At 37.9% G+C, this 72,089-nt stretch overlaps 1 protein-coding gene across 1 annotated transcript; it reads left to right on the top strand.

Moving 5' to 3' along the window:
- Positions 1-13,475: 13,475 nt before the first annotated feature.
- Cd28 (CD28 molecule) lies at positions 13,476-43,070 on the top strand. The gene is made up of 4 exons (XM_076866439.1): positions 13,476-13,552; positions 34,456-34,812; positions 36,798-36,922; positions 42,915-43,070. Exons 1-4 carry the CDS (start codon positions 13,495-13,497, stop codon positions 43,041-43,043), a joined length of 669 nt encoding a protein of 222 aa, XP_076722554.1. The 5' UTR covers positions 13,476-13,494; the 3' UTR covers positions 43,044-43,070.
- Positions 43,071-72,089: the final 29,019 nt, after the last annotated feature.

The following is a 72,089-nucleotide window of genomic DNA, read 5'->3' as shown; positions in this document are numbered from 1 at the left end:
GTTTGTGTGTAGGGCAAGGTGCTGGGTTTAGTTCAGCAGCAGAATCTCTATCCTGTGACTTTCAGTGTCATAGTTGGTTCCCAGAACCTCACAGAAAAGTGGGAAGCAACAGCAACAAAGAGCAAATAAAATATAGCCTTAAAATAAATATCCAGTGTTTACCATGACATATATAACACTAATTACCACAAAAACAGGAGCAGGGGGGTCAGTAATTGTCAACAGCAAAGCAGTAAATAGCTTTATGGCTGTGAACTGTATCTGGCATTAAAGTAAACAGCAGGTGACAACTACACCACCCACAGTACTAATAACTACAATATGAATGGTGGGGAAAACAGTTGTATAATCCAAATAGTTCTAAAAGATAGTAAAAATGCAGTTCATTAAATAAAATGATAGGAAGGAAATAGGAGGTTTAGAATGTTCAAAATGTGAGAAGATAGAAATCAGAGGTGAATGCGCAAGTGATAGTTATAAAGAAGGAGGAGAAAAAAAGGAACAAACTACGTAAAGAGAACAAGAGAATTTGGCTCTTAGAGGGAAAAGAAAGGAGAGAAAGAGAAACAGAAATAAAACAAAACTGAATTAAGTAAACAAACCCCAACCCTCAAAAGACAAGGCAAATAACAAATCATTAAAAAAATGAGAAAAAATAAAAATATATGTATATATATCCATGAACCAATTAGCATTGCAAGGGAAAAAAAGAGGAAAAAAGATTACTAAAGAAAAATTGTAAGGGTTGTCTCCATTGGGGTCGAAAATGTTGATGTGGGTGGATGATCACCATCTATATCTGATTGTTCTTTCATTTTCTTCTTGAATTGTGTACTCTTTAGAGAGAACAGGGGCTAGGGCTTGTTTAACTCCTTCCCCTTCTTCTTTTTGTGTTGCTTACTGATCTGCTAACTGGAGTAACCTAAAATTGAAGGAGGTCTAAATAGTTTCCATCTTCTCTTTTCACCAATATAAGGTAGGATGGAATGGGAAGTACTGTCAATTGGAGTATTGTATGGAAAGATCAATACACTCCTAAGATGGGGCTGCTACAGAGTTCCAAGTGGGGAGTTCCAGTGGCTGGATCTTGGGTCTAATCAGAACTTTGGGATTGATTAATACACCCTAGGGTCAGGCAGGTCTCTCATGAGAGTCTGGATCTAAGGAGCCTCCTGAGAATTCTCCTGCAACTGCACATGAATATGGCCTTCCAAGACATAGCCCCTGTTGTGTAATTGTCAATAGCAATTGACAATTACTATGCTCAAGCTCAGTTTCCTGACCCTCTTCAGCCGCCAGACTGAAAGGGAAAGTGAGATGCACTCCCCTTTGTATCTCTAACTCAGACCTCCTTGGATACAATATTCTTTGTGCCTGTTGCATCGTGTTCTTCTAGATACACCCTTGGACACATGGTAGATACTTGCCAGGGTAGTATAGCCATATTTGCCATGATCTCCTAGGTTCCTGCAGCAGCAAGCTGAAGCATGGCCTCCTTAAGATGGCTCAGCTCTCTACTTGCTAGTTGAGAAACTGAGTATTTTTGAAACACCAAAACACCAATTTATGGTACAGCCTCTGGATCAGCTAAGTTCAGGCTTCCTTTCTGTTCTATAGATTTTTTCATGCCAAATTTGTCTATTGTGTTTCTTTCTCTCTCTGTGTTACCATCCCTCTCCCTTGTGCTGAACTGGCATCATGACCATTGCCACAATCTGCTTGGCTCCAATATATTCTTCCTTGTTGTTCATTCAATGCACCCAAATTTCAGAGTCTGTAAGACACTCTGATTGTCTGATACTGAATTTCAGTGAATTCCATCTTTCACCCACCTTGCTGAGAAGCAGTACCCCTGCCCCTTGAATTCTGAGGGTGACTGGAAATGTAGCCTTCCTCTAATCTTCTATATTGAAAACTGGATCTGGGCATTCCTCAGCTAGAAAGCAGAAACAGTATCTTGATAAATTGCCTAGGCTGTCCTTGAACTTGCAACTCTCTTGCCTTGACCTCTCACGTAGCTGGGATTATAGGCATACATTACCACACCTGACTCATATGAGACATTTTTTGTGCATTCTGATTGAATAGAGAAAGGGAAGAGGCAAGAAGTACTTATTGATTCCCTGTTTGCATAGAAACAACATGCATATATTTGTCTAGCTTGTCCATTTTGGACATTGAGATGCTAAGAAATAAAAAGAGTGTTATAGATGTAGAGAGACTAGATGAATCTGAGAGAACATGCCCGTAATGTTGGGTATAATTTATTCATTTTCATAAGTGTTCCCTAAGTAGAGATCTGAGAAGAAAAAAACTAATATAATTTTCTGGAAACACTGACCTCTAGGACTGGAGAAACTCCATTCAGCCAGCCCAAGCCCTCCCTATTCCCCTGGGCTGAAGCCTTAGATTCCTCAGAGACAACATCTGCAAGCATAGTGCAAATCATTAGCCAGTCTGCCACTTCCCACTGTTCAGCCACCTTATGAATGCTATTTTTAGGATGTCTGAATTTCTCAGCAGAGACACAGCACTATTAACAAGTCCTGAGAAGTCAGCCTTGTTTCCCAAATGTCTGAGGCAGCACTCAGAGATAAGCACTCCACCTTCATTCTGCTCTGCTGAAATTAAAATGCTTCTCTTTCTGCATCTTGATGGGAGGATGAGGAAGAAATGTTGTTCACTTCTTCAGAGACTTTAGAAATGGAACTAAAAGATGGAGATGTTATTCACTCACCCCCACCCTCCATCACAAGAACGGAACCATGATTTCCGGGCAATGCTTCTCCCACCAATTCACATCATCTAGTGGAAACTCATCTGAAGCCATGGTTTAATGATAAGGAGCAAAAAAGTCAGTCAAACGATTCATCACCTTTACAAAGATCATGATCTCAGAGCTGGAGGAAGTGACTTTGAGTCCTTTTTTTCCTACTCACTATGTCTTTGTGTTCATAAAATGGATAATAATAATGGCTTCTATGCTGGGTTTTCACAAGAGATGTGTGAATTGAAAAGTGGCTGCTCAATGCTAGTAAATCTATAACTGCTATAACTTCTGTTTTCTGAGGCAAGTTCCTCCTGTTTAATGAATGCTTATGTTCTAGGGCCACTTCCTCTCATCTCCTTAGATAATCTCTTTGTCTAAAGTCTTTCTCTCGGTTTGTTCCATTACTGAGTACAAGTATTTGGTTACATCTCTCTTGCCTCAGTCCCCTCTCTTGATGTCACATCTCTCCGTGGCTCTGCTGTCTCCCAACCCCACCTTTGGGATCCACCTTTCTGCAGAGCACTAGTGTGTCAACATTGTACTCTGGGTCACATGGAGCTTGGTGGTAAAGACTGTCTCTGGTGGCAGGGCCTGTAGTTTCCTGGGCATTACCAGTGCCTAGGGTTGGTAGGTAAGTCTGCTGAATTTTGGGACACTTGTGGCCATGAGTCTTAGCTACTTTCTCTAGTAGTTTTCTCTTAGGGATATTTTCATGTCCATCAGCCTGACTCCTTTGTCTTTCTTAGTCTCTTTGATTTGATTTAGAACTGAACTAGCAAGGAGAAGGCAGTAATTTATTAGCCTCCAACAATGGAAAAATGCCAAGATTTAAAGGACAGGTGGGAAAGAGCAGTCTGCAATCTGACCTGAGTTCATGGATTTATTGTAATCCTGACCAGGAGACCTGTGAGTGCCTCTGCCTACGCTCCCCCTCCCCTTTCCCCTTTCTATACTCCCACTGAACTGCTATGAAGTCTCAGAAATCCCACTGGACATGGTGACTCAGGCCCCTGATAGCAATCATTTGGAGTTGATATATAATATAAACCTATTTGAAATACTGGATCTAGTATTCTGATGCCTCCTAAATCTGTAACAGCAGCACACATCTGTGTACTCACCCCTACTGTGAGACTTCTTACTGAGGTCAGTAGATAGAGAGCATTGTGTAGAAAACCCTTCATGGTTGGCCCCTGACTACCTGTCATCTCTGTGCCTTTCCTCAGTGTCCTTTCTGTTCCAGCCACACTGAGCTCTTTGTGGGTCCCTAAGCAAGCCATGCACTGTTAGGCTTTTGTTAGTGGTACCCACTTTGCCTGGAAGGAAAGTTCCTTTCTTGCCCTGGCTGGACTGGCTAGTTCTGTTTATCCTTCAAATCACAGCAACCCTGCCCTGACATGCTCCTCCTGGTTCATTAGAGCCTTGTTTATCAGTGTTTCTTCTAGACCTGAGTTCCTTGGGGACAAGGAGAATGCCTTGATCTCCCTTGGAAACCCTCTGTGCCAAAGTAACCAAACACAGGTAAGTTGGCCTTCCTTATTCAGTTCATTTTCAGGTACAATGGTAGGCATTCCTATTCTTGTTTTCTCTGCTTAAAACTCATCTAAAAAATTCTAATTTTTCTAGAAGAGCCTTATAAAAATTTGACCTAACAAAAATCTTGCACAATGAACAACAGCATGAGAAATCGGGCTAGATTAGGTTCTGGTATGAGATTTCCCTGTGTTTCCAATGTCAATTCTGGGTCCTCAGTGAGGGGAATGATGGGCTAGTTTCCAGTCACTTCAACTCTCAGCAGCCTGTAATGTTATGGGAGCTACATTTTATGTAAACAAATTAGTCTGGAACTTTTTTTCAAGACAACATATAAAACACCTTATATGCACAGTGGTGCTAGGGTATGTTTCTGGGTGTAGATACTAGATTTGTCTGGACTTTGCTTGAGACCTTAACCTCCTTATTCTTGTTCTTTACTATCAGGATTGGATATCTTGTAACATGTCAGCTTCAGCTTTATCTCTCCATCCCAAGTTTTTTTTTCAATTAATTAATTTATTTTAATTAAGTATATATGACAGCAGAATGCATTTTGATTCAGTGTACACCTCCCCAATTTCTTTTTTTTCCTCCAATGTTGTTTGAAAACATACAATCTTACATTTTCTCACTTGTACATGTGAGAAATTGTGTGTGTGTGTGTGTGTGTGTGTGTGTGTGTGTATTAAGGTGCTGAAGGACAGTAACAGGGAGAAAGAAAAATACTGCTTTTTCTAAAACTTAAGTGGAAAATAAAGCACTAAAAATTTAGGATGCTTTTAGCTTTGCACTATATCTGGCACAGCAAATTCTTAATAAAATTTAGCCATAATTGTTATTATAATTATTAATATTCTTATTAGCAGAGATAGGATCCAATTCTTAAAAGCACGTTGTATTTATACCACTGCCAAAGAAAGTGAGGGAAGTATAATCTCCTGGCTCTACATTCCTCATAGGATGTAAAGATTGTATATATCCGTTGGAGTTCACCCAAGCTACTTTTGGGACAAACAGGATAATGTGTTTGGAACAGAGATCAACAGCTGTTACTCCTCTGTGACATTCCGGAGATGTGGACAGATGTATTCAGATTGACCTTCCTTAGTGAGTGAGTGTGGGAACTGGTGGAAAGGGGTAGGGGGAGGAGACACAGCAACAGGGAGGATGAGAAGGTTCCCATGGGGGTCAGTAACATGAGAGACCATTGAAAGCAACATTGAACTATTTCTATTTCCTGGAGGTGCTGTGCTAAACAACATGTTAGGGGATGAAGGCCCTTAACATTATTCCAAAAGGAGGAAAACCAAACATGGTCATTTTCCCAAGGCTAGGACAGATCTGCAATCCCTGAAGGGGTCAGAGGTTGCCTCCTACCATTTCAGTGATTGCACAGTCGGAAACAGAAGAGGGTCAAATCAGGTTCAATATAAGATGTAGAGTGAAATACATTCCTTACCTTGCCCTCCCAACCCCAGTCATATTTAATTACCATTCCTGTTTCTAGAAAATATCCAAGCACCCTAGTGGTTTCAGAAAATTAAAAAACCAGCCAGACACAGAGCCCTTGGTAACTCTGTGTCATACTAGCAACAAGGCAGGTGGCTGGTCTTCATTGAGACTAAAAGAATAGAGTTCAGTGAAACCATTAGGTTTTCATAAAAATAGGATTTTGAGAACAGTAGGTTTTCCTAACAGCAATCTCTGTAGGTCCTAAGACTTACAGCTTAGCTGGGGTCTGATTTGTAGTACTCCTTCTCCATCTGTAACGATGGCCATCTCCTTCTGCTTTCTTTCAGGTTATCAAGTGAATGAATTCTTCTTCATGGAACCATCCTAGAGCTCAGACCAACATTTCTTGGGTTCACAGAGTGTCCCTCTTGCTGACAGGACACTAATTCCTAGTCTGGCCAGGATTAATTATTTCAAGATAATATAAAAATTATGCAAGTTTTGCTTCTTCTCTACGGGGTCCATAGGGTGGTAATGAGAACCACATTTTTCCCGTGTAAAGGAAGATTTCACAAACACATATTGAATTCTAGCGGTATCTTTATGAAGTTGGTGGCTGAAGGTCAGATGTGCCCAGAAAAAAGATTTGTTCTCTTTGGAAACCTTGCTCTTAACTACTGCACTATGATTGCATATTAAGCTTTTGTTTGATAAGGACTGTGTGTACCCCTCCCATGACTCTTGAAATTAGATTTCAATTTTTCAAGTCAGTTGGGCTTAGATCTGTATTTTGCTACTACCATGAACCTCCAGTGCAACAGTATTGGGATATGGGGCTTAATGGGAGGTTCCATTTGCTTGAATGGTTTATAAAAGGGCTGATTATAAAAGGCCCATGATTTCAGTCTTGCTGTCTTTTGTCCTCTCTTTGTCCTGTCTTTGATACAGCAAGAAGGTCCTTGCTAGGTGTTAACCCCTTCATATTGAACTTCCCAGGCTCCAGAACCATAAAGTGATAAATGTTTACATTACCCAGTCTGTGGTATTCTATTGTAACCTCACAATACAGACTAAGAGAACTGCTTAGTGTGTGCCACTGTGGGCAAGTTGCTTAACCTGGTTTAGCTTTTGTTTCCTTATCTTATAAAATGGAGATAATTACAGTCTGAAGCTTGTAGGGGTGTAGTGAGGATTAAATGAGATAAAATCTGCATGATGTTTAGCACACTATCTGGCAGCTCTGAGCTTCTAATAAACTTTAGCTACTGCTTTATAACTTGGAGTGGTAGAGCTCCTTCTCTAAGTGGTCCTAAGGTCTGTAGGTGATTATTTTAAGCTACTTTTCACAATATTTTTCATGTAATCCTTGATGAAATATTATAGGTTGTTCCTGCAAATACATCTGTTTTGTAATGCTTATTTACTCAGTGGAATTAGTTCATTAGTATCAAAGTTTTTTTTTCCCCATTTCTTTTAAAGTTCAGCATAATTTTCTTTTAAAGGCTTTGGTTCTGCTAGTTTGAGACAATATGAATAACTTTCTTAACTTCATCTTTGTCTATTTTTTGAATAAGTTTTAAAAAAGTACTAACAGCTGGAATAATACTACAAAACCCAAAGAGAGACTCTCAGGCTTTATTACTTTCCCATAATTGCTATGTGAGCACTAGAATCTCTGTAAGGCAGAGCTGTGGGGAAAATTAGAAATGAAAATGAAAAGCAAGCTTCTAGCTGGGATTTAGATCAAAGCAGATATTATCCTAGCCAGCTTGCTCTATGTGAATAGCTAGGGCTTCTTGCTCACAACTTAAAGCTTGACAACTGTAATTTTTGAAGGCTCTTGGGTGATAGTTTTACTGGTAGTGTATTACTGAAGAACTATGCATCCAAAGGAACACTATGGTAATTTCTAAGCCAGGGTTTTCGTGATTCTCATACTGTAAAGTAAAATAAACCCCATAAATATGTAGTACATATATTCAATGATCTTTTCTGATTGATCCAACAAACATTTATTCAGCTCCTACAAGAAGTATGAAATGGAGATTCATTAAATCTCAAGCGTGGGGGAGATTGTCACTATGTGAAGTGTGAACAACATATTGAGTGAGATGTTTTCACCTGTATTTGACATAAGAGGAACTGAAGCTATGGATTTCTGAGAGCATATAGCTTAAAAAGTGGTCTTACTAGGATTTAGACCCTAAGGTTGTGAGACTTCAACTCCTGTGCTTTTTAGCCCCTGGAAGTCAAAGTCAGTTATCTCTCTCCTTCTGCAGTCAGAGTGATAAGTTGAATCTGGGTATGTATTCTGTGTAGGAAGCATCCCTATCTCTCAAGGACCATTTGGGACTCACAGGGGGCCTAGGAGAGAGGAGAGACAAATGCAGAGTGGCTAGGAGTGACTCTGGACTTGACTGTAAGAGAAATGAGTTGTGAAGGAAGTGGGTCTTTGAGTCTCCTACAAGGTTGAGCACAACTCAACTAGGGAGCAGACAGGAATACAGGCTGAAGTCCTAGCTGGTGACAAGGTGAATTTTATGCTGGGTTATTCCTAGTGTCTTACCCTGAGAAAGCTAACCAGGGCAAGATTATCCTGTTAAGAGTAACACAGAGAGAAATCCACAAATGCAGCCATGGGTAAAGAGAGCCATGGTGGAGTGTTTCATTCCTTCAGAAAATGTCTTACACCTGGACACAGGAATACAGCTGTGAATGGAAGAGCCATGAATTTCATACTTAGGGTGACACAGACATCTAATAAATAACAGGATGATATGACATTCTTCCACTTTATGAAATAAGTGTGATAAAAATTAGAGCAGGAGAACATGGTTTAGAGTGGTTGGAAGTAGGGACAATGTGTGTGTGTGTGTGGTGGGGGGGGGTCATGGTGGCTGTAGAATGCATTTCTGAGGAGGTCCTATTTACTCTGACCCAGGAAGGATGAGTGTGATTTAGTCAGACAGATTGGTGAGAAGCATCCTAGCCAGAGAGAAAGTGGTAAAAGCTCTGAAATTCATTTTTACCTCTCAGTGTCCACACCCAGACTTAGTTCCCATTAGGTACATAAGAGCATATGGAATTAAGTCTCCTGTATTGTATTTTCTCCAACAAGCCATGTGGTTGGGACTTCAGTACACTTGTTGTTTATGGATTAAGGTGGCTTGTTTCATCATGACACATATGTCCTTGAGTTTCAAGAATAAGTGTGGACAGTGAATCTGGAATTAGTCCAGAAAGATACAGGTTCAGAGTTTAACCATGCCTTCCCTGGGTCATTCTCTCTTTACCTAACTGTCTCAGAAGACACTGTGTTAGATGTTTTATAAACTAATGCTGCCTGTGGTTTGCCTTACCTTTTTGTCCAGAAGAAATCTTTAATACTAGAGAGGGTTGACTGTCAAGAGGCTTTATCGTGCTTCACTTATAGCATAGCAATTCCAGTTAGAAATTTCTACATTCTAATATTGGCTCCACTGCTTCCTGAGATACTTTAACCCTCATTATGGATCAGTCTTCCCTTCCTTGATGTGGGGATAATAATAGTTTCTTTCTCACAGGTTGTGTGAGTATTAAATGATATCAGGAATGTGAAGTGGTACATCAATGTTATTATTTTGGTGCATAAGTTGGTACATAAAGTATTATAACTGTTATAACTGTAGTAGGGTTTCCCTATGTATTGATGGGTTTAAGGTTCCTATTTCATCTCTGTCATTTCTACCTTGTAGGATATATGAATGTCACTGCATTTTAAGTGTAAACGTGAAACTACTAATGAAATAATTTGTTTCTTTACTGTGATACATGTTTTTTTAAAAAGGGAAAGCAAATGTCAGTTTGAGTTTCTTTTTATTCTAAAGAATGAAAATCATATAGAGTTGGTCAACTGATGACATCAAATACACTTGATTGTTTTATGAGCTTGCATAAGTTGACTTACTTCAAAGGGCTTTGACTATCTCGTCTTCACAGTAAAGGAGTTAGACCAGATAATTGTACTTTTTTTCCCATCTAAATTTGATTCACTTAAGTATTACCATGTAGATAATATTAATTAGATACTATTTGGTCATCTTTAATATGCTAGATGACCACTGTTAACTTACTCTTTAGCTTTTCATTATGAATCATGGGAAATCGCAGGACATCCTTATTCCTACTATACATATTCTTAGGCGGCACAGTGAGTCTCTGAGGTTCTCATCCTAGATCTGGATAGTCTGGTGGCTCTAGAACACCGGTGACCTTTAAAAAAAGTCCTTCTTTAAGTTGTCCCTGGAAAGACATGAGGCCTTGAGTAAGACCTTCTATCTTCTAACCTGATGGAAGGTCAGAGCCAGGAGCACTGAGCTACTTTGCTACTTTCCTATACTTGAGAAGTGTGGCTGAATCAATTCTAAGGACAAATTGCTCCATAGGACTGAAAGATGTGTCATTGTAGGTCACAAGGACTGTGTTTGTGAGAAAATTGAAATGTAGACAAAGGGGGTCTACTAGGAAAGGAAACACTTTTGATTTCTCATTTATTGAATCAGGAGAGAGAGACATTAAAACTATCTCCATTTATAGTTATGTCACTGAAGATGTTCACTGTAACATTTTAAAATAGCAAAAAAATTTAAAAAAGCAACAACACTGGAGAATAATATAGACTAGTATACATCAATTAAAATGATCTTTATAAAGTGCTTAAGTTTCAGGACTTTGAAATGAGCCAGAAAATTTGCAGAAGGCCCCAATAGCACAGGAAACAAAAGCAAAACCAGTCAAATGCCATTAGCAAAGGAAATAATCAACAGAGTGAAGAGAGAATCTATGGAGTGGGAGAAAATAGTTGCAAGCTATACACTTGACAAGGGGTGAGATCTAGAATATATAAAGAATTAAAAAACTCTGTAGGGGGAAAACCCCCAAATAATCCATTAAAAGTGGGTGATACGAAGTTGGGATTGTAACCCAGTGGTAGAGCGCTTGCCTAGCAGGTGTGAGGCATGGGGTTTGATCCTTAGCACCACATAAAAAAAAATAAATAAAATAAAGGCATGTGTCCATCTATAATTTTAAAAAAATGGGTGAATGAGTGATAGACCTTAACACACATTTCTTTTAAAGAAGACATAGAAATGGACAACATGTACATGAAAAAACTGCTCAACATCACTAATCATCAGGGAAATTCAAACCAAAATTACAGTGAGATATCAACTTACTCCAGTAAGATTGATTATTATCAAATGGTAACAAGCCCTGGAAATAACATGGAGAAAAAGGGACTTTGTACACTGTTGATGGGAATGTAAATTAGTATAGCCATTATGGCAAAAATCATGGTGCTCTTGCAAAAAATTAAAAATAGAACCACCATATGATCCAGCAATCTCTCTCCTGTGTGTATATCCAAAGGAAATGAAATCAGCATGTAGAAGAGATATCTGCAGTCGTATGTTCATTGTTGCACTATTTACAATAGCCAAGAAGTAGAAATAACCTAAGTGCCCATGAACTGACGAAAAGAAAATGTGGTACATATACTCATGGAATACCACCTAACAATAGAAAGAATGCAGTCCTGTCATTTGCAATGATATGGTTGAAAATGAAGAACATTATGTTAAGTGACATAAGCCGAGAACAGAAAGACAAGTATCCTGTGATCTCACTCATATATAGAATCCAAAAAAATTGATTGTACAGATGTTGAGACTAGAATGGTGGTTACTAGAGGTTGGGGAGAATGAGGGATGGATAAGAAAAGGTTGACCAATGGGTACTAAGCTATAGTTAATTAAGAGTAAGAAGAAGTTTTGAAGTGCTAATGCGTAGTAAGGTGCCTTAGATAGCAATAATGTACTGTGCATTTCAAAAAGTTGGAAAAGATTTCAAATGTTTTCATCATAAAGAAATGATAAATGTTTGGGGAGACATATACTTAACCTGATTTAAACATTATACAATATATACTTGTGTTAAAATATCATGTAATACCCTATTTGCCCGTAAATGGATGGAGTTGGAGAATATCATGCTAAGCAAAATAAGCCAATCCCCCCAAACCAAAGGCTGAATGTTTTCTCTAATATTCAGATGCTAATTCACAATAGGGCATAGGGCACTAGAGAAGAATAGCATTACCTTAGATTAGGTAGAGGGAAGTGATGGGAGGGGAGGGGAGGGCATGTGGGGATAGGAAAGATAGTAGAATGAAACAGAGATTATAACTTTATGTATATATGTGACTGCATGACCAATATGATTCTACAACATGTACACTCAGAAAAATGAGAAATTATATCCCATCTATGTATAATATATCAAAGTGCATAACCTAAATGCATTCTACTGTCATAACTAATTAAAACAAATAAAAAATTAATAGAAAAATCATGTAATACCCCATTAATATGTAAAATATGTTTTATGTACTAGTTAAAAATAAATTTAATTAATACATGTACTTAAATCACATGGGAAAATGTTTAAGATATAACAGATAATAATATATATCTGTTGAAAAACTGTAAATAAAACATGATAGCAAATGTGTAAAAATCTTAAAAGCCGGATGGAAAGCAGTGGATAGAATAGCAACTGTTTATATATCAGGTGAGGAGATTATAGGTGAAACTTGATTTAATGTGTATTTCATCTTTAATATGTATTTCGCCTTTTACTTTTATAGTAAGAATAAAAAGCAATACAAATTGTTTTTTAAGAATCATACACAAAATCGCAAAGTACAGTAATTATATAAAGACCAGATTATCGGAAAAGAGAAAAAAATTACCAGAAAAGTTCTGAGAAAGCCATTGATTTCCAGACCCTAAAGGAGGCGCCAGGGGAAGAGGGTGGAGTGGGCGGTGCTGGTGGAGAGGTTCTATCTGCAGAGGACCTGGAAGTGGGAGGGGCAGGGGGTTCCTCAAGGAGCTGCTTCTTATGGTCTGCTACTCAACATCAAGTGGTTTCCTGAGGGACATAGTGAGCCTGAGATATCAAGGGGCTTTTGGTTACCCACTGTCCCTCTAAGAACATAAGATGTCTTTTGACCTCTTTGCTTAAGGAACCTCCAGATCGTCAGCTGGCTGAGTGCATGTAAGCAAAATCCATTTAGCCAAGTACCTAGAAGTGAGCTGGGAAAAGCTTGGCATCAACCTGGCGCTGAGTGCTGAATGTTCCATAGGGCTACCCGATAACCAGAACAAACGTTCTAATTCCTAACATTTAGAACTCCTTTAAACACTTAATGCAGACATTTCTCCACTCTTCAGGACAATTCTCGGTGTAATTTGGACCTGGTTTATTCCTACCTTATGAGAACTTCTCCTCTACAAGGTTTTTTTTTTTTTTTTTCTTCCTTATAACACCTTGTTTGTCAATGCTGAAGTCCCTGCTGGATTTCAGGCACCCATTTTTCACAGCTCTGATAGCTATCAATAGGAAATAATTCTCAGGAGCCCATCACGTAGTGACCAGTGCACTTTTTCAGTGATAAGAAAAGTCTCGCCTTTCAAAGAAGAGACAAAAATCTAAAGTCATCAAAACAATGTAACATCTGGTATGAAAGTCACAGTGCCCTGTGGTTTGGGTCCCTTGATCATGTGCTCTAAGGAAGTGAGTTGGGGGTTTCCGTAGATGACGGAGACTCTCAGGCCCAGGCAGGTGTGTCTTGAGTTCACTTCACACTTTGGGTTCCTCAGGGAGGAGGGGCTGGAGCCCTGGCCCTTGTTAGGACAATGATGCTCAGGCTGCTGCTCTTGGCTCTCAACTTCTTCCCCTCGATTCAAGTAACAGGTAAACGATTTTGATTTCTTCCTTCTCTAAGTTTTCTTCTGTGTCCTTGCAATCAGCGTGGTTTATGTTAAATTTGAAATAACCTGTGAAATTAGTAGTTTGGCTTTCATATGGTTACCTTTAATTTAGAAACGCCTTGATTCTCAGAATACAGAATAGTTCTTTAACAAAAGTTCTTTGGAAGTAAAGAAGCTTTTACTTAGTTGCTAGTTGATAATGTCCCAAGAACTTTTAGCGTATGTACCTTTTCTCCCCCTTTAGTTTAAGAAAACTGTTTCAAGTAGGTTTGTTCTGAAAGCTTTGAATTTAGATTTCGTAGGCTCACATCACAGATCCAATTCTTATTAACTGAGCTGTTCCTGGTATTTAAGAAATATTCAAACCTCAGTTTCCTTAACTATGAAATGGAAATGATAATAAACCTCATCTTAAGGCCATTGTGAAGATAAAATGAAATAATCCAAATGCAAAATGCTTGGCTAGCAAGATTAGTGTGGTTTTATTACTATTACTTACCTGAATTACTATTACTATTTCTATCTGAATTGAATGAGTTCCAAAGCGAATCCTAGAGTCACCAGAGAAGCTGGTACAGTGCAAATACTAATAAGTTAGTATTCTTTTACTATTGGCTGAAGTCTGTTTAGATTAAAAGTCCTTAACACCCAGTAACTACGATGAGGAGTATGATACTTCTGATACTTGCAAGCACCTACTTGGAGCATTGTCAATTGTCACAGCCAGGAGCTGGTTATCACAACCAACCTTTGCAATATTTCAGATCAAGAGACTGAGGGGTGGGAAGGTCAAATTCCCCAAGGATTTACAGGTTCCAGTTGTTGGTGGCAGAGTCCAAACCACAATAGCTTGACTCCAGAGCCTGTGGTCTTGAACCTTAGGTTATTTCATCCAGCATGACCTGATTTGTAATTGCATAGACCAGGATAAATCCATGCAGAATCATCTTCAGAAAACCACAATTTCTAACAGAAAAAGCTTGTTTGGGAGGGTGGAGTAATACATTCATTCAACTTGTTTTTGGAGTTAGAAAAGGGTCCTTACCTTTGCTCAAAAATTGGACTGATAGGAGTCAACAGGTGTGTTTAAGTAAGGATTGTTATTTATTTATTTATTTTTCCCCTGGAAGATCTTTTGCAGAGCCAGCATCTTCAATTTTCTTTCTCATTTATTTTGGTGGCCCAGAGACTAAAAGATCTGTTGGCAGTGTTCTTAAACATCAACTGTGTGCACTGCAAAGAGTATAATTTCCCAGCCTGCAGAAATACAATAGTTACATTATCTGTTTTTGTTGTCTGATACGCTAGTGAGCACAAACTGTGCATATTGATAACAGGTGTTGATATAACAAAAGACATGGGCTGGTGACTGGTTATCCCTGGTGTCTAGTACTAAGCATTTAGAGCTACTAAATACATTCTAAAAGAATTTTTAAAAATTTATTTTGTGAAGTTTTTTTTTTCACTTTATGTTTAAGGGATCTTTAAAATTTATTTTAAAAGAATATTTACAATGTCTTAATTTATTAGACAACAAGGGACTGACCAAAAACTATTTACCAGTAGTAATTTACACAAAATGCTTTTCTGATGTGCTTTGTGAACAATCATCTATCATTAATTTTTCCACTCGCTTTTGAAGATTTTTTTTTTTGGTAAGACTCAAAGCTTTGCATTTTCCTCTTTAGACCATTTATTAAAAGGGTGTAACTAAAAAGTGGTTAGAGATTTCACACATGTGGAAATTTGTTTTCTACATTAAGATACATTTGCTTTTGAAATGTCAACTCACTTTCCTAATAACTTAGGATTTGATGCTGTGTGGCCATTAATAAAGTTGGATGGGGTGAGCGTAGAGGCCATACTCTTTTAGTAAAAAACACTTGTGAGAAAAAAGATAATTTTAACATATGAAAATGTTTGATCCGTTCTAATCAAATGCTGCAAAATCTTTCTTGTGTTTTTCATTTCTTTTTGTTCACCCCCCATAAAGTTATAGGTAAGGAAATTCTTACAATTGTCATCCCTCGAATTGTAAGAAGCGACTATTATCTGCATTGAGGTGTGTGTGTGTGTGTATGTGTGTATGTGTACATATGAACAGTTCATTATTAACACTGATTTAATAATTCTAACTCACTGGTTCACTGTATGGCTTGAAATACCTATTTTTTGATGATTAAGCCTCATTTTACTCTTCATGATTTCAGTGGTCCTGTAGGAAGATCTTTATGGCTAAATTAAAGAAATAATTGAGGCAGAGTGAGGCAACCTTAACTCGGACAATTTCTTTGCTAAGGCTGCATGCTTTCTATGAGATGTGGATAATTGTGCAACTGAGATTCACAAGACAGGATTTTGTTGGACATTGGACTATGAGTCCAGCCTGGAACAGCAGGCCTCTGGAAGAAAAGGATTCATAATTAATGGTAGAAGGGGTTTATATGTAGGTAATACCTGGCATTGTTGATACATTTTCCAGCCAACACTGGTTATTTTTCAGCAAACTGATCATTCTCTATGAAGATAAAAATCAGGTATCACTCCTTATTTTTCCACAAGAGTGTTTCTTTAAATTTCTTCCCAGACCTTAGCAAAAAACTGTTAAATGACCAGTTTGGACAAGATTAATCTCTCTAATGCTGCTGCATTTCCCCAGCACTTCTTTTTCTTAGAGAGGCACAGAAGGCAGGAAAATGATTGAAATTTAATAAAAAAAAAAAGTCATACCGGCAAAACAGAGCAATTAAAAACTTTATCCTTAGTTCAGTCTTCAGCAAATGACTCCTCTGCAGTAATTTGTACAAAGAAAGAAGTAATATACTGCTCACAGTTTAGTGTTGCTCTGGGGCTGGGCTTGGGAAAGTAAGGTGAAAAGATGAACACTGAAAAATACAATGTAATCAACAGTTTGCAGTGTTTACCTAACTTCCAACACACTGCAGCCAGTTTTTCTGACTGTTAAGAAAGAATTGGGTCTCTTGTCAGTTGAAATAAATTTGATGGATGTTTTAAAAATGTGGGCATTGCTTAAACATTTATTTTACTCTACCACCATGCTCTAAGATAATAAATTACCTTATGATTTTTTATTTTTTAAAGCAACCACCCAGCAAGGGCTTTTACATCAAGGACCATAAAATTAATATCAATATATCAATTCCAGGAAATTGAATGAGTCATTGCCACAGATAGATTAGAAATAGAAATGAATCTGTGATCAGAACCCTGAAGTGCTCACATGCTATGGGTGGGAGGAGAATCTCACTGCCTCCCTTTCATTACACGTAGACCCTCTTTTTCTTGTCTTTCTTCTTTTCTTGAGAAATACCCTATGATTACCATGTGGCATGTCCCTTGCATGGACATCTTCCTTCAAGTGTTTCCTGCAGGCAGTGCGCTGACCTTTACAAAACAAAAAATTTGATGTCACAAAAAATCCCAGCAGAAAATGCCATTTGTGGCTTATCTAAAACAATAGCTCTTTATATTAACTAATATGGGCATTGATGAAGATCACGATTCATTTCAGCCTTCCTAAAACTCAAAGGGCAGGTACTCTTGCAAAGCACAATTATTTTATAGCAGTCGTTGCAAGGGATAAAATCTTTTCATCTTTGTTAAGTTATTGTTTACTTTTTCTTCATAGAGGTTGGACTGTTTCTGTAGAGAGTTTAGCCAATCATCAGAAAAAAAAAATAACATCTGAGTGGTTTTTGACTGACTGGAGGAGTCTCTGATTTTCTATGCTGTGTGCAAGTATCTGTGAGTCTCTTTTGTGGTGATTTCATGAACCCTTTTCGGTTAGTGTTATGGTATTAGTACCATCACCACCAAACCAACCAACCAACCAACCCATAAAAAGCTAAGAAAAGAACAAAAATCCCAACGTACCCAGATCTTTTAGTCTGAGGATTGTTACATGAGAATCAGTCCCTGACGCCATAGGGAAGACATCCCAGGTCCAGGCTTGTTTGCAAGCTGGGTGTCCGGAGGTGCATACCTGTAGTCCCAGCTACTCCAGAGACTGAGGCAGGAGGATAGCAAGTTTGAGACCAGCCTTGTGAACTTAGTGAGACTCTGTCTTAAAAATAAAAAAGGGCAGGGGATATGTAGCTCAGCAGTAATTCACCCTCAAGTTCAATCCCCAGTGGGGGCAGGGCAGAGGTGTTTGCAAAGTGGGTGTTTAACATTTTGCCTGTTACTCTCATTTTGATGACTCGGAACTCTAGAAGAGAGGTGTGCTGGTTGGGATCAAGAGCTCCCCACTTGCTTTCTCTCTGAAAAAGGAAGTTTTAAACTCTTTGGCCTTAGTAATTCAACTAATTTCATACTTGGTCTGTTTGTCCATCCAAGTTATGTGTATTTATGTTCTCTTTGCTAGCGGAGAAGCTTCCAGATGGTGGAGAATTTCTTATTTAATTCTTTTCCGATCCTTTATCTCTAAATCACCATTACCATCATCTTTTTCTTTGTCATCATCTTCATTATCTTGGGGACTCTGGCTGACGAGGTAACTAGGTTAATGGTTCCTGATGGTATCATTCACAATTACTCACAATTTACTTTTAGTCTCTAATCTAATTGTGAGTCCCTCTCCACAGCATCTGAATCACCTCATTAGCTTACAATCCACCATACAATGTACAGATTACACCAGCAACCCATCCCACATTCTAAAGATGACGTATGTTCCCTTACTGAGAACATGGATGGGTGTTTGAATTTTTAAAACTTTGCTGAAAAAGTAGAAGGTTGTATACTTGACACACACAATACAGTGTTAGAAAATCACTTAGCTGCAGTTGCAGCCTGTTGGACCCAATGACTTACTTTTATATCCAACACTGCTGCTAGTAAGGGTTTGTAATTTAAGATCAGGAAGCTTCCATTTCTGATCCACAGACTCTCTCTCATAGAGAATGGATGATATATGAGGAGAGTTTCCTTTTACCCTGAAATCCCTGGGGAACTAAAACAGGGTGTTCACAAGTTCCTACTCTGTCTTATGCTTTGGCAAGACAGGTGCCCATTTATATGCTTATTCAATAGATACTTATTGAATGTCTTCTATGTGGAAGACACTAGTCTGTGACAGATAGAAGAATCCACTTTGAGAGTCACAGAAGTAAAAATGAGAATTGTGAAATCTTTCTAAAATTTTTTTTTCTTTTCACTTAGGACCATTGTGAATAATACTCTATCCACACTAATTTATTATATGGAAACAAGTATAAACAGAAACATCCAGAGAAACATGGAATTCAACCACAGATCTTTAGAGATGAGAGGGAACATTAGAGATTGCCCAACTTACAGAAAATAAAGTTGTATTTTGATGGTTTCTAGAAGATGCTGATAGGAAGATGACATTGCAAAAATTTTTGGCATTTTTGGATCTTTTTAGGCTGGTCCCATTTTACATATTCTGACTATCTTCACTGGTGCCCTAACATAAGATCCTCAACTCCCATAATGCACCTTTCTTCATTGACTCACACACCTGCACTCCCCCTTTGTGACCTGACTGAGGCTCTTTCTCTCTTAGAATGTGCTCTCTATCCCTTTCTGCCCATCTAGATGCTCCTGTCTTTCACTTTACATCTTTGGTTCAAGATCCACCTCCCCGAGGAAGCTTTTCCAGGATACTTCTGCCTTTATTATGGACTCAGAAGAGAAGTTTCTATGGGAGTGTAGTTCACTTTAACAAATATTTATTAAACCTCTCTTGCATTTTGGAGCCTAAGGAAATAGAACAGGAAAAGAAACATAAAGACTTTGCACACAAGAATTGTTTATGCAATTAACTGAGTTCTCTCTGCTTTCATGGGTTTTACAATTTAGTTAAGAAAACTACATATAACAACATCAGGAAGTGGATAAGTGATAATATTTGGCATTCTCCTACCACCCATGGCTAATTGATGCCTTCATAACTTTGCATAAATTATTCTTGCAATCTGGAATGTTCCTGTACCTGTCATCTGAAGGTCCTTTTTGAGACCCTAAATGACAAATTAAGGGACTTCCTTACCATTCAAAACTCCCCAAATTGTTACTGTGTGAGTTGACCCATCCATTTTTTTTTCTCTAGAAGACTGTGAGCTCCTCGAAGGCAGGATCATGTCTTATTTATTCTTCCAACTTCAGTATTAGTCAAAATGCTGCAAGCATGTATGTATTCAACAGATATTTGTTAAAGAAGGAAATGAACAAACTAACACCCAAATTAGAATACATGAAAGAAATATCTTGATAAGATTAATGTAGGATGGTAAGTCTTTATGGATAGTTCAGAATTGAGCAGGGCTTTAATAGTATATAAGATTTGAATGGATAATGTATTAATGAAAATTGCTAACTAAAATTTCTTTTGCACTTATATTGTTATTCTTGTTCTATCTGAATTTCCTTTATTGATCATTTCATCTTTTCCCAGTTCCCATGAAGCAGTTACTATGATTGTACTATTGCAAGATAAGAAAATTGAAATACTGAGCAGGTAGAGTAACTAGCTTGCAATCACAGCTGGTAGATATAGAAATTCAGATAGTCTTGCTCCAGGTCCATGTTCTTATCAATGCTATGTTGTCTGAGGAAGAAGTAATATTAATAAGGAAACTAAATCAGGAAAGTTGTTTAATGTTCTTGGAACAGTTGATAAGTCAAAGGTGTGGAGGCTAGAGAGGAAGAATCAGACTAAGCAGGGGGTTGAATATTGATAAAAGAAGTTTAAACTTTATTTTCAAGGCATTTTGAAGCAGCTGAACTGGATAAGAAGAGAATACTTTGGAATCCTCATCTTTGGGGCATGGAGTTGAATGGAGGGGGTATAACTAGGAAAGCAGAGAGTTCAACTGAATCTGAAAACCACTTCTGGTTAGGAGTCAGCTGAAGACCAGCAGAGGACACAGAGAATGTGGTGAGACAGGGAGGAGGGGGCATGCCAATGAAGTCAAGGGAGGAAAGTGTCAGGAAGAGACAGTGGGTGACAGCATTGAATGAAGGAGGAAAAGAGGAGTGAACAATTGCTTGGGAACGAGGCCAGCGGGACTTTTGAGTTCAGGCAGAGCCATTGGGGAAAGATGATGAGACTTCACAAGGTTAAGAAAACATGGAGTGGTCAAAATAGAGACAGAGAAAAGAAGAGATGGATAGATACGCTGAAGATGATTAGGAACTTAAATATACTACAGTGTTTTATATATGGTTAGGATGTAATAAATGTTTACAGACTGAATGACTTAATGGAGTTTGACATGTGGAAGGAGCCAGTGCTGGACTTGAGTGTGTGTGTGTGTGAATGTGAGTGTGAATGTGTAGGTGTGAGCAGAGTGTATGTGTGTGAGAGAGAGAATGTGTATGTTGTGTGAACATGAGAGTGTGTGAGTGTGTTGGTGTGAGTGTGTGTGTGTGGCCCTGCAGGCCTGGAGGGGGAAGGCTTATAGGAAAGAAAGGAGAAGTGGGAGAGGAAAAAGAGGAGGGTGGGAGGAGTTTTTGCAAGGAAATGGGAGTATTAGAGATAGGAGGACAAATCTCTAAGATGGAGGGGGAAGAGAAGGCCTTACAGGGGCAGAGATATGTAGGGGTCAGGTGAGTCATTCCATGCTGGCAGACCTGAGAATGAAGACTGTTTAGTTAAATGTGTGTACATATGTTAAGTTCTCTGGGGATTGATCCTAGAGTTCTTTGTCAACCTCTGTCAACAAGGCCAGTGGGATAATGCATACTCGACTCTTAAGGACTTAAACCCATGTGTACTTTAAATTCTTGCTTGAGCACTCATAAGTGCACGACATGGCTGGCTTGACCTCAGCTCCTGGCTGAGATAACAGGGTCACAAAGTTCAAACCAACTCTGCCCAAACTGGGCAGGGCTCCAGTTTCCAGCGAAGAATGTTAATCTCAGCAACTCCCTGTATTTTTTGGGACAAGGACTTGGCTGCTTGACCTTGACTTTGGGAAAATGAAGTCTGCTCTTTTCTGCCTTTCCTCCCCCACCAGACTTAAAAGTTAAAGCCAAAAATTTGAAAGGGAGACATAGTTAGGAGCTTTGGCCTATCATACTGTGAGTCAACTTTTCTAGGTCTCAGTTTCCTCCTCTGATATATATGAAGGGGTTGAACTACAGGACATCTCAAATCTATTCTTTTTGTCTTAAAAATGCTTCTAAAGTGGAATATTAAAATGCTTTTTATCAACTCTAACATGGCAACTCATCCACTTTACCCCTTGTGGGTGCTCTTATGATTTGATAGTGCAAATACAAAGAACTGCAAGCCAGTTATCTCTGAAATCTATTAGAAAGATTAATAACCATGATCTTAGATGCTAACATGCTTAGAAATGACTACAGCACTTTGGGGGACAATATTGCCCTGTCTCTTATTTTCCTATGTAATATGAAGGCCTATCACAGTAGTTATTTCCAAATTTCTGAGCCATGACACTTACCTAGAAAATTCCGGATATGCCAAGGTGGTCCTGAGTAGGCTCTTCAAAGGTGTAAGATTTAGGGAGACTGAAAGTCTCTTAAGTAGATAGGAAACATGTATTGTATTCCCTACAGAGTGATTTTGCATGAAGGCTCAGAATGATGATGGCTTAGGAGGAAAGCATGGTTCCCAAGTTTGGTTACTAGATTAAAATATATGTTTAGAAAGCAATATATTAACAGAAGGGATCACTTTATACTTGTAAGTTTTCTTTGTTAACTGAAATACTGTCACAATATTTATGCAGGGAGTTATACACCCTGCTTATCTACTCTTTGGATTACAGATAACTTCTAGAATAATAAAATTTGATTTGGGGATGGTTCAGTGGCTTTGGGTATGGCTTCCACTTTGATTTGAGTTAGGATTAATCTTTTAGATTGTACTTCTAGCATTAGGAGATGAGAGGAAAATTGGTAGAAACTGGGTGACATTGCACCCAAATTCATCTGGCTGCGTGTGTCAAGAGTTTCTGTTCTAAGGTGCTCACACCCTGCATTGCTGGGCGGTGTCTCTGAGGGGTAGGGGTGGATCACAGAGCAGGCAATGACATTTTAGCAGTTTTAGTATTAGCTTCCATCCTAAAGCAGATGACTTTCCACTGGACATTTTTATTTCTGATTAGCTTCCTTAAACTTTTCCCAGATTTCCTCTCTGAACTTATTTTGTCAGCAGTGTCTCCACTCTCGCACTCACCCAGTCCATGGACTCCTAGTCAGCTTCTAATCCTGTTCACCACCCAGTCTGTGAGAATGAGCGCCAATGTCTTGTCCACCCCTTACAGCCCAGCAGCTACCTCCACATTGCAGGCCTTATGAACTCACATGGATGCTGAAGTCCCAGCCTCCTGATTGATCTCTCCTGGCTTCTGACCTTGCTCCTTGCTGCTGTTTGAACCCTCCCGAAGAGACCCTAATCACACCTTGATGTTCTCAATGTCTCTGGTAGCTTTCCTTTTCATAGCCTTAAAGGCCCTCAACATTTGGTATCAGCTATATTCATCTATTTCCCCCTATATAAATAAAATGCTCTGCCAGTTCCCAACAAACCCTTACACTAAGGACATTTTCCTAATCAGCTTGTCTAAAAATTTCCACAGGCCTCACAGCCCAGGTAAAGGGTAGAGACTACAAAAGTTTCTGGAGTCACCCCATTTGGAATCACAACCCCTTCCTGTTGTGTCCACAGCTGTGACTGCCAGTGACCCTCTCTAGGGTTCCTGTACCTTTCGTGGGTTTGGAGTATAGCTAAGTGTGTACCTGCCTTGGGGTTTCTCCTAGGGGGAAGCAGCTCTGTGGTTTGCATCTTCCCATCTCCCCCAAACCAAGCACATTAGATCCCACCATTAACTTGCTGAACAAATAGCTTTGCAAAAGTAGAAGTCAGAATACCAAAGAACCATTCTCTGGCAACTAATTTGTTGATTGTTTCGATAACTTTTTTCTCTCAAAAATGAATGCCTTAGATCTCAGGGCTCAGATGGGACTTTTTCCTACTGAAATATTTGACCTCTGAGTTACTTTCTGATAGTTGCATGTAGCACAATAATATTTTAAAGGGACAAGGACAAGTGTCCTTTACACTCTAGTGTCTGCCTATGAAAGAACACAGGGTTAAGGCTGCGGTTAAGACTAGAGCTGGCCAAGAGCAACTTCTTGCTTAGTAAATTTATTGATTAGCCTTTTATTTCTATCTGTATTGTTACTTATAATTAATTGTCCTTGTTTGAATTAAAGTTACTTTAGATTTTGTTTTAAATTCTTATGGTCTGTTAATAGAGTTAATGTGCTTGATAAAGTTGATAGGAGAGACATACACAGTCTTGGATAGGGCTGGTTAGTTCTTCTGACTCTCTCAACAGGTGACTTGCTTCTGTTGTCATAGACTCTGCTACACAATTCTCTTTCCTTCTGGTTTTGTTAACTTCCTGGTCCCTTCACCCCTTCAGATCTAAAGGTGATCATAACCTTGCTGCTACAAGCCACAGTGGCCACACATTATGTCCCATTGCTATCTCCATTGTATGCACGGTAGCATTGCCATCTCCACACCTTTGCCAGTCATCTTTCATAAATAATCCCTCCATGTTGCCCTATTTTGAGTATGCTGGAATCCTGAATGAGACCATATATATGCATACGCACCGTGCTTACTGAAAGTCTTTTTTTTTTTTTTTTTGACTTTCCTTAAATCACGGTTCTTTGTGAAAATTGGGAAAGTTTCAAGTTAACAATCAACTAAGAATTAGATTCAATGACCACAAAGTTATTTTAAAGCTGTAACCTACATTTTTTTTCATTTTAATATTAATTTTGAGAGTCTGGGGCCCTTTGATGCACGATATGTCTTTAGTAGCTGTGCTTTTATCTCCTCAGTAGCTCAAAGGGGATGACAAATGGTGCTACAGCCTGGTGGACGTTCTGTACTCCTCTTTCTGATATCTGAATGAAGCCAAGCCAGCGGCCGGTTATCAGAACCACAGAACAGAGTTAGGCTTACAGGTTCCAGAGCAAACACTGGATGGGCCTGTGGGAAAGCCTGTCCATTATGGAGCCTGAAAAGGAACAAGTGGTCAGATGGCCAGATGCTGAAGGGTGTTCTAGGCCCAAACAGGAAATGTACTCAGAGGAAAGTTACAGTAACTTAACCAGCTCTGTGGTCAGAAGGGAGGTGTTTTGTGCCAGGGCAACTAGTTTCACCTTTTCAATTTGCTCACAAACATCATAGGGAAAGATGGCTGAAAGGAAAAAGCTTTCATTTTCTTTGGTTCCTACCTAACATGTTAAATTCTGTTCAGTCAGAATCTTAAAAAAAGGAAACAATACGATTAAGATCTTATAACCTGATTTGTTTTTTCAACTGCAAAAGAAACTCTGGCTGTGATGTGCATAAATGGAAAGCTATATAAAGTTCTTAAAGGTTCTGGAGGAAATCATATTGCTAGCTCAACACGTGTCTTTCTAATTGCTTCTTTAGCTTCCCAGTGCAAACTTTATGCACTGCTACAGACTCCATGAGCCTCTATATGCCGTTTTATTTGTGAATGGTGCCCAGGATACAGAAAAGGAAAGATGGAATATTGTAAAACAAATGTAATTCACAAAAGCCCCAAAGTTAAGGATTTATCCAGTGAGGGTTGGACTGAAAATTGACTTTGTGTGTTGCACACTTGGACAAGCTGAGATGAAAGAGCTTCAATGGTATAATTACTGCTTGTGCATTGGAATTAATTTTTAAGAGGCATTTCGTGTGAACCTATAGTCTGTGGACCTTAATTGGGACCTGTCTATGACCTTTAGGAGGTATTTCAAATTGTTAGCAAAATGTTTTGTGTATACTCATCTTCCCTCAATTTTAGGGAATAGGTTCCAAGTCCCCCAGGGGATGTCTGAAATCTCAGGACCAAATCTTTCAAATCAATACCTTTTCTTTCCAACTAACACGCACTGTTGCTATAACTTCTGTAGGCTGAGGTGCAACAGCAAACCTAGCATGAGTTTATTTTTCCTTCTTCACAATTTTATGAACAGACAATTCATTCCTACTCACATTTCAGCAACATCAGTGTATGATTTTTCTTCCCTTGTTAAGTAGAGAACTCTCATTTAAAGGAAGCAATCTACAGCTTCTCTTTGGCATATTCAGATTGCCAGAATCAGTGCTGTTGCACTTTGGGACATTGTTTGCCCAAACAGTCAAATACCTCAGTAATTGATCTGATAACCCAAAGGACAACTCTGTGACTTAATAGGCAGGTAGTACATACACTCCAGATGTCTGGACAAAGGAATGACTCGCTCCAGGTGGGACAGAATAAGATTTCATCATGCAGTAGCATCAGGATACAAATTTAAAACTTATACATTGCTTATTTCTGGAATTTTCCATTTAATATATTTGGACCATGGTTGACTGTCGTAACTGAAACCTCAGAAAGCAAAATCACAGATGAGAGCTGCTGTATGTGTGGTAAAAAATTAGATGCAAAAACAGCTATGAAATATACTTTCTTTAAATAAGAACATGAAATCAATGCAATCTTATTGAATGAGCAAATTTGTTTTTCTATTTATTCGTGATTTAAAACAATACTCCTACATTCCTAAATAGATACTTTAGTTCTTCAGTTGTTTCTGTGACCTTGTTTAAAAAGTCATTTGCTTTTTTTTTTTTTTTTGCTTTCAGTTGCCTTTTCTATAAAATAAGGTATTGGCGTAAATCATCTCTAAGGTTCCTTCTGCTTAGTTCCCCCAACCCACACACAGGGTGGGATTCCATTAAAATGGTGGAGAAAATGAAATTTATCTTGGTCCAGTCTTCTTGCCATTCCATTCACTCTCTATGCACTCGAGACACTTGGTACCATCTTCTTGACAAGTTTAATAGGTTAGAGTATGTCATGAGGCATGAGCTCAGGTCTCAAGTCATTTGTCCTGAAACCTGGGCAATTCATGGACTTCTTTGACATGACTTCCCCAACTGTTAAATGGGCATAAGGAGGATTGTCTATCTATTTACTTCACAAGTTCATAAGAACTGCAGATGAAATAAAATCAGAGGAAGCATTTTATAGCCCCATGAATGTAGGCCATAGTTACTCATTTAAGCCAATGTATTTCTAACATTGTATTTTTGGCTTCATCTTCTTTAGAAATGCAAACATTAATTGAACTGACAGGGAGTGTCCTTTTAGAGTCAGGGACTTTGATGCTAGGAGCCACACCTTAGAGGTGGCTATCCATTCCACCTGTGTAGAGAGTTGACCTGGTTACTAAATATAGTAATTGACCTACTTACAATAGGCAAAGGTTTTTTTTTTTTTTTTTTTTGATAACCAAGTCCCCCCCCCCCGCCCACTTCCACACTGTTTTCATGGAAGCCCAAGCAATTTTCAACCTTCCAGAAGTTGTCTATGTCACAAGAACAACAGATTATCTGTGAGAAATCTTTTAGCTCTCACTGCCTTGCTAACAAGCAGAAGATAAGTACCTTCTCACCTCCGATCTTCATCTTTATGTTGCCTGTTGTCAAGCAGGAGCTGTGAGGGAAAGAAGTTTGAGGTTACTGTTTCCTGTCTCCACACCTTTAGCTGGGTAAGCTGCTAGGAAAGGCTTTGAAAAGCAAAGCACTAACTCATCATCAAAACAACTTGTCAATTCAGTTACAGAAGTGTCAGTCAAGCCAACATTTTGATGCCAGAAGCAAATACAAATTGATTAGTTGATAATATTTCTCTCTTAACATAGTAGATTTGATCCAAATGGAGGTTGCCTGAAAAAGGGCTGAGTTTTCTAACACAAAAGCATGCTAAGAGGGATGTTTCCCATTGCTATCATGATCCAGAAAGTAGATAGTATGGGGAAGCTATTTATTTTCTAGTTTCTTCTGAGCCTAGATAGGTCCTTAAATTTTATACTATGACCTTGAATTATTTGAAGTACTATGGATTCCCAGACACTCAGAGAATAAAAATACATATCCTGGTCAAATATCAATTGTTCTGGTTATCAGTTGCCTTGTTTTATCTGTGTCTTTATATTCCACTCCTGTAGAGTGAAGGGTATATATTTTCACACATGCTCCATTTTAAGAGAAAATAAGAGGAATCAGAGTTATTGTATCTACTGGAATTCATAATAATCACACCTATTCAATATCACTTAAAATAACTGGTTTTCACCAAATATTAATCTCTTTCATTCAGTGTCCTCCAAAGCAGATATAGATTTTGAAGTCCTATGCTATAGTTTCTTAATTAATCTTTTCTGAATTATTGATATAAAATAATTGGGATCAAGTGCTAAAAGGATATAAATAGTGAAAAACAAGAAGTTTATCAACCCAACCTGAACTCTAAATTAGGAGGCTATCAACTACAGATAACATAGAGTAAGTAAACTATTTCAAGTTCAGTACCTATGTATAAAGTCAACTAATTTAAAAACGATCTGTGTTGACACAGAAGAGAGAGGAAAGTAAATATTGACAGATAAATTAGATGTCTCCTTTACATCGTCAAATGCCCTTATAACCAATAGTTTTCAAATACTTTCCTAACAAAATCTTAGCAGAAAGAGTCACAAAATTAAATACTTTCCCTTTCCTCATTCAGTTGCTGGATATTCCAGCCACCAAGATGATATTGAATATGTAATGGCCAGCTTCACTAAAGGAGTCTTGAATTTCTCCTACCTAAGAAAGTTATAAGCTTGTTATTCTGAGGTCTAATAGGCTTAGGAGAGATCTAGTCAATCTCAACAATGCTTAAGTTTGAATTTGGAGGCCCAATGATGGACAGAAGGAAATGCTATCTTCCAGTTACTTCACTCCAATATGCATTGTGAAGGAAAATAGTTTCAGGAGAGAAAGATTGCTGCTTCTCTCTTCTAAGAATCAGCAAACACTGTAATAAGCTCCAGAGAGTCAACTGTGCTCCTAGTAATCTCTGAATTAGTTCATATTTTCTTTGCAGTGATCCCCAAAGGTGGAGGAATTTTTTTTTTTCATATCTCAGATTTCCAAACTTCACTTCACTTTCTGACCAACTATTCTGGTGACATAATGAAGAAGAGATGAATGAAGGAGAGATGTAGGCAAAAGGAAAATAATTGCTGCTGGTTGGTCTGTGTTGTCTAAGGAAGTCATTTTTAACTCCTTTTCTCTTACCACAAAACACTTATGTCAATGTCAAGTTTTGCAAATGTTAGCCTGTAATTATTTCTTAACTTTATCCACTTCTTTCAAACCATATGGAAATATATAGTCCCTTTCACTTCTTGCCTAGACTACGACTCCATAGTTTTACTCTTGTATCCTCCAAGTTCGTCTGCCCTATCCTTGCTAAAGTGATCTATATAAAATGAAAAGTTGTGAGCATTCATTCACTTTTCTGCTTAAAAACCTTCAGTAAGTTCCCATTACTGCAGGAGAGGGTCCAAGCTCTCTAACATGGTGAACTCTAGTTGCTTTGCCCATCTTGTCTTTTACAATCCAAGATCCAGCAAAACTGAGGTAGTTATAATTCCCTACATCTGCTATGTCCATTCTTACCTCCTTATGCGTAGACTGCTCTCTTTTCCTCTTTGTCTTATCTTCCCCACAGTTCCCTAACTCACCTTCAACCTCAGCACACACTCTTCCACTTTATGCCAACCCCCATACAAGGCACATCTTAGCCACGATAGGTTGGTAAACTTTTGTCAAATAAATATATGCATCATCCTTCACATCTCAGGCCGGTGGTCATCTTCTCTAGAGATCCTCAGTTACCCCCAGAAACTGCAGATCATTATGACACTATTTTAAAATTAGCTCTCTGTTTGTACATCTTTCTTCCCCTCCAGATTGTGAGCTACCCAAGAAGTTCATTTTTGGGGAATCAATTTTTATCTCCTGTGTGTGTCTTGGGAAGATGTCACACCCTGAATTAGACAAGACACACTAAGCAAACTGGAATCTGCATGGCGGAGCTTTCCCTTTTTTCTCCCTCTCTCTCTCTCTCTGCACCTCATTGTTGGGTGTTGGAATGAGGAAGCCAAACTGGGTAACCATCTGGGGTTTCTCTCTAGCCTCACTCAGTTTCCCTGCCCACAGCTCCATTTTATTTTTTTTATTCCTACAAAGAAGTCCTGTTCTCATCTTTTCCCTATGTCTGCTGTCACAGGGAGATCAGAAGAAATCTGAAGACCCATTAAAACAGAATCCAAATAGTTAGCAACACAAACACTTTCCAAAAGACAAATGCCTAATTTGTACTCTCTCAAAAGGAGGGAATATGCTGCCATTTCGAGCCCTTCCAATCAGAACTGGCCCAAAGATTCCTTCTAGGTAAACAAAGAAAAAAGCCCAATGAATAAAAATAAAGAAACAAGTTGGATTTTTCAGACTAAGACTGGCAGAACTTTTAAGATTACTCATGTGTTTACTTCGCAGTGCTTTTACAGAGTATTTGTTGAATGAATGGTACATGAAGCTGAAGATGTTTAGACACTGGTTTCCAACAAGGATTTAATAAAATGGTAGTGAGACTCCCCTGAGGATAGGAATAATATAGTGAGATCAGCGTCTCTCAACAATTATCTAATGAGATCCTACTAGTCTCACAGTGTTCTGTGAAGAAGGGTAACGTGGTCCTTGCTGTCAAGAAGCTTGGAAACCAGGGCCTACAGGAAATTCACAAAGATCAGAAAAAGCTATTAAATGGAAACATATGAAAAAAGAGCTGTTCAAAAGATGAAAACCTGTCCCAATGGCATAGGAGTGAGACAGTGATTGTCTTGATACCTGAGAAGGAAATGGTACTGTCTTCCATGGAGTCAATGGATGAAGTAGAGAAGATCATCCTCTGCGTGTGTTTCTGGGATGTTGACTTAAAGGGTTTGGCTAATTAGGAGGGTTTTGATTTGAGAAAATGAAATTAGAAAAGCCTGTGGAGGCCTGCGAATTTGAGGATAAGAAGTTTCCATCTGTGAGCCCAGTGCTTCTCAAACTTGACTGCAATTTAGAATCACCTGAGATACTTTAAAATGCTGATGCCGTGGTTTTATACCTAGAGATTTTGATTTAATTGTCCTGGCAATCGGGGATTTTAACATTTCTCCAATGATTCTCTTAGGAAGTCAGCTTGAAAAATCTGTTTGGCCATAGTGGTTTTCAATCCCAACCGAATGTTAGAATCCATGATGAGGGGGACTTTAAAGACAATACCAAAGACAACACAGAGAATGGGAGACAACATTTGCAAATCACAGAGTATCTGATAAGGAACTTGTTTCAAAAATATAAAATAACTCTGATAATTCAGCAATAGAAAAACAAACCATTAATAAGTGGGCAAATGATCTGAATAGATATTTATTTAAACAAGGTATTACAAATGGCTAACAAGCACATGAAAATATGCTCCACATCATTAGCCATGAGACAAATGCAAACAAAATCATGATGAGGTACTACTTCACACACAGTAGGATGACTGTAATAGAAAAGAGGGACAACAAGTGTTAGGGTGCAGAGAAACTGGAGCCTATATGCTTTGCCAGTGGGAATGTGAAATGGTGTAGTTGCTTGGAAAACAATTTGGCAAGTCCTCAAAGGGTTAAGTATAGACTTACCATATGACCCAGCAATTCCACCCTTGGTATATACCTAAGAAAATTGAAAACATACCCATATTAAAAGAATATGTCTGCACAAATGTTCACAGTAGTGTTATTCATAATAGCCAAAAAGTCAGGCTGGGAATGTGGCTCAGTGGCAGAGTGCTTGCCTAGCATGCATGAGGCCCTAAATTCAATCCCTAGTGTGTATACACCCCCCCCCCCACAAACACACATGGAAAAACAAAATATATGAAAATTTGTGGCTAAGATTCCACTGTCTATATATACTGCATATATAGAATCTTAGCCATAAAATTAATGAAATTCTGATACATTTTACAACCTGGGAGAATCTTGAAAGCATGCTAAGTGAAAGAAGGCAGATATAAAAGACTACATATTGTATGATTTCATTGGTGTGAAATGTGCTCAACAGGCAAATACATAGGGACAGAAAGTCGATTAGTGAAGAAAATTAGTGGTTGCCAGAGGTTGGAAGGAGGGAGGAATTCAGAATGATTGCTAATGAATAGGAAGTTTCTTTGGGGGGTAATGAAAATATTCTGGAATCATATGGTGATCTATACACATCTTTGTGACTATCCTAAGAAACCACTGAACTGTATACTTTGAAAGGATGAATCTTATAATACAAGAATTATATCTCAAAAAAGTTGCTACCAACCACTCTAAGCCTAATAGCCCCCACCCCCCACTCTAGCCTAGATCCTATTAAATCAGAATATCTGGGAGTGGAGGGACCTAGACATAGGTTTACTTTTTAAAGTTCTGTATGCATAGCAGTATTGATAACTACATAGGAGACAAAAAGCTATTAGGCATTTAGTTCTACTCAGTCCCCTTTCACCCAAAACAATACCAGAATACCTGAGTACAGAAATCCAAACCCAGTTTAAATGATAGGGTGGGTATGTGGATATTGCTTCAAATAACTTTTTATATATTTTATTTGTTCTTTTAGTTATATATGACAGAATGTATTTTGACATAATATGACTTTCCATTGTAAATTAACTTCCTATTATATATTATTATTCCCATAAAAAAACTTCCCATTCTTGTGGTTGTACATGTTTGCAGAGTTTCGCTTCTTGTGTATTCATATGTGACTATAGGAAAGTTATGTCTGATTCATTCCACTGTCTTTCCTATTCCCATTCCCCCTCACCTTCATTTCCCTTTGAGGGAATTTCTATTCTCTCCCTCCCTCCACCTTATTGAGTATTAGCATCCTCATATAAGAGAGAATATTTGGCCTTTGGTTTTTGGGGATTGGCTTATTTCACTTAGCATGATATTCTCCAGTTCCATCCATTTACCAGCAAATGCCATCATTTCATTCTTCATTATGGCTGAGTAATAGTTCATTGTCAATATTTACTACATTTTCTTTACCCATTCATCTATTGAAGGACAACTTGGTTCCATAGCTTAGCTATTATGAGTTGAGCTGGTATAAACATTGATGTGGCCGCATCACTATAGCATGCTGATTTTTTTGAGAACTGGGTGGGTTCAGGGGCACTGAACCACTGAGCCACATCCTCAGCACTATTTTGTGTTTTGTTTAGAGACAGGGGTCTCACTGAATTGCTTAGTGCTTCACTATTGCTGCGGCTGGTTTTGAACTCTGAATCCTCCTGGCTCAGCCTCCTGAGCTGCTGGGATTACAGGCATGTGCCATTGCGTCTGGCTAGTATGCCAATTTTAAGCCCTTTGGGTATATGCCAAGGAGTGGGATAACTGGGTCAAATGGTAGTTCCATTCCAAGTTTTCTGAGGAATCTCTGTACTGCTTTTCAAAGTGGTTGTATTAATTTGCAGTCCCACCAGCAATGTATGAGTGAACTTCTTCCCTCACATCCTCACCAATATTTATTGGTGCTTGTATTCTTGATACTTGCCAATTGGACTGACATAAGATGAAATCTTAGTGTAGTTTTATCTGGCATTTCTCTAATTGCCAAGATGTTGAATATTTTTTCATGTATTTGTTGATTGATTGTATTTCTTCTTCTGTGAAATGTCTGTTCAGTTCCTTTGCCCATTTATTGATTGGGCTATCAAATAACCTTTTGAAAATGCAAATACATAGATAATTCTTAGCATGCCCCTAGAACAATAGCAAAAATATTTTTGTTTAGAAAGAAATTTGAATCAAAGACAAATTGTTGCTTTAGAAAAACTTTTTAGGGTCTTTGCAAAATTGATCTTCAATGCTTAAATGGTCTGCTTCTGGGCTGGGGAAGTAGCTCAGTTGGAAGAGTGCTTGCCTCACATGTACAAGGTCCTGGGTTCAATCCCCAACACTACAAAAAAAAAAAAAAGTCTGTTTCTTAGATGGTGTAGCTGACTTCGGTTTTAGTTCTGACTTTGCTCACCATTTGCTCCATGATTTTGGAAAAATCATCTAATGTCTCTAGGTCTCATACAGTCATTTTTTAAAAAAGGAATATATTGCCATGTAGCAGCAATAGGAATACAATATTTATGTGGGAAACAATGTCAAATGTTTTCTCCTCTGGCGTTGATGACATAGTTTCAGTTTTTTTTTGCTTTTTAAGTGAGAGATTGAATTGGGTAGTCTCCACACTCTTTGATCTTTAATTTGGATAGCTCAAAGATAGAAGATGATCAGAGAGAGAACTCTCATGAAACTTTTATATCCCCTCTGATTTAAGGGCACAAATGTACAAATTTCTTGAGGAGACTATTCTCTGAATTTCCTATGGAAGAGAAATTAAAGTCTTTGGGGTTACATTTTTTTTCCCTTACCTCTTTATCTCATTCTTGGAATGACCAATAAAAAACTAAAATGTCTCAAAACTTTTAATTCCTTCACAAAAACCTGTCTCACAACTTAAAAATACATCCATTTGTGCTAATGTGTCAGACTTTAAAGCTGCTTCCAAAAATATCACTTAATCAAGGAATCAGCCCAATGCATGATTAACATCTTAGGAATCTCAACACAGATTCACAAATTCCAAGGACATAGCTGTGATGCTCAATGCTAACAGAAGGCCAAGTTTTGCCTTCTAGGTGAAAACATGCTCTGATGTCCCATTTACAGGAGGATGAAAACATGATCAAAACGTGAAGTTTAAAACTCTAGGTATAATTCTCATTCTACGAGCTCCTGAATCTTCATCTACCTTGAGAAAGCTTTTGCAGGAGATCTGTTCATTTGGTTAATTAATACACTTTGATTTCAGGAAAAACATATTCTTATACTCCTGGTCTAAGCAAATGATTTTTTTCCCCTCTCTAGAAAACAAGATCTTGGTGAAGCAGTCACCCAGGCTTGAGGTGTACAACAATGAGGTCAACCTTAGCTGCAAGTATACTTACAACCTCTTCTCAAAGGAGTTCCGGGCATCCCTTTATAAGGGTGTGGATAGTGCTGTGGAAGTCTGCGTTGTGAATGGGAATTTCTCCCATCAGCTTCAGTTTTACTCACACACAGGGTTCAACTGTGATGGGAAATTGGGCAACGAAACAGTGACTTTCTATCTCCGGAATTTGTATGTTAACCAAACAGATATTTACTTCTGCAAAATCGAGGTTATGTATCCTCCTCCTTACCTAGACAATGAGAAGAGCAATGGAACTGTTATCCATGTGAAAGGTAAGATGCAACTCTATCCTCCTACCACCGTAAAGTCATAAGTTTAAGCTATAGTCTTGAAAATGAGATAGGATCAGTGGTGAGGCTGGATTAGTCCCTAGTGATTTAGTAAAGACAAGTCATTTTTAAAAAGTTTTCCTTTACTTTAGAAAAGATTCAAAGTTATATTTTGAATATCTTTACTCAGTGACATGGAGTGGGAGAGTGAGTGATGAAGTTATAGCCCATGGGAACATGAAGATTATTCTCAATTTGAGTGGGTCATGACAGAATAAAAATTTTGCTATTAAAATATAAGTCTAAGTGAACTCCAAGAAGCAGCTGGGCCTAATGGAATCAGAACTCAGGAAGAGTGGGTTATAATTCAAACTAATCATCTTTCTACTCCACAGTCTTCCTCTGTTAAGTACTTTTTTCATTTTCCAAAACATACAAAGGATGCTGGGCTAGAAACCAGGGGATATAAAATTTGCTATTAATTAACTCTGTGATCTTGATAAGTTGCCATACTTTTTCAATGCCCCAAACTTAATATTATTAAACAGTATTCATGAATTAGTGGAAATAAGTCTATTGATCTGATGTTGAGATTATGTTCTCTCCAAATATTGGGTAGAACACCCCCCAACTCAGAAGAATACAGTTTATTGATATCAACACATAAAAATGAGAGTGGCTAGATAAAAAAAAATTTTGGTAGTCTTTGTGGATACACTATTTCCTTTCTGTAGAACAATAATTAAAAAATGTATGCTCAGTTTTATATTTAATTCTAACATAATTCCAATAAATGTTTTTTCTCCTATGCTAAACAGAGGTATGCTGGAGAAAAATCAAATATTAAACAAGAAAAGAACAATTAACTTAATTTGGGAGAATAATTTTGTGTTCTTGAAAAATAGAGGCAATTAATGTGAGAATGTTTGGCTTGCTGAATTCCATTCAGATATCTAATTTCTATGATGTCCAGGCTGAATAGTTTGGTTGGGTCAAGTTAAAGCTTAAGAAAATATGCTTTAACTTGGCCCAACCAAACTATTGGTTTGAAGTGAAGAGCAAATGTTTTTCTTATGTAAATGATATTCTACTTTAGGATAGTACTTCACGCACACACACACACACACACACACACACACACACACACTTATGCACACAGTATATCATTTCTAGCAGAAATGGAAAGGACACCAGTGATCCTTAGTAATCTTCAAATCTACTTGCATATTATAAATATGAGTAGATTTGGGGGAAACAAACAAACAAACAAACAAAAAAACCCATTCCTAGGCCCAACTTTGAGAGACTGATGTAATTGGAATGAGTTGAGGAAGGGGTGTTAGATATTGTTATATTTTCAGACTTTCTCAGACAATTCTAATGTGCATCTCGGATTAAAAAATCAATACACTAGATAGTTTTTGTTGTTCTTTCCAATTCTAATTGTCTCCAATTTTGACTAGAACTCTACACATTCCTTCCCATGTTTGGATACCTGATGGTATAAAGTGACTTTTTCACCACAACATAAGGTGTTAGAGTTGAAGCTAAACATTTATCTTTGTATTACCAGCCCAGATTTTTGCCATACTAGATTGATAATTTTCTTAAGGTTCGAAAACATGTATATTATTTAACTTATTCCAAAAATATAGCTTAGGATCTGGATAAACTGGCTTCTCGTGGGGGTAGGGTATGGAATTGGATTAAGACCATTGGAAGTCACTATTTTGAATCACAAAGTGAGTTCAACAAAATCAGGTGAATGCAGTTGTACCAGTGTACTACCCTAACTTCAATCTTGAAAATGGACCATTCTGGTCAGTGGTGAGGTTGGATAAATCCCAAAGATGAAGTCTACACATTCCAAGCTCATGATGTTTTGCTTATTTTTTATCTCTTTCGCATTCTTCTCTAATATTCAGAAGAAACGAAATGTACTCACTGCCATTCCTGTATCATTTAATCCACTCTATTCTATTTTTCAGAGAATAATATTTGTCCTGGTGTCCCATCTCCTGAGTCTCCTAAGCCCTTTTGGACACTGGTGGTGCTTAGCGGAGTCCTGGGTATCTATAGCTTGCTATCAACATTGCTCCTTTGTTATTTATGGGTAAGAGATGCTGCACTACTTTTATGGAACTTTTCTACTACACATGCAATCTGAACATATTAAGAATTTTGCCTATGTGATTTATTTTCTGTTAACCATGTGATTATTATAATTTTCTTTTCCCACTAGGCTTACATAGGTTCTCTTTTCATCTTGTTCAACTTTATCTTTTATTTTCCAGAAGGCACTGTGTAGGTGGCCAGGTAGAATAAGAAACCAAATGGGCAAATAGGGGTGGGGTGGGATTAGCAACAGTTATCTTTCTTCTTCCCAGTTTGCAATTTAATTATGACACACACAACAGCTTTAACATATATAAGGTTCAAAAATCTAGACAACTCAGGAAATTAAGCAACTGAAGTAAAGGGAGAGCTTTGGTTCAGGTTTAAAAAGCATGAGAAACTTGGCTACTGAAATTGTGTATTCAAACCTAGAAGAAACTAGGTCTGTTTATCTGAGTCATATATTTTTCTCTCCTCTGAAGCAGTTGAATGGTGTGAGGCCAAGCATGGGGTTGTCATTATGAAACTACAATGGGAGTCAGACTTTTCTGAGCTCTCACCACTGAATTGGAGTTGATCAATTTTTGCAAAGGCTCGGGTGATTAACTTGGTATATTGTTCTTTACCTTCTTCAATGTTGAATTTTTGGCCCAGGTTTGAACACATTTTAATGAACATATCCACCATTGAGAAGGGACCTCCTTAACAAGGATCTCTTCCTTAGACACCTTCTTCTTATTACAGATGCCTCAGGTATTGATTTTGTGTGGTTTTCGCATGTTTTTCTAGAAGTTAAATGCATACATGAGCCATTTATTCAATGAGAAATGCAGGCCTCTCTAGATAAAGGATTGTTTCTCTTGTTATTCTCAGTTTATCTGGTATTAAGTACATTTAATGCTTGATGAATGCTTACTGGATTATTAGATATTGGGATAAATGAATAATCCTTATAGAGGCCAAATTAAGGACTTAAATAAGCCTACCTAACATGTGATACTCATCTCCGAGGCATAATCCATTGATTTAATTAAGCCACAGATGGTCTGTGATTTCTAGAAGCCATGCCACATGGAATCTATTTACTTTTCCTTGGTGTGGGGATGGAAGGTCTTGCATTCAGAGTTATGCTCTTCTTCATCCAGTCTTAGAGCCTTTTAAACTCTTGTTGGTCTCTAGTCAAAGTTGGCCCATCAATTATTCTCCATGCATTCCTCACAGTTCAGAAGATCCTAGGGGGCAGACGAATGTTCATCAAGCTGCCTGTGGCCTGATCTGTACCTTCTGCAGGGCAGGGGACAAAGTTGCTGCTTGTTCCTGGGAATTCTTTGTACTAGATGCCATTTTGGGAATTGGCCTGGCTTGCCTTTTGCAACTTGCTCTATCCTGATAGGGTGAGGGGCGGGTGGTTAATATAGTAAACTATTGCCTAAGTTCTGCCTCTGATGTTAGTCAAGTATTTTCATCTTTCCAGATCATGGGGTCTTTATCCCAGGTATCTTCCAATTTTAATCCTCTGTGGTGATTGCCAATGATTTCGGAATTTTTAGAATTCTTAGTTCTTTTTTTTTGAATTCCTGGCCATTGACTTTTAGGTCCACTGTATGGCTTTCCAATTCTTTCATTGGGAATCTCAACTTCCTAACTTAAAGGCCAGGCACACCCCTCCAGGAAAGGCCTCCCTAAGACATGCCTACCTAGCTCAAAGTAATTTGCTAATTTGGGAACTGCTTTAACTTTTTAGGGCCAAAAGGGTACTATTCATCTTTTAGACCTTATTGTAAATATGCATTAGACTGTCCGTTACTAAAATGAGGCACTAATTTGTTGAGTGACTGGAATCGCCCAAAAGAACAAATATAGCTTCGCATTTTCAGTGAGTTTAAGCATCTTGCTTTCAGTTCAGACATACCATAGATGCTCTGGGTTTTTCTTGGGCAAAACTACTAATTTACAGTGGGGTTCATCTTATTTGTCTTGAAAAAACATACTTTGTCTCCCTCTATCTCACAAGCTCCCTGTAGATTGGACAGTCTTAGTGCTTGGCATTCCTTGTGGTCTCTTGTAGTCAAATCAAATTTTCCAGTAAGAAATCCTTTATTATCATCTTAAGCTTAGGTCCTTGGATTCTCAAAATATACCTCTGTTTAATAGAATAACTTGGCATTTTTACCAGGATCAAGTCTTTTCTTGTTACTGCTGTTTAAGCAACGAGCTAGGCATGGAGACCATCAGGGAACTGGAAATTGTTCCATTTCCTGGGTGATTTTCTGGGATCCTATTTTTGGCTGGTCCTATGGTAGACCTTGTTGAAAGTTTCTGTTTTCTGGAACTTCCTGAGGGCCCTTGATGTGCTACTGTAGGCAGTTCTAGGCTGAGTGGGTTTTTGGGAGCAGCTGTAGATTCTATCTCTGTTCTTGACCTGATGTTGACACTTGAGTAAATAAAAAGCTTCTCTTGGTCAGGCTGCCATGGGCCAGCACCTGTTGCTTTCATTCAATTCTCCATTCATGCAGCTGAGCTGGGTAAACCTGTTCCTTTTCCTAAACTAAAGAGGCTTTTTAAAAACAAACAAACAAACAAAAAAATACATGTCTTCTCTACTGTGGACCATAATGTGGAGACATGAATAGCATGTGTACAGATAATATCTGCCTTAAGTCCAGTAAATTCTTTTTTAAAAAATATTTTATTAGTTATTGATGGACCTTTATTTATTTATATGTGGTGCTGAGAATCGATCCCGGTGCCTCACACATGCTAGGCAAGCACTCTACCACTGAGCCACAACCCAGCCCCACAGTAAATTCTTGAAGACTGATTCTTTGAATAGATTGCTTTATACATGCCCTATGTGTTGCTGCTCCTCCCAGAAAACAGGTGGATAAGGGAGAGGTGGAGGGAAGGGCAAAGGGCAAAGAGCAAGTGATCCTGAAATCACACATCTTTCATAGACATTGGTGAAGGGGTGGAGTCGATGACACAAACACACAGACACATTAGGTGGGTCCTCTGGCCATGTGCTAGATGCACATGGGCACTGAGGGTTCTGGATAGTATTCCCATCCACGCACCTGTCATTCCCATCCTGCTGTTGTGTTTAGAGTCAGGATGACATTAACTAAATCCACTATTTGGTAATTGTTTGAGGGTGAGGATGGGAACCAAATGCAGCAGATCTTACATTATTTTTGTGTGAACTCTGGAGTGCCTCAGAAGACATCTTTATTCTTGGGGTTCCCTCTACTGTCTATAGTTTTGTTCAGGTGTCAGAGACAAGGGCAGTCACTTGGGAGTTTGGCAAAGGTATTGGAGTAAGCATGAAAAATGCTTCCTAGGTATCAGAAGCAGTAGCCTTCTATATTTATTTGGATGCCGACATTTCCTTGATCTCACCACTGCCCTTCTGTAACTCTATGAAGACAGTTCTAGTCTTTTATTTCTAGTAAGGATGTAGAAGTAAGTGATATTGAAGAGCAACATCATTCAGATGCTTGGCTTCCATGTGTATCTCTATCCGAATCAATCTCCCTATTATGTATGTATTATGTTCTTCTCTCTTCTTAGATCCAGCCAGATAGCTCATCCATTAACTCAAATCTTAAATAGCCAGAGCTGAATTTTTAACCTTCTTTTTCCAATCTACTTCTCCCATTGTCTTGCTTTACATCGATGGAGGGGACACTATACTTCTGGTCAACTAGGCTCAGATCATCATCACCTTTGGGTTTGAGTAAGGAGGAGTCAAGCAATTTAATAATATTCTTTCTTATTTGGTGATATGTTTTATATCCATTACTTTCTTGTCATTCCATTTTTTTTTCCCATGATCAGACGGTTTAGGTCAGAATTTTCCAGTCTTGGCACTAGTGAAGTTTTGTGCTAGATAATTCCTTATTAGATGCCCTGTACAGGATGTTTAGCAGCATCTCTGGCATTTACTCACTAGATGCCAGTAGCATACCTTTCCATTGTGACAACCAAAAACATCTTCACACTTTTCCAAATGTTTCCTGGGACAGGTGATAAGGGAGCTCAAGACGTCAAGGATAAGGCCTAGGAGGTCTGGCTTGGGCAACTGTCATTTACTGATATAAGAAACACTGGGAGAGAGAGAGATTTTGAGGGAAGATCTTGAGTTTCATTTTGGACAGGTTGAGTGTAGAGTGCCCTTGGGGTCTAGTCCTAAAGTGCCAACTGCAGCTGGGATGTGAATGAGATTGCCTAGGGAGAGAGGATAAAGGAAGTAGAGAAGGCCAAGGATCAAGCAGTGAGAAATTCTAACATTGAATGGCAAAAGAAGCCCAGAAGGAGTGACCAGCAAGGTAGGATGGATACCAGGATGTCACAGAAGACAAAGAGGAGGTGTTTCAAAAAGGAGAGAGCTATCAACAGTACAGTCATCTTTGGTGTCCATATGGAATTGGTTCCAGAACACCCTCAAATATCAAAATCCATGGATGCTCAAATCCCTTATATAAAATAGAATGATATTTGCATATAACTTATGCACATCTTCCTGTGTACTTTAAATCCTCTCCAGACTTATAATACCTAAAACAATGTAAATGCTCTGTATATAGTTGTGTGGTTTAAGGAAGAATGAAAAAAATTCTTTAATTAAAAAAATTATTCAAAAATATTTAAAATAATGTTTTAAAAATATATATATTTTTAGTTACAGGTGGACACAATAGCTTTATTTTATTTTTATGTGGTCCTGAGGATCAAACCCAGTGCCTCATGTGTGCTAGGCAAGCACTCTACCACTGAGATACAACCCCAGCCCTAAAAATCATATTTCTAAAAATTATTTAGAATTTTAAAAATTAAAAAAGTTTTAATTTTTTTAAGAAAAAAATTATTTAAAAATATTTTCAATCTGTGTTTTGTTGAATCCATGGATGGAGAACCCAGGGATTCAGAGGGTTGTGTAGGATGGTGCTGAGAGTTGAAGAGGATGAGGGCTGAACATGTTAGTTGCACTTAGTAATGTGGAGAGCAGTGTTTTTGAAATCTTTCTCTAGCATTCTGTGCCCCTGTAATAAGGAAGTTGTGAAGGGGTCAGGGAGGAGAGCATGGAAATGAGATCAGGACTGAAGTCATTTACTTATGTGCTTATTCAGGTTTCTTTTCATTCATGTCCAGTGTATCTACTTATGCATCATTTTGTGTGCCAGGAAATAGGCATTCTTTTTCCATAATAGAGAATTATGAATTCAGAAATCCAGATGTTTTTCTAATTTTAGAATACCTATGGGACTTTGGTCAAAACTGTACATTTTATCATTGTATTGATATACAAATGATGCTCCTCGCTCTGGGACAAAAATTTTGCTAAGATTCTTGGTGCATGTAACTCTTGCTTCAGGTTCAGGATCCTTCCTTTTCCCCTCAGCCCTGGTAGGAGTTCCTCCTGAAGAAGATGAGCCCTGGGAAAAGAGATGGGTAACCCAATAGTCTTTACAGAAATACAGGCACATAAAAGTGCAGGAATGTAACTAGTTATCCAGGACTATAAATCTCCATTAATTTGGACTTCAGTGTTTTGAATTTATACTCACTCCAGACTCTGGAGGAGCTAAAGGTCCTTTTTGGTTGATTATGGAAATGTGGCATGTTAAGCAAATGACTAATGTAAAAACATTACAATGGTAATGCTTCATCCATTCAGAGATGGATTAATTAATATCAATAGAAAATAGGTTATTTAGATATACCGTTGCACTTCAGGTCAAATGACAGCTTTAATAGTGATATCTATATGATCCATTTCTCTAAAATATTTTCTTTGATTGAGATTTTTCAAGTTAATTTAGAACAGCCAATAGTGAGTTGATTAGTCTATCTAAGTCTGAGGTGCTCAAGAAATGCTTGTGTTTAGCAACGTCTGATAGTTAATATTCTCAATAGATGTCTGCAAAATCTTAGAACGCCTCTCCTAATATCTCCCCCATGTCCTTCCACATTAACACTTCTTTTTCCTGCAGACGAAGCGTCAAAGAACCAGGCTTCTTCAGAGTGACTATATGAACATGACTCCCCGGAGGCCGGGGCCCACCCGCAAACACTACCAGCCCTACGCCCCAGCACGAGACTTTGCAGCCTACCGCCCCTGACAAGGACGCCTATCCAGAAGCCAGCCGGCTGGCACCCCTCCACCCACACAACATCAATGCTCTGGATAGGAAAGGACTGATTTATCATCAGCCGGCTGTCTCAAGCCCCTGTTGAGCCACCAATACCAATTTTTATTGAGATTGTGGATGAAATATCAAGATCATTTTGAGACTCAGTTAAAAAAAATATCCTATGGCAGGCTAAGTCTTGCAGGGCCATGACCCACATTCAAACTTATCATGTATTTATTGACTTGGTTGAAGAGTTAGAGTAGAAAATGAAAAGTGAGTGGATTCTGTTAGCTTTTGGAATCCGCTTCCAGGGTTCTGGGCTGAGCCCTCTTCTCTTCTCAATCCCCTGCACATCTCAGTCAACAAAGTGTGATATCCAGGGCTATTTTAAGTGGAGAAGAAAGGCTAGAAAGCATTCCCTTTTAAAGTGGGTGTTTAGCCCTGCACAGAACTCAACTCAAAGTAGATCAAGGACTTAGGTATTAGACCAGAGAACTTGCATCTACTAGAAGAAAAAGTAGGTCCAAATCTCCATCATGTAGGCTTAGGAACCAACTTCCTCAACAAGACTCCTAAAGTGCAAGAAGTAAAATCAAGAATCAATAAATGGGATGGTATCAAACTAAAAAGCTTCTTCACAGCAAAGGAAATAATCAAGAATGTAAAGAGAGAGCCTTCGGAAAATCTTTGCCACCGGCACCTCAGATAGAGCATTAATCTCCAGGATATACAAAGAATCAAAAAACTTAACACCAAAAAAAAAAAAAAAAAAAAAAAAAAAAAAAAACAACCCAAATAACCCAATCAATAATTGGGAACTGAATAGGTACTTCATTGAAGAAGAAATATGAACAGTAAACAAATATATGGAAAAATGTTCAACATCTCTAGCAACTAGAGAAATGCAAATTAAAACTACACTGAGATTCCATTTCACTCCAGTTAGAATAGCAATTATCCAAAATACAAGTAATGATAAATGTTAGCGAGAATGAAGGAAAAAAGGTTCACTCATACATTGTTGATGGGACTGCAAATTGGTGCAACCACCCTGGAAAGCAGTATGGAGATTCCTCATAAAACTTGGAATGGAACTACCATTTGACTCAGTTATCCCACTCCTCGGTTTATACCTAAAGGACTCAAAATCAACATACTACAGTGATGCAGCCACATCAATGTTTATAGCAGTTCAATTCACAATAGCCAAGCTATGGAACCAAACTAGGTACCCTACAACAGATGATGAATGAATAAAGAAAATGTGGTATGTGTGTGTGTGTGTGTGTATGTATATACATACACACACACACAATGAAAAAATAGCTCAGCCATAAAGAATAAAGAAATTATAGCATTTGCTGATAAATGGATGGAACTGGAGAATATTGTGCTAGGTAAAATAAGCCAATCCCAAAAAACCAAAGGTGGAGTGTTCTCTCTGATATGTGGATGCTAGCACATAATAAGGGATGGGGACAGAGGAAGAGAAGTTCATTGGATCAGACAAAGGAGAATAAAGAGGGAGAAGGGATGGGAATAGGAAAGATGGCAGAATGAATTGGACATAAATTTTCTATGTTGGTATATGAATATATGACCAGTGAAACTCCACATCATGTACAACTGCAAGAATGGGACCCTAATTGGAATAAGTTATACTCCATGTATGTATGATATGTCAAAATACACTCTACTTTCATGTATATCTAAAAAGAATAAATATATGTATGTGTATATATATATATATATATGTAAATAAAATAAAATGGGTGTTTAGGGTGGATATAGGTTAGAGTCTCCCACTCATGAAATGAGCCACTTAGTTTCTATTTAATACTTGTTTTCATCTTAGTTCAGAAAGATGTAGACATTGTTTTTGACAAAGTTTGGGCATTTTTAATCATTTTGACCAACAAAATTCCCTTAAAACAGCTCCAGGACTTGCTTTCTCATTCCTTCTAATGGAATTCAGTGTTAGCCTCCACAGCCTGATTTCAAAAGAATAAAATAGCATAACTAATTTTCCCCATCCAGTAGAATGTGTCAGGAAATAAGGTCACTTGATTTCAAAAGTATGTGAATACTATGAAGGATTATTTGCTTAGTGGCTCATTCCAGCCAACCCTGTATGTTTCAGCTTTGCACATTGGGTCACTTTATTATCTGCAGGGATATATGAAGTAGAATGGTGACAGAGAATTCACAGAAGAAGTTATGATACTGTGAAAAAGGAATTGAGCATTCAGTATGTATGAGGGCTGAGTTCCAAGGAGCTTCTTTTAAAGAAGGCAAAATAAAAGGGAATGAAGCAGTTCTTGCCTTGTGCCAAGGGGGCTGACATTGGGTAGAATTTTTCCTGTGAATGCATCAGACAGAAAGAGCATTGGTTGGAGCTCCTCTCCAGGGATTGCGTGCATTGGGCTCAGAGCTGCAAAACTCTGTGGGCTCAGCTACCTGTGTACCCTGGAGATACATTTGAGGTACCCTTGACTTGGAAGACTATTTTGAAGTATGACTTTTGAGAGAACACCAAAGTTCTCAGGAGACTTTGCAAGGCTTAACCCTGGAATGACCATGGATATTTTTCTGCCTTCATTTGAGTCAACTGAAATATGTCTGAGACCCTGAAGAATGTCTCTACTGTCACCTTTACAATTTCTCCAGCTCTTTGGTTTAGTTGGTTGTTAGAGGAACCTAGGTTTTAGAGGCAAATAGACCTGGTTCAAATCCTATTACTAGTTAGACATTCTTAGGCAAGCCATTGCTCATCTAAGTCTGTAGTTCTTCAACTATTAAGTGGACACAATAACCACAAATTTCTGTTCCCATATTATAATCTCCATGAGGCTTGTCCAAATTTGACTTTGTTTTAACTGTTCTTGGTATTTGTATCATGCCTGATAAACCATGTTAGTTCTTGTTATTTTTGCCAATATTTTAAGTTTATAAATGTTATAATTTATTGTTTTATAGATGAATTATAAAATTAAAGTGGACAATGACCTAAGAAGGGAGGAAACATGTAATATAAGTTTAAATTCAAATTTATGAGTTACTATAAAATTGGTTAACTTCCATCATTTTCTCGTGTCTTGGAATATTTTATATTGTCATGAAAAATTGGGCATTTCTCCCCCACTTTTCTCTACATTAAGAGGTCTTTAAAAAGCTTTTTAATGGGTATAGGTGGGAGGAGTAAGAATGTTATGATTCTAGATGAAAAATATTATATTCTGGTTGATTTTTAAATCCAAAGAAGGTCAAACTCAGCAGTAGTTGGGTAATGAAGCACTATTGAAATTAAACTTGCATTTGTGCCAGCTTCCTGGCACACAGTGTTCTTTAATCCAAGTTATCATATTGTATTTGAAGAGCTGGAGGACTCTCAGAAAGGGTAATGTCACATAAATAAATGATTTTTTTTTTTTAAATGGAAAGATTTGATCTTTGGTAGTCAACGATTTTGTTTTCTAACTGGAAAAGTAGGCTTACTAAAGATGAATCACACTTGAGATTTTTCTTACTCACTCTGAACAGAACCAAACCAGAAATGTTACACAGGGAAGTCCATTTTCACTATTAGTATGAATGAAGAATGGTTTAAAAACAGTGGTTGGAGTAATGCTTTGGCATTTTTGGTAATTATGAAGAATAACAATATCAGTTGCTGCTATTATTGTAAGAGTCTTATAATTAATGATGCTCCTTTAATTTTTTATTGTGAACTCTCTTATTTGGGGTTGAGCATGCCAATTTAAAGAGAACACGTAATGAAGGGAAGGGAGGGAGGGTGGGGATAGAAAAGACAGTAGAATGAATCGGACATAACTTTCCTATGTTCATATATGAATACACAACCAGTGTAACTCCACATTATGTACAACCACAAGAATGGGAAGTTATACTCCATGTATGTATGATAAACAAGAATGGGAAGTTATACTTCCAATCTTGTGGTTGTACATAATGTGGAGTTACACTGGTTGTGTAAGAGAGACAACATATATATTATATTCTATGTGTTGAGTGATAGAATTGCCAGACTGTGGTGTGCCTGCTTTAAATTTGTTCTTTGATATTGTCTTCAAGGCAGAAACGCTTCACTTTGGCAATGAATCTGGAGAAAACTTGCTACTTGAAAGAGATGTGGGTAAATCCTTTTATATCTCTGTTTTAGCCTTTTTAAGGCCAGACTTTCTAATATTAGTTTCATTTCAAACAAGGTACACTTCTGATTAGTTCTCTTAACTTCTGTCACAGTTCTCATCAGCCCAATGGTTTACCTCTCTGAAATATCAGGCTGGGCTCACCTGTGCTTTCTGTGTGCTGGGAATGCTCCAGGAGAGAGCATGAACTTCAGTCCTGAGTCTGTCAATCCCAAGGATTAACTGAGGCTCCAGTCTGCATGGCAATTTTAATGGGCATATCAGTGGCCAAATGGATGTCTGATTTTTCTTCCCAGTTTTGCCCTGCTAGATGGGAACTTTAGCAGACTTGGGGACTGATCCCACAGAGTTAAATTCGCCTACATGTTGGAGGTTGGAGATGGTGCCAATGATGGATCTAGAACCAGAATCATCACTGCCATAGACCTACCATTAACCCAGGCCAAAGACAGTGGCATAGATTCTTTTAAGACTGGGGTGAATGAGTCTGTGGTCTCTGTGAGGTCATTTAAGGCTCAGAAAACCTCTCTCTCTTAAGTATGTCTATGCATGATTTCTGACAGGTTTGTTCCCATCTCGGGGCTTTTACACATATTACTTCCTTTGTCTGGAATGTTCTTCTTGAGATATCTACTTGGCTTGATCCCCCACCTCCTTCATTCCTGGCTCAGGTGTTATCCTCTACCTTAGTTAATTCCCAATCCCACCACCCCAAACAGACTCTGTCTGCTTTCCTTCCTTATTTTTTTTTCCCAAGGTGTTTTACCACCTCTTACACTAGATGTTTACTCATTTGTTTTTTGTTTCCCCAAACTAGACTGTAAGCTCCATAAGGCAAATCACTCTGTTTCCTTTTATTACTGTATCTCCAGTGCCTAGAATAGTGCTTGAAGTGCATTAAATATTTGTTGGCTGAATAAATAATTTTCATATGGGTTTATGAATTAATGGCAGTTTAAGTGGTCTGGTCACACTCTGAGAAGGAGAGAGCCATTTTTATTTTCCATTTTTTCAAGGTCAAAACCTCATTTTATTAGAGAAACAGGCGGCAAAACATATACACAGCCAAATCTGGTGAAAGAAAAACTGATGAATGTAAGTTAATTTACATTTTAGAAATTTTTGTGCAGTGTGGAAAACTAATACTGTTAGAAAGAATCATCCTTAATAAACCACAGTCTGGAATAACTCCATTTTCCATTGAAGTCTCCAAATTCCCTCTTGCGAGAGCATTAACTATGTTTTAAACATATCTTTAGCCTAAGTCTTCTGAAAATGTTGCCTTTATAGTTAAAATCTCATCCTACTGCTGAACTGCTGCTCTTTCCTATGGAGTAATTGTACCCCAACAAAATCTGCAAATGCCTGGTCTGGCTCTGATTCAAAGGGACCTCAAAAATGGAAATGCTGAGGGGGCTGGGGTTGTGGCTCAGTGGCAGAGCGCTTGCCTCACACACATGAGGCACTCAGCACACACAAAAATAAATAAACAAAGTAAAGATATTGTGCCCATGTATAACCAAATTCTTTTTTTTTAAATGAGAATGCTGAGGACAGAAAACGTCAGCATCTTCCCTGTCAAACTCATGTCACAATTGAGCACTCTAATAGCTTGCAAGAGTTTCAAAACTAGAGAACAACAAAAAAGAAAGCAGGGTATTTGGAGCAAGCTGAAGATTTGCATACACACGCACATGCACACGCACATGCACACAAACACACACACACACACACACATTCTGCTATCATCTCCTGAGGGCAGGCTTTAAACAACATACATGAGAGCTTGATAATTCATTTAGCAGCCTCTGCTTCCTTGTAATTTTTACACAATGAGTTCATCTTCAAGCTGATTTAAAACTTATTAAACTTAATAAAGTTCATGCAAGCTTGAAGAAGATGAGCTAATGTATCTCCCACTACTCAAGAAAGAGGGAATCAGTAATTCATGGATGGTCCAATTTCAAACCAATTAGAAAGGAACCAGAGTGGTAAAAAATCGACCATTAAATAAACCTGCTCCATAAGCACTCCTTTATCGTACTAATAAAAATAGCACAACCTAGTGCTGTAATATAGTCCCAGTACCTTGAAATTCAAGATCAACTTTATCTAACAAACCTCCCACCATGTTCTAGTTACATAGTCCAATCAAATAGATCTAGTTCCTTTTCCAACAGCACCTTCTGTCCTTTCTTATCTGGAACAGAGACAATGGATGGGTAAGAAAAAAATCAAAGAAACTTCTGGGTCCTTTGCAATGGGGGCCGGATCACCACACCAAGCACTAGCGAATGGGGTGGTCTAGGAACCACATCATAGCCTTTTTGGTAACTTTGTGTCTCCTGAGTTCTATTTGTGTCTTCTGTACTGAGGCACTGCCTAACCCTTGACTTCTTGGCAGAGGTGCTTAAAGTTTGGTTCCTCAGGAATGCATATGAGTGGCTGGACCTCTCCACTTTCTCTGATTTGACATCCCAGAAGAAATATGTTTTCCCTTTGAAGATTCACTGGCTTCCAGCACATAGAGACCCAGGCAACTGCCCAGAGCAGAGTGTGGCTCACTTTCTCAGCATATCTTTTTTTCATTTCATGGTGCTTGAAAATCACTTGGGATGATATTTGAGACATCTGAGAATTACCATCTTTTCTAAGCTGATTTCATTCTAGGTGCAACACCAAGGGCCAGGTGTGTTTCCCAAAGACCATTTCCCTGTTTTATTTGTCTGTTTAAACTTTATGAAAGGGTTTGGAGTATCAGAAATTCAAGGTGACAAGAAGTTGTAAAAAGTTGAAGTGATCTCAGGGTAGGGTGGCTTGGATTTTACTTAACACTTCACCGGGGAGAGTTAGTTATCTCAATGAGAGATTTAAACTCTGTCTCCAAAGAACAAACTGTGAACTGGGTGGAAATGTCAGTTGAGAAAGAAGAGCAGCAAACAGCTTTGTTTTCCTATAGTTGTGGTTTTACATGGTGATGATGAAAATATGCAGCATGAACTCCAGTTGTTATCTGAGTGAGCATCTCTGCCAACGCTGAAGGATATGTGTGGGTGTCACCTGCAAGCAGAGACAGAGAGAGAGAGGGAGAGAGAGAACAGGAGGGAGGCCCTGCTTTGGAAAGAAGAGCCAGCTAACAATGATCAACAGTAACAAGTGATGCTGTTTATCTCATGAACTTTAGATTCTATTTCCTTCCCCTCACTAATCTCCACATCTGAATTTAGTCTGAGGACTAAATCTATGAGTGGCTTAGTGACAGAGGAAGGGGGTGGAAAAAGTTGACTTGAATGGACATCAGGACAGTTGCCATAGTCAGTCATTTCTCCAGTCTCCTGGGCACACACTTAACAAGTGCTAGTTAGCTTCCAAAGTAGGGATTTTTGCTAACTTTGGCAAACCCGTGACATATCACACAGGGCAAAAAAACTTGAGGTTTTTTTCCACTCCCAATGCTGTGCAAGTCTTGGTTCACTAGCTTTACGTTTCTCCCTCTTCTCTTCCTCTTCATTCATTCAATAACTATTTAGCTCTGAGGAGCGGGCTAGGTACTGGGGATGTGGCAGAGAGCAACATGAACTTTATTATTTCTGCACTTATAAAGTATAGAGTGTGTACTTTGTATATCCCTTTGTTTCTCCCTTCCCTGCATCATTATATTCTGCTCCTCAGCGAAACCACTTAGTCTTGATTGTGGAATTTAGACTTTAATGTGGCTACCAGTCAGTCTTTGCTTATTGGTTTGTCTGAAATTTATTTTTCCGAGATTCTTACTTAATAGCTCTCACACTTTTCAGGTCTTAGACCAGGAACTAGCATTTTTTTTTTCTATAAAGGGACAGATGATAATCATTTGAGGCCTTGTGTCTGTACCGTCTCTTTTAGATACTCAAGCCTGCCATGATGTACAAACTAGTCACTGACTATATGTAAACAAATGAGCATTCCAATAAAACTTTATTTATGAGCATTAGGACTTTAATTTTATATATGTTTCATGCCAGTTAACATTACTGTTCCTTTAGTCCCACCCCCCAGCCATTTAGACCATGTATAATCCATTCTCAGCTTGCAGGATGGACAAAGGCAGTCAATATTTCCTTTCCCTGGCTAATCTCCACATCTGAATTTAGTCTGGGAACTAAATCTATGAATGGCTAAATCTATGAGTGGGATTTGGTATGTGAACCACAGTTTGCTGACCTCTGACTTAAACCTAACCCACAATTTTAGTTGTAAGCTTGTCTTTGAGTTCGAATCACCAACTATCTGGTTATGGTTGGAAGGAATGAGTTTGGATATGTATTAAACCTTCTTAGGAGTTCTAAGTGTCAAGTATCTGTTTTTTAAAAAATGTTATTTTAGTTGTTGATAGACCTTTATTTTATTTACTTATATGCAGTGCTGAGAATCAAACTCAATGTCTCACACATGCCAGGCAAGTGCACTACCGCTGAGCCACAGCCCCAGTGCCTCAAGTATCTGTTTTGAAAGAAAGACATGGATCAATGAAGGAAGAAGGAATCTTATCCAGTAGAAAGTCATTTTAGGGAGAAGAAAAAGAAAATTAAAAATAAAGGGAAGGAGTAGTTGTTTTAGGATGAAAGAGTCCTCTGTATATTATTGCTAAAAGTCTAAAATTCTGGGGAATTGTGGTTATACTTTTCTCAAATCCTCTTTGCTCTTTCTTCTCTTTTCAAGGCATCAAATCCTTGTAATCTCCAAGGAAACAGAGTAAATTTCTATTCATAGTAGTCTGGGAGCAGAAAAATGGCCTGTGTCCAAAGTAATGAAAAGGACCAATTTCCCTGCTAATTCTTTCACATTTAGCACACCCAGATCCAACTTGGGGTGGGTGGAGCAGAGATCCGAAGCAACTGTCTCAGGGCTGGCCTCCTACTTTCTATCCATCTCACTTTTTCAATCTGCACTTAGCTGCCATTTTAAGTGAGCAAGAGTAAATCTGTCCCCCATGAATCTAAACGAAGGCTCAGCATTTCATAAGTAACTGGTGGAATTGCTTTTATTCTGACACAGAAAGTCCCTGACTGGATGTTTACTATTCCTCATCCCCATCTCCCATTCCCATCTACAGCTGCTAGTCACACCCAAGGTACACATAGTCCTTCCTGGAAACTGCCCAGTATATGGGGCACTCTGAGCCTCACATCCATTCACACCATCTGGGCAATTTAAAAATAGGCCCGAATGTAGCATTTAGCCTGGTTTGTCCAGCCAAGAACAGGAAATTGCCTCCAAAAGGTCAGATGATTAAGATTATTATGCCAACAGTAATGAAAACAGTCATTGCCAGGATGGATAATCCTGACTCCCTCCATGACATTCAAGTTCTGAGTCTGGCGAACAGCCTCAGGAACTCTAAGACTTTTCTTCTCCAGAATGAAGGGCCACTGTGGACATTTATGCATGGTGTACTCTGCTCAAGAGCCCTTAGCAAAGGGTACAGAAGGGGCTGAAGTCCAGTCAGACTCCCTTTTTATAATCTATGTTCCATAAAGGAGAGAGCACCTTTGTCCAGTGTAGAGGCTTTAAGGCCCCCACAGGATGCTTGACTTTCTGTTACTTGGTTACTGAGCTTTATAGAATAAGTTATATCCCCATCCTCAAACTGGGAATGACCAAGGATGAATTAAAAATGAGGCAAACCAAACCAAAACAGAAAAGAATGGTTCTTAACACCATAAACATTTCTCTCTGGGTCCCTCCTTTTAGTCCTTCCTTACCCTCATCTCTGCATGCTTTCAATTGATTGGTTTTTCTTGACATGATTCAAGGGAGGTTAGTAATGTGAGAATAAACTTCCTGGTAGAGATTTCAGAGGGAAAACAAATACATAATTTTTTGTGACCTTTAGAACACTTGGTTTGGAATTCGTTCTCGAAGTCCCTGGATTTTTTCAGTTAAGGGCAGAATTTACTTTATTTCCTAGTTACTGCTGCACAAGGGAACTAGACTAAATGACTTCAAGTGTGATACCTATAATAGTTTTCACGTTCCATGTTATAACTTTTGCAGACTTATCTTCCACAAATAAATCCACTTGCTTTGTATTCTTCTCATCATCACATTTCTAAGTTATATAGTTATAAATACTTTATTTTTGAGATTTTAATCAAGATTATTTGAACAAATGTATAATTTTCTGTAACTACCATATTAATTAAATAAAAATTATAAATCACTTTCTCTTAAGGAAATAACAAATTTTATTTGTGGGCTTAGGCTACATATATTGAAAATTCTGTGCCATTTGTGGTTTTTTTTGTGTGTGTGGATTTAATCTGAAAGACACATTATAGAATGAGAAACTGTTCCATATTTTTTTGTTTGACATTTTCCAAAAAAAAAAAAAAGAACTTCTTGATGACATAAACTTAGAGATTCCTGAATTCTTCATAGTGGACTATATCTTGAATAAGATAGATGCTCAGAACATCCTGATTGAATGAATAAATGAATATATAAATAAATGAATATTTTTCATTTGACAAATATCCAAAAGCTGTTTTGTTTTTGACAAATTAGATGAACTAGGTATTATGAAAAGACTTGGGAAAATTGAGAATATTGATAAACATTTACAATTTTACAAACTGTTGAAGTGTATTCTACTTATATGCCTCTTAGGATATTTTTCAGGCACTCAGAAGCAAAAGCTGTTTACTGTTCCTTTGCAACAAACAGAACTCTAATTGGGTTGCGGTTTTTTTTCCTCTCTATGTATTTTCCAGGAGTTCCAAGGAGTGGATAAGGATTGGTTTAAATCATAGTAGTTGCAGCCTTCTCATTAATGACTGGTTTAGGCATGGAAGCATGATAGAATTCTGACCCAGAACCTGATGGTGTATTCTGAGGGGCCAATGGAAAAGGTCTCTTTGCTATTAAAAGAGATATTTGGGAATAAACCATCTTCTTTCAATTAGCCTGAGAAGACATATTGAGTTAGGGAGAGGAGGAAGAGGAAAAGAAACTGGGACCCGAAGACATTGTTGAGCTACAGCCTGAACCAACCCTGAGATGATACTTTCTTCAACTTATTGACATGTGAGACAATTAATAGTTTTATTCTTAAGCTGTTTGATTTGGATTTTTCTATTGCAAGAAGCTTAAAACATTATCATGACTCCTTCATGTTTGTACGATGTATATAAATACTCATAGATTATTTTTTTGAATATACAAAGGAGTTGATTCAACACTATCTTATCCTATTTACCTGTTCAATTATTAGTCTCTGAATATCCAGAATAACTAAATGTTATCAACACATCCATATTGGAGTATATGTGAAATTTGGCAAGTTTCTTCTTTGAACACTGTTATGGTTTGGATGTGAGGTGCCCCCCAAAAACTCATGTGTGAGACAATGCAAGAAGGTTTAGAGGAGAAATGATTGGGTTATGAAAGCCTTAGTCAATCAGTGAATTAATCCCCTGATATGGATTAACTGAGTAGCAACTGAAGGTGAGTAGGATGTGGCTGGAGAAGGTGGGCTTTTGGGGTGTGTCTTTGGGTTATTTATTTTGTGTCTGGTAAACAGAGTCTCTCTCTGCTTTCTGATTATCTTGTAAGCCACTTCCCTCTACCACATTCTTCCTCTATGATGTCCTGCCTCACTTCCAGCCCCAAGGAATGGAGCTGACCTTCTATGGATTGAGACGTCTGAAACCATGAGCCCGCAAATCAACTTTTCTTCCTCTAAAATTGCTCTCATTGGGTCTTTTAGTTACAGCAGCAAAAAAGCTCACTAAAACACACACATTGCCTATTGGGGGTGTTGTGGTCACTGACTAGCAGAAGATACAACTCCCCACAAAAGAGATCATTAAGACTTTTTTTCCTTATCTTCCTATTGTCATGTGAATTGATGAGAAGGAGAACCTCCTGGAAGAAGCCTGGTAACTTCTAGAGGATTTTTTTTGTTTGGGTCCTGTGAACCATGCATGTGTTCAATAAATGGGCACTGAGAAAGATAGAAAGAGATTTGACATAGCCTTAACCTCAGAGGTTGAGGAAATAACTGGTCATAAAGACAGTATACACTAAGTTCCAATTACATGATAAGCAATTGAAGTTCAGGTCCTAGACTGAAATAAGGATTATTATACACACATCTTTTAAAACTTGTAAGAAGTAGAGATACTTTGAGGAGGAGTACTTGCATTTTTAATCCTTACAAATGTTGCCAATTTGCTCTGCATAGAGATTCTAATGATAGATGTTCTCATCAGTCACATACAAGACAGCCTTTTACCTCATTTATTTTTGTTAACAGTGCTATTGACACTTTTGATCTTTGCCAAATTTATAGTTTAAAATGGTATCTCATAGTCAAGATAATTTGCATTTCATTTTCTACAAATCAGATTTACCATCTTTTCATGTAGTTAAGAACCATTTGTGGTTCTTTTCCAGTGAAATGTCTGCTCATATTTTTTGCACTCTTTTTTAGTTGTGCTGTTGGCTTTTTAATGCATGACCCCCTTAAGGAAATTAGCCTCTCACTTGTCAAGTTATGATTATTGGTTTATTGTTCCTTCATCAGCATACCTAGTCTATGCTTTGTCCTGAACTTAGCATAGGAGTTAGATATAGGTCCTGTCCTTAGGAAGCTCCCAGGGTAAGGGAGCTATGGTACTTCTCATGTGGCTCTCTGGTTTATGATAGAACTATACTCAGGGAGTTATTGTAGTTCAAAGATGGGGCATCAGTTACTGCATAGATGGAGAGGGAGAGGCTCAGGGAAGAAGCACTCATGGAGTGACACCAGCTGTATCTTAAAGGATAAAGGAGGCTTAGCTAAGTGATGAAGCAGGGAATTACATTTCAGGTGGAGAAACCAATCTGAGCAAATGCACAAGCATGTGAAGTCAGGGTGTCAAAGAGCAGGTTAATTGTGACAGAGTGAGGAGATGAGACTAGCTGTATGGATTGACATCATATTAACACAAACTTTATGCCAAGGAATTTGGGCATTAATTCAAAGCTAACAAAAGATATATGGTTAAACTCAGCATTTAAAAATCATTATTTACAATATAAAAATCAAGAATCTTGCAATATAGAAATCTACAAAATGAAAACTAAACACTTTCCTTTTCCTTATCCCCCACAGTTTTATTCTTCAGAGGTTTCCATTTTTGAAAGTTACTTATCTCCATAACTCTTAATATGTTTTTATCCCTATTTCTTGATTTGTCAAACTTAACAAAATTTGTGGAGTCTCCACTGTGAAAGACTTCTTCTAACTCTTACCTTTCCAATTTTTTCCCCACTGGGGGAAGGTTTTAAGCACAGGAGGCACCCAATTGGATTTGAATTTTGGAAAGATTATTTTGCTAGCATATGAAGGTGGTTAGGCAGCTGTTTCAGTAAGCCAAGCAAGAATGCAGGTTGGAGGAATGGGGTTTTTGAAAGCACTTAATGGATAGAAAGTTGAGAACCAGGGGGTTCTAGAAGCTAGAGGGAGGAAGAAGATCACCCCTGGGTTTTGACTGGTTTCATGGCAGGGGTACTTATACTCTCCAAAAAATGTATGCAGGAAAAGAAAGTCAGTTTTAGTAGGGAGGAAAGATGTTGAATTTTATTTTGGACATTTTGAATTTGACATGTTTTAGGAATCTAGATAGAGAAGCTCTATGAGGCAGCTAGATGAAGAGTTCTGGCACCTACATGTGAGCAGAAATCAGGGAGATTTGTAACTTTTTCATTTTTATTCATTTTCTCATTCCTGCATTCCTTCCTTCATTTAAAAATTACTTAATGAATGCCTTCTATGAGCTATATGCTGGCTATAAAATGGAGAGAGAATAAGTAACTTTCCTCCTTTCATAGAGTTTTTAAGCTGGGGGAGAAGATAAGATATTAGCACATAATCTCACAAAGACATATGTAATTATAGATTGTGGTAGGTGTTACGAAGAGAAAACTCAGGCTTATGTGAGAGAGTAATAGTATGAACCAAATATAGACCAAGGGGTGGGTGGGAAACATATGGCCAGCAAAGCTTCTCTGGGTCTGAACCTGCTGGGTCTCTAGCAGTTAAGGCAGGTGAGCAGAGGGCATTTGAAGAGGAAGTAATGGGTAAGCCCAGTCCTAATTTTTGTGGAGATATAATATTCGCTTCTTAAACTGTATACTGGTTACTATTCACTCTGAAAATGTGCTATATACATATGATTTGCATACTTTTCTCTTTGGTTCTATATTAGTAAAATCTTTTAAAAATTTATCAAGTTCTTATTCCATAAATTTATTTTTCTTGTCTTTATTTCAGCATAAATAATGCATTCTATTCAAGACTTGCCACATAATTTGTGTATCAGTGACTATAATATTAAGCTAAACAACTTGTCTTCAATCATTTTTATTCTTAGCCTCAAATGAGATTGTGCCTTTATCTCAAATGGTCATAACATAGTCTCCAGAGATAATAGTTTTAAAATTATTATTTATGGACTTCGTCTTCAAGTCCATACAGTTTTGTTTTTTGTTCTAATTTCCATGTATTTTATTGAAATGGCACTTCGGTTGTGTTTATTTTCCAAATACAGTTTATTTTTACACAGAAAACTCATTTATTCTAAATAAAAATATTTTAAAAAGTTAAAACATAAAACATCCACATTTAAATCTGTTTCTCTTTGTAATAATAGGAAGTAACAGTCAATAACAAATACCTATAGCTAGAACTAGTACAGAAATAACTTCATTTTCTGTCAAATTCCACAATTTGCTCTTTGAGGATCTTCTGTGGTTTCACTTACCTCTTCAAATGTATCTTTTGGAATTAAATGTAATTGCTTTAATAGTATTTAGTTGGCATTCCCATCTATCTTAGTTTAGTCTGCAAGACAAATTACCATAGATTGAGTGGTGTAAGTAACAGAAATCCATTTCTCACAGTTCTGGTGATTGGGAGTCCAAGATCCAGTGTCTGAATAGGACCCACTTCCTGGTTTGCAAATGGCCATTTTTTGCTGTGTCTTATGATGGCAGAGAGCAGGAAGAGGGGAAGCAAGCCCTCTCTAATCCCATCACAATGGCCCTATTCCTATCATCAAATTTCCTCCCAAAGGCTCCACTTCTAATATCATCACATTGAGGGTTAGGGTTTCAACACATCAGTTCTGGGGGAACACAAACACACAGTCCATAACACTATCATGAGTTCAAAACAAACTGTAAGGTCACATTTAATGTGTTTTAACAAGATGTCTTTTCACAGAACTATAAAATATTTTGTATATAATTGTTGAATCTTTTCTAAGAATGTCATCACCATCAACATATTTGAAGTCATGTCCCCTGATGCTGAATACAAATAGAGTCCTATGTGGCTTCTGTCATTTGGGAGTCAAAATTCTGTCTTATATACATTATTTTTTCCAACCATGTTAGTGCCATTCTCAAAGACTTGCCTTGACAATTGAAAAAAATTATTAATATAAAACTAAAATTGTTTTAATATTTGGAGATTTATGTCAAGTATATTTGTATTGTTATAAACACAAAAAATATTTGCTATTCTACCCTTTGATTTCCATGTAGTTGCCCATGTAAATGGAATGGCAACTAAGAAGTGCTGTCCACCAAGGCACTCCTGCAGCTGCTGAGGAGTTTGCTTGTGATGGCTCACAAGAGTCTCTCCATGGGAATCGTTCCCTGCTGAAGGGAGCTGCTTCACCCCTGGTCATGCTGTTCTCCCTGGGAGCAGCATCTGTCCAATAACTTGTCAATTTGGAGGTGCTACCATTGGGATAATTCAGAAGTGCCATCAATACATGCTCCATAACTTTCAATAGTATTAATGAAGGCTTCTTTTTAACTGCAACTGCATCAGAGTTCAATTTCTTTCTTTTTTCAATTCTGCTTCCCTTGCTGTCCCTCTCCACTGAGTGTTTTCCTCTATAAAAATGATTGAATTTCAGAATCTCAGCCTGGCATGACCTTTTCACAAGTGCACATGTATACAGAGAACACTGAGTACCCAGTCTTCAAAGGGCTTGAGAAAGAGCGTCCTGACCAACTACTTCTGACCCTTTGCTACAATGTATTTTGGATGGGAAGGAGTGGACTTTGGAGGATTTGTTTTCTGCAAAGCAAGATTTATTCTTCTCTTTGTGCAAAATGCACAGAGATGCCAAAACAAATCATTAGAGCTTGCACTATATTCCTTCCATAAGTGGCCATATATGCACAAATCTGTTGACTCTTTCCTACAAGTAACAGGTTCTATGAGTGTCTTTGTTTACACTGATAAATAGTGCCCAAAGGTATAAGGAATTTTTACTACTTACATAACCATATTATATTATCTACTGACATGTAACAAGCTATCCTAAACTTACTTGCAGAAGACAATAGATGATGGTGATGATGATGATGATTTCCTCTTACAGTTCTAGGGTTGAGGGGGTTTAGCATGTTGGCTGCCAACTAGGATTTTAAGGGATGCTGTAAGTTGGAGGCTGTTGGCCCATGCAGGACTGTTGGCCCATATATCCTGGGCTTCACAACAGTGGAGCAGCAGGGTTTTCAAGGGTCCCTTAAGAGAGCAAGGCAGAAGCTGTTTGCCTTTGAAGTCAGAAGTGAGTCACTCAGACCAGCCCATGTTCAAGGAGAAGAGAATCTTTTGCTTCTGCCTTTTGCTTCTGTTCCTTCCAGATATAATCTCCACTCTCTTCCCCCTTTCTCCACAAGAGAACAAGACTCTTCTTCAAGTTGGGAGGCGGATCATAACTTTTGAAAGAGCTGTATTCCAAGTGAAGGAATAATACAATGAAGCAACCCATGGCAAAGTGGAAAGGTCATTGGACTGAGAGTCAGGAGACTTGATTTGGTGACTACTTTGCTATGTAAGATCAATTTAACCCTCTCTATGTCCTTAGAAGACTGGAGGGGGAGACATCAAAATGGTATCAATGTCCTTACTTCCTGGATCTCCCTTCATTTGTATTCATCTTATCTAGAGATTAAACCACGCTGGCAGCATGCCAGGGCAGTTGTCCCTTTTCATGTGAGACAGCTTGTGCAGTAATTCTTGAGACAAGATAAAAAGACAAAACCACACACAAAACCCCTTGTTCCTTATTGAGAAGTGTCCTGAAAATGAAGATAACTGCTGCAGCCAATGCTAAAAACTTTTGTTTGCAAGTGACAAACATGACTTGAACAAGCTTAAGTAGTAAAAGGAGATTTGTTTGTTCATGTGGCTGGGATGTGGGGGGGACATGGAACCAGGACCCCATGTTCCTAGGACTCTCTACCTTTTGCATCTACTTCCTTCCAGATATAAGCTCCACTCTCTTCCCCCTTTCTCTACAAGATCAGGCATACTTGGTAGTTGGTCCTATCGCCTGTTGGGCCCACTATCACATCAGGAGAGTGATCAAAGAGGAAAAAGACGATCATCCTCTCAGATTCCTTATGAAAAAATCATGGAGTCATCGTGACGTGCTCAACTTAGATCAAGTGCCGATGGAAGGGAATCTTCTGTTGGAAGAAGAGGAGCAGGGTGCAGGAACAGTTTCTGAAGAATTATTGTCAGTTGCGCCACTACTCCTTTGTGTCTAACACAGATCTAAGAAAGATCTGCTCAGCTGGGTGCTGTGGCACGTGTCTGTAATCCCACCAGCTTGGAAGGCTATGCAGGAGAATCCCAAGTTCAAAGCAAGCCTCAGCAATTTAGCAAGGCCCTAAGCAACTTAGTGAGTCTCTGTCTCACAATTAAAAATAAAATAAAATCAAAATAAATCTGGTTCATCACAAGGAAACAGAAGGTTTAGAATGTCACATTGTTTCATTCACTGGAAAAGTTTCATGAGTATTTCTCTCTTTTTTCCATTTAATTAAAGTATACGGTGGTCCTGTTGATATGATATACTGAAGTCACCACCAAGTTCAAGTGTTCATAATTGTTGGATGGCACATAAGTCCTTGAGGGAATCTTTTGAAAGTCATGAAATCTCTTCCCTGACAAAAGAACACACACATAAACTCGTTCTTATTTTTTTTCATGGTATTTACCATGGTTCTTAGACTTGTGAAGTATTCCTGATAAGACAATGCAGAGGACATATTGTAAGAAGGAAAACTGTATATCATTACGGTGTTGTGAATTTGAACAAATGTCAAGGGATCTACTGTTGATTGCCCTAGGAAAGAGTATGTTTGATTCCATCCTCATGTTGGATCAGTTCATAGGAAGATACATAAGTCTGAAGTAATTTCTGTTTAAACAAAAAGAAAGTTTTAGTTAGTGGCCCATGTATGTCCAGAAGTCAGTTTGACATACTGCAGACAAGATACTTGGAAACTATGTTTGATTTTGAATTTGTTTTTAGTCTTTGAAGTCTTTGGGTAGAAGGTAGATAGATGGGTTCCATTTTATGAGGCCCAGAGGTATGTGGACCAGTGACATGAACTTCCAGAGGGACTAATTCAAGACTGTTGAAGTTCTATCTCCTTTCATTCCAAAATGGTGAGTATTGTATGTTGAAGGCAAGAAGGAGGTACTTTGGTCAGGCTCATTTAAAATATGGGACCAGGATATATAGTCCCCAAATTTCTCACCCCAGGTCAGTGGGAGGGAGAGAGGCCTGGTCTCTTAGTGGCAACATGGTTCCCAAAGGATATTCCCCTCTCTGACATCAGAGCCTTTGCTAACAACTCATTTCTTCTAAAAGGAACCAGTCTTCTCTTCCTCTTAAGTTTCTTAAGACAGTGGTGTGGAAAATGGTGTACTATTTCTTTCCCAACTACACAGGAAAAGCAGGAGCACAAACTTCCAGTAATGGACTACCTTCTTACATACAATGCTGAAGTAATTTTCCTTGCTATGCTGTAAAGGCTGACTATTGGAGTTGACTATGTGCCTTGGACATCTCTTCCATATCAGTTCAAATCTTCTCAACCATGCCTGTATCTTTCCCCCCACTTCATGGAGGAAAACAGCTTCATGTAGTTTCAACTACATGATAGCACCTCATCTCAAATGCACCTGGGTGCCTCTCATCTGCTCTGGGACTTCTGGACTAAAGTGTAGACCCCTCAGAATCACACTCAGTGCACATATATGCTTGCTGGGTTAGATTATGTCCTTCAGTCTTTCTTTCCTCCCTACAACTAAATTACACATTAAAACTTATTGACTAGTGTTTTCATTTTTAGTGCCTACCAGTAGAATAGATGGAGATTTCATGTGTGCCTCACTGACTTTGGGTTTGGCTAAGCGACTGGCTTTGGTTGCAGTCAGAGATTTTAAGTGTGTTTGACCTGGCGTTGTGTTTCTACCATTCACCACAAGAGAGAATGTGGTGTATGTATCAGCAACTTTCTAATCTAAGGAGACATATGGACCAGACTTGAACCCAACTCACTCACACCCTGAAGCAGACCCAGCAGACCCACAGAGGCAGGAGTGAGAAAACAAGCATTTTGTAAGTCACTAAAATTTTGGAGTTGTTTATTGCACAACATTATTGCAGCAATAATTGGTTAATATGTTCAACCTGAGGTGTTAATGTCCCGTGGGATGAACTTTCAACCAATTGGAATTGGAAGACAGTGGTTAGTTAAATGCTTTCTCCTTCCTACTCCAAGATTTCATATCATATAGTCCTGAGGGATTGAGCAAGTCATATTTGGTGGCAGCTAATTTAATAACTCATTCTTGAATTGGAGTTCTCCTTTCCCAGTTTTGTATCATCTGGCCACCTCTTCTGCTCCCTAGATTCCACTCCCCAACACAGTATTCTTATGAAAGACTTTGCTTCATACTTTGTGTGCTGAGGAATCCAAGCCAACACATTCCACATTTACTTCTAATTTTCACTGATTACAGGTTGATACACATTGCTCTAATATTGGTGGTTGTTGCCAGCCATCCCTGGACTGCGTGTGGACTGTTGCCCATCACAGCCTAATTGAATAGGGAAATCTGGTGCCTGGGAACTTCCAGTGGACATTTCCTCTGGTTGACTGCCCAGAGACATTGTGATTCCTCTTCAAGCTCCACACAGCCCTGGAGATAGGGTGACCTGTTGTAGACGCACAGTCCCTCTGAGATGGGTGTGACCTGCCAAGATGCCAATCAACCTACTGACTGGAAGACAGCAGGAAGCAGCAAGACTCCACCTCTGATACCTTATCCTGCCTTTGATGTAACACCTTAAATAAGCCCTGGGAGCCATTTCATAATTGTCTAGCTCCAGCTCCTATGCGGACTGGACCTATCAGGGCTCCATCTTTAAAACTATCCTTCCTGACTCTTTGTCTTTTATTCTTCACTACTTATTCTAGACTTTAATTTCTCAGGAGGCTTATCCCTCCAAGTGGGCAAGGATTCCCTGGTGAGGTGCTGGTCACCTGTGATAGGTTCTTTCAAAGAGTTCATCATACCCAACCCTTCACATCTTTGCTAGCAACTAGACTATCAAATATTCTCAGTCTTCTTTGAATAAGCTTAGGGGACTTGTGGGAAAATTGTGCATGTCTAGGGGGGCTACTTAGCAGATATTGACTTGTTTGAGCCTAAATTTTTTTTCCTGTTTGAATCTCCAGCCTCCTCTGTCAGTCACATAATTTAGTCTTTGCTATCACTCACCTCCAGCCTCTTCCCTCTTTGGACAGTTGGTAGTCCCAGCAATAAGGATGCACTTTGTAATTTGAAGAGCTTTCTGAGAATGGAATGGACCAATAGGGAAGCATTGGAGGGTTAAAATAGCTGGAACATCATTTGTCTAGTATACAGGAATTAAGTAAGTAAGTAAATAAATAAGATCATTCATTTGGTGCTAGGCATGGTGTTAAGTATCTTAAATATATTGCCTCATATCTTCATGATAGACCTGGGCAAAATTTTCTCCATTTTTGAGGCAACTGAGATTCAAGGAAATAAAGCAACTGGTGGCCAAATGGTAAAACCATCCTAGTTTGTCGTGCTTCAAAGTTTATTCTCTTTTCAGAAGTACAAATGTCAATTTGATTATCAGTTAGGTGTTTAAACCATCTCAATCCAAAGAGCCCTTCTAATTCAGAGATACAAGTCTACTAACTTTCACAGGTAGGATGACAAAAGGGGATGAAATAACACCACAAGGTTTCCTTCCCACCTGTTTTTCTTTTGAACATAATTTATTTATTTTGGTGGGGGTGAGGAGAGTAAGATGTCCAGAAACTGAAAGGAGTAATACATCATAATTCTTTTTAAAAACCAAGTAACTCTAGTGGTTTTCACATTCAAATGAACCCCCAGGTTGTTTTCTGACTCCAGATAGGCTTTTGTAGAATACAGTCATTTATAAATTAGGTGGAGCTCATATGTGGCTGCTGTAGCTGGAGTGGAGAAAATGAGCCATGGAGGTCTGTGAGAGATCTGGGGGTCATGCTGGGGAGGTGTGGGTGATGTTTAGGAACAACTATTGCAGTTGGAGGTATCCTATACCTGGGTGGCCTCTGGGTGTTTGAGGAGAATTATAAGCACTAAATATGATACAAAAGGAAAAAAAGAGGGGCAAGGGAGTTGGGGTTTGGCCTAAGAACTTATGATCTGACTCACAGAGACACAAAAACATTTGACAGAGGGGAAGGAGGTGTGTGCTTTAGGAAGATATGAGCACACACACATAAGACAGCAATTTAGTGACTTTGAGAGTGTCGCTTTGACTGTTCTGAGGTCTGAAATGTGCTAAGTGAAAAATCTAAATATGTTCTGTTTTTAAACTAGCATGCAAACTGATGGCTGTGGAGTTTGATGTTACATAGACTACACACATTAACACTATTATACAATTCAGAAGTATGTGACAGAGACATTTGGTGTTAAAACTCCACACAGAGACTTGTGATTAAGACTTCATATTATACATATTACATTACTATTCCTTAAACCCCTATTATGTTGATTGATGAAATTCCTTTATGAAAATCAGCTCTGTAGACTGGGAATAAAGAAGTGTTGCTATAGTAAAATTTATGGTTTTGTTGCTTTGGATTCTTGTTAATATTTTCTTCCATTGACCTCCTGCACACTACACTAGATTGTATTACCTATGGCGGGGCTAGTTGTGTAGTTTTGCTGCAATAAGACATTGTTTTGGGAAGTTTGTTATTCCCTGATTGCTAACAGAAAAAGCAAAATAACAAAAATCAGACAATGTGTATTCTAAGAATTTGGTAATAGGAATCAGGGAGACAGAAAGATCAAGTTGTGCTTGTTAGACATTGTGATTTGCAACAAGAAAGAGGATGGGGGTTGAAATGTGGAGGAACACTGCAGACAATATTCCCCTCAGATTGTCACTGCGTATGCTGCAGAGTGATGGTTCTGGAAAGTCCTGGAATCAAGAAACAGATCCAACCCTGTTAACCAGTGTTTTCCTCTGTTATTTTAAATTTTAATTTTTTTACATAACATCTATCATTAGAGCTGATGTTCTGGGCCTCATTTTTGAAAGTTGATCCAGGATTCTCCTTGCCAACTCTAGATCGCTATTAAAGGTTTCTAATGCTCATTGTGTCTAATTTGAAACTGAGAATTAAAGTAATGATAATATAACAATTTAAAATTATATAGTGTTTTTAAGTTTATGATGTGTTATCACATACACGTTCTGTGTTAGTCTTCACAACAGCGCTTCGAGGTAGACATTATGTTTCAATTTCACAACTGAGGCAGAAGAATTTCAGTGGTTGTTATGGCAATACACAGAGAAGAAAGATGATTTGAACCCTAGTCTTTTGCATCTAAATGGCAAGCCCCATATTGATCACGCTGTTGAAAGTGTGTTTGTGCAAATCCATGTACTTAATGAGAAGTGTATAACTGGCTGGGAGGGGGAAGAGAGAGAGGGGAAAATGTGGTGATGTAGGCTCTTCCTGTTCTCAGGCCAGGATCTAGGTCCAGAGAATTGCCCTTTCTTTAGATTAAAGTGATTTAAAGATAGAAGGGTCATTTGGGCTACTCTGGAGGATCAGTATAATAGGGTACAGAATCCAATCTTCACCATTTTGGGAAAAAAAATAGTTTATTTTGCTTATCAACTTGAATTCCATAATGACTCTATGAATTTAAATTATTCATTTGAAATTTAAAAATATCCAAACACTTTCATCATGGGGAAGAAAGAACATAAGAAACATCACAGCTGAATTGCAGAGGATTGAATCCTTGTATTTGTTAATTGGACCATGGATAGAACAAGGGAAATAAAATTTGTCATTTTCCAGACTGATTTCTATATAGTCACAGCCAAAAGTTTTAAAAAAGAATTTTTAGTGGTTCTGGCATGTGAAGTTTAAAATTTTGCTATAAAGTTCTCAAGAATAAAAGGTTTAATCTCGTGTGTGTGTGTGTGTGTGTGTGTACGCACATGAAGCATGATATAGCTAGACTACAAGACCCTGATAAGAAACACAAATTTTAAGTAAAGCTCTTGATTTCTTTTTTTAATATTTATTTTTTAGTTTTAAGTGGACACAATATCTTTTATTTTATTTCTATGTGGTGCTGAGGATTGAACCCAGTGCCTCACGCATGCAGGTGAGCATGCTGCCACTTGAGCTACATCCCCAGCCCCTAAGCTATTGATTTCAAGAAGAGATTTTCCTGAAGTGAATAAAAAACAAACATAAAGAGGAAAAGACTTATGAATAATGGAGGGAAAAATTCAGGTCCCACTGTGTTCAGAGGCCATATTTTTTTCCTGCCTCAATATGAAGATCTCTTGAAATATATTCTCCATAGATATAAAAAACATTTTATAGTAGTCTTTTATAGGAATCATTTGTAGATACCATTCTAGTACATATTTCCCTGTGGGAGCTTTGCATATCCTGAATTTTCAGCATTTGCAAGGATCTATGTAGTAAGAACATAATGAGCTGCCTTGATAGATGTACAGTTAATGAAGCATGTGGTTGGATCGAAAAGTGATTTAAAATGGAACATTCTAATGTTTTACAGCTGGTCTGTCATTATTAGGGCTGATGCAAGAAAGGAATATGGGTCGACATACCACACTGATAGGAATGTAATCAGATTGTGGCAGAAGACTACAGTTTGGAATAGAATCCTTAGAATTTCACTAATACTCTAACCTTATAGATTTCCTTTGACTGAGAGTTCAAGTTTATAGGCTGCCTGCGGCTGGTTACAAGGCTCAAACATATGATCAACACCCAGGCTGCCGTCTTCCATGTTACCATCTTTAGCATGTGGTTATTGTGCTCAAGGATGCAAGACATCTGCTTCATTTCTGGGAATAATATCTATAAAACTCCAGAAGGATACTAAAGGGTCAGAAGTCTTCATGACTTCATGACTTCACGTCTCCGTTTTTTTTTCTCTCTCAAAAGTGTTATTTTTATTATATGAAATGTGTCATACATATAAAATCCAAACAATATATATGTATAGCAATATATGTATAGGTACACAAATATATATTTTGTTCAAAGTAAAATAATGTAATGAAAACCTGTGTAACCTACAGTAGGAAATAGAAAACAACCAGTAACCTGGATTCCTCCTCTATTCTATCCTCCTTTCTCTTTACCAGAAAAAAAAAAAAAATCATTGGCTTGTGTTTTTATCATTCATATATATGTGAAACTTTTATATATATTAAACACCAAGGATTGAACCCAGAGGCTCTTAATCACTAGACCACATTCACAGCCCTTTTCATGTTTTATTTAAAGTCAGGCTCTTGCTAAATTGCTTAGGGCCTTGCTAAGTTTCTGAGGCTGGCTTTGAACTTGTGTTCCTCCTGCCTCAGTCTCCTGAGTTGGTAGGATTAAGGTGTGGACCCCTGTGCTTGGCAAAGCAACATATTTTTTAGTTTTGCATATTTTTGACTTTTATATAGAGTCATTTTCATGTTTTCATCTATGATTTGCTTTTTCATTCAATACTATTATTGAGATATTTATCTATATTACTGATACTTATTTCACCAAGTTATGGTTTTCCCATCATTTGAATACATAGAAGTTCAGCCTCCAATTTGAGTTGTTTTCTGTTTTTTTCCCTTGTTTTGAATTTTGTTTTTATTAGTGTACTATAATCATACATAATAGTGGGGTTCATTGTAATATATTCATATATGCACATAACATAATTTACTTCATTTCATTCTCCAGTACATTCCCTTTCCTTCCTCTACATCCTCCCCCTGATCCCTTCTACTCCTCTATTGGTCTTACTTCTATTTATTTTTTTTAATTTTGGTGCATTGTACTTATACATGAAAGTGGGATTTTATTACGGTATATTCATATATGCAAATAGCATAATGTGGTTGATTTCATTCTGAAGTTTCTCCCCTCTCCCTCCTTTCCATCCTCTCCTGGATCCCCTTTCTCAACTCTACTGCCCTCCCTTATATTTTTGTGAGATCCTTCTTTTTAAATTCTTAATTTCTCTCTAGGTTCTGCATGAGAGAAAACATTTGACTCTTGACTTTCTGAGTCTGGCTCATTTCACTTAGAATGATGTTCTTCAGTTCCAGACCACTTACCAGCAAATGACATAATTTTATTCTTCTTAATGATTGGGTAATACTCCATTGTATAGATATCAGAATAACTGAGTTGTATGGTGGTTTCATTCCTAGTCTTTTGAGGAATCTTTGTACTGATTTCCATTATGGCAGAACTGATTTGCAGTCCCACCAACAAGATGCAAGTGTTCCTTTCTGCCCACATCCTCTCCAGCATTCGTTATTATTTATATTCTTGATGACTGCCATTCTGTTTTTTCCCCTTAATTTAAGGAATGAGGGTATTATATGTCTCTTTGTGAATGTGTGGAAGGTTTTCTTTACATACCTTAGAGTGGAACTGCAGCATTGCAGGTTATGTTAATTTTCAACTTTTTTAAATAATGAAAACTGTTTTCCAGTTATTGTATCAAATTTATTTCTCTTCCCAACATTTAAGATGAAATTAAACTGTAAAATTCCTAGAAGAAAACACAGGGAAACCATTTCTTGATGCTGATTTTTTTTTTTTTTTTTTTTTTTTTAGCCATGGGGCTGGTACCAGGGATTGAACTTAGCGGCACCCAACCACTGAGCCACATCCCCAGCCCTATTTTGTGTTTTATTTAGAGACTGGGTCTCACTGAGTTGCTTAGTGCCTGCCTCACTTTTACTGAGGCTGGCTTTGAATTCATGATCCTCCTGCTTCAGCATCCCGTGTCACTGAGATTAAATATGAGGAGGACTATATCAAACTAATAACTTTCTTCATAGCAAAGCAAATAAGAAGACAGAATGATAAATAAGCAATGGAATGGGATAAAATATTTTTAAGCCCTATAGCTGATAAGGAGTTAATTTTCTAAATATGTAAGCAACTCCTATGATCCAACAACAACAAAAAGCCAAATAACCCAATTTAAAAATGGACCAAGGACTTGAACTTTCTTCAGAGAAAACAGGCAAATGGCCAACAATTATGCAAAAAGATGCTCACCATCATTAATTATCAAGGAAATGCAAATCAAAGCTGCAATGAGATATAACTTCATACCTATTAGCATGGCAAGTGTGGAGTAATCGGAAACTTTATACATTGTTGGTGGGAATATAGAATGGTACAGGTAGTATGGAAAACAGTTTGGAGTTTCCTCAAAATATTAAAAATAAAACCACTACAAGAACTAGCTTTTGTGGGTACATGTACAAAAGAATTGAAAGCAGATTCTTAAAGACATATCTGCATTCCCATGTTCTCTGTAGTATTATCCATAATAGTTAAAATATGGAAACAACCTGTGTCCACCTGCAGAAGAATGAATAAAGAAATAAGGAACATACATAAAATGGAATATTATTCAAACTTAAAAAGAAAATTCTTCCATTTATAATGACATGGATGAACATCATGCCAAGTGAAATATGACCATCACAGAGGACAAATACTGCATGATTCCACCTATATGAGATAGGTACAATAGTCAAACTCATAGAAATAGAGATTACCATGGTTTACAGGGGCTGGGGTCCTGGGGGAACGGGGAGTTGCTATTCATTGGTATATAACATTTCAGTCATGTTAGATGAAAAACAAAACCATAAACAAAACAAAACAAAACCATAAAAACAAAAATAAAAAACTAAACCATAACAAAAATGTAAGGATACAAGAAAACTTTGGGAAGGATTGGATATGTCTATTACTTTGATTGTGGTGATGACATCATGAATCATGCATATGTTCAAACTCATCAAGTTGTTCACATTAAATACATGCAGTTATTTAAATGTCTGTTGTACCTCAGGAAATCTGTTTTAAAAAAAGATTTTTCCTTCATGGCCAACAGCATCATCATTTAATTTTTGCTAGTATCATGGGTATACGATAGAATCTAAATGAGTTTTACTTTGCATTTTTCAAATGCAAATGAGGCTCAGTATATTTTGTTATTTTACTTTATTTTGTTTGTGGCTATTTAATCCTCTTTCTTCTGTGATATGCCTATACAAGCCTTTTACCATTTTTTCAGTCCCCTGGAATTCTCTCATTTCTCACATGCTGTGAGGTGTTCTTTATATTATCTGAATCCCAGTTCTTTTTAATTTATATATGTGACATGTATCACCATTTTTGTAAATATTTATTTTTTAGTTGTAGTTGGACATAATACTTTTGTTTTATTTATTTATTTTTATTTGGTGTTGAGGATTGAACCCAGGGCTTTGCACATGCTAGGCGAGTGCTCTATTGCTGAGCCACAATCCCAGGCCAAATATATCACCAAAGTTAACTTACCTTTAAATGTTCTTTATGGTGTATTCTAATACATAAGATAAATTTGATATTTTTGTTCATAGATCCTTTGTATTTATGCACGTTGTCTCTCAGTTTAAAAACTCTCTCGGGATTATGAATGTATTTTCTTCTAAAGGTTTTTAAGTTTGGCTTTTCACATTTAAGTCCATAATCTATTTGAAACAGATTTTTGAGTGTAGTATGAAGTTGAAATACATGTTTTCTTCTCTCTCTTTCTCTCTCTCTCTCTCTCCCCCACCTCCCTGGATTCCAAAGCCACCTTTCCTTCAAGCTTCCATATAGGTGTGAATCTATTTCTGAGCTATTTTATTTCAGTTGTCCAATTTCCTATTAAAATGGATGTCCCCTAATTTCTATGGTTTAATAACAAATCTGGGCTTTTCATTGGGAGTATATTGGCTGTTTGATCATCTATATAGATTTTGAAATTAACTTATCAATTTCCATGAAAAATTCAGCTGGCATTTGAATGAAAGTTTCATCGAAGTTACAGGTCAATGTGGGGAGAATTAACATATTTAATTATTAAAGTTTCCCATCTAAATATATGGCACATGGCTACATGTATTTAATTTTCTAAAAATATGCCATTTTAAAAGCCATAAAATATCTAGAAATAAGTTTGGAAAATACATGCAATAACTTAAAAGAAAAAATCTTTATTGAAGATATGCTTATAATGTTTTGTTATTAGTGAATATATGGTAATGTAATTGATGTTTGTACATCAACCTTGTTTCCAATAATCTAGCCAAACCCTCTTTTTTTAAGCCATAGTAAGTTTTCTGACTGTTCTTTTGTGTTGTGTTTGTAATCACTATCATACGTGAATAAGAGTCCCTTTCCTTTCTAGTCCTAATGCTGCTTCTTTTTTTTCTGCTTTTTGTTGTAACCAAGAGCTTCAATATTGTATTGAATGGAAGTGAGAATAAGTATTCTCTTCTTGGTCCTGATTTAAAAGGGAATGATTTCAACATTCACCCTTAAATTTGAGATTAACTCTAGGTTTTTTGTTTATTTGTTCTTTGGTAGACACTCTTTACAA

The sequence above is a fragment of the Callospermophilus lateralis genome, chromosome 9 (genome assembly GCF_048772815.1).
Source record: "Callospermophilus lateralis isolate mCalLat2 chromosome 9, mCalLat2.hap1, whole genome shotgun sequence".
Classification (NCBI taxonomy): Eukaryota; Metazoa; Chordata; class Mammalia; order Rodentia; family Sciuridae; genus Callospermophilus; species Callospermophilus lateralis.
This window is presented reverse-complemented; position numbering and strand designations above follow the sequence as displayed.

Bases quoted from the DNA above. Each gene is read 5' to 3' on its own strand.
- Cd28 (XM_076866439.1), top strand. From the start codon at position 13,495: ATGATGCTCAGGCTGCTGCTCTTGGCTCTCAACTTCTTCCCCTCGATT. The intron at 34,813-36,797 runs GTAAGATGCAAC...TCTATTTTTCAG, and splicing joins AACTGTTATCCATGTGAAAG to AGAATAATATTTGTCCTGGT. The intron at 36,923-42,914 runs GTAAGAGATGCT...TTTTTCCTGCAG, and splicing joins TGCTCCTTTGTTATTTATGG to ACGAAGCGTCAAAGAACCAG.